We start from the raw sequence: 72,089 nt of genomic DNA, 5'->3' as shown, positions 1-72,089 counted from the left end.
GCATCGTAAAGTGACGGATGATGTTGGTCGTGGTAACGCGTTTGCAGATGAGATTGCTAAGGAGACTGCCCGGAACCTTAGTACTCGAATGTATGTGACCTACAGAATCAAGTATGTGTGTAGATACTTTTGAGAGTGTGAAAGCAATTCAGAATGAGGCCACTGAGACTGAAAAGATGAAGTGGAAAGAAAGTACGGGAAAGTTGGATGCGAATGGTTGTTGGATTGATTTGTCGGATCAGAAAAGATGGATGTTGCCTGATGCGTATGTGCTGGCCGTTGTGACAATGGCACATGGGTTAGCACATATTAGCGCGAAAGGCATTTGCAAGTTGTTGGCCGATGTGTGGAAGAATGATGGCATTACAAAGTGTGCTGAACGTCTGGTGAAGAATTGTATGGTGTGTCTAATGTACAACCCTGGCAAAGGAACCCCAACTCCCCCTGGCAGTTTTGCTCCTCCTTCGTATCCCTTTGAGGTGATCCAATTGGACTTCATCCATATGGAGCGATGCAATAACCTGAAATACGTTTTGGTTGTGGTTTGCGCATTCTCCCGATGGATCGAGGCCTATCCCCTCAAGGATAATACTGCTTTGTCTACTGCGAAAATCCTACTGAAGGAATACTTTCCTCGGTATGGAATGCCTAGAGTTGTGTGGTCAGATAATGGAAGTGAGTTCGTTGGAAGTGTGATGAAGAGCGTGTGTAAGGGCCTTGGAATTAATCAGAAATTCCATAGCGCCAATCATCCCCAGTCAGCTGGATTGGTTGAGGGGTACAATGGCACCCTTAAACTAAAGTTAGCGAAGATTCAGGCTACGACTGGTCTTTCGTGGCCTGACGCTTTGCCTCTAGCATTACTGTCAACTAGGGCGACTGTACACTCCCGAATAGGGCTTAGTCCCTATGAGATAGTGTTCGGCCGTCCTGCGAATGTGTGGGGGGTTCCTAGGCCAGGAATATTCTCTGATCTTGAGTATCCGATGTTGATTGATTATTTGCATGACTTGACTGCTAAACTGAGGTTAATTCACCAACAGGTTTACGACGCCTTGCCAACGCAGACGGAGGGTCCAGGCCACCAGCTCCAGCCCGGGGATTGGGTGGTTACCCGCAACTTCTCACGCAAGAATAATCTGGACCCCCGATTCACCGGACCGTACCAGGTACTCCTGGCCACGAGGACTGCCGTTCGTCTCGAGGGGCGGAAAAATTGGGTACATGCTACCCATTGTAAGCGAGTCCCTATTCCTTTGCCGGCAGACCCGTGGGTAAGGAAAGGCATTGCGTCAACAGAAACAGAAACATTGCCGGCGTTTGTACCTTTTAGCGACGCACAGCTTGTTGGAGAACACTCAGCGCAGCAGAAAGCCACTGTTGAACATTTGTCAGCAAAAGACGCAAGACCAGAACAACGAACTGATCAGCAGGACGCTGTCTCTTCAACAGATCCTTTGTTCGACGAGCAGACACGTCCTGGGAAACATCGATATTCTTTGCGATCTCACACTAAGGACAAATAAAATTTTCTTGCGTTGCTGTAAATTGACAACTGCAATATCCTCGTTTCCCATGATCAATTTTGAACATTCATATCATTGAAATTTTTTGTACATATGTCGAGCTTTTTCCTTGTATCTTTTTCCTTCCACAGCTGAGAAATATTGTGCTAATATATATACATATTGTGTATTGAGGGCCGTAGGGCCGCGCGCGTACTTCCTTCTGGACAGTAGGTCTTGACGTTAGGTTAAAGGCCGTCGGTTCCTAGGAACTCCTGGGGATTGACTATTGCTGCACAGAACGAAGTGCGTCAAGAAACGTTGCGGACGGTCGTAGGGAATGGCATTTTCGAAGCTAAATGATTTGGAAGGAGCTCAGGCATACAGATTCAAGCTGCAGCAACTCAGTCGTACTAAATGTTTTATATTCCAACTGTTTATGTTGTTTTTGACTGCTTCTGCATTTTTGACGGGTGGGGTGTATTGCACTATGTCCTACTTCTTATCTGCTACCCCTACTCCTACTCCTCACCCTAATCTTACCACTACTGCTTCTCCTCATTCCTTTCACATGTTACCGGAACACGAGCAGGCTAGACGTGTAGAATTCCGCAACAATTCCTTTATTCAGCTCCTCCATCAGCATCAGTTAGTGGTTAACACTACTAATTGTTGGGTGTGTGGGTTGATGCCACATACTACGGGTAAGGGAATTCCGTATCTGGTGTTACCGTATAGTTCCCAAGGGTCAGCTCGAGCATTCCAAACAATGTTTCGAAGCGCACTGGGTTTCCACCCCAATCGAGAACCACGTTCCCCCAACTCTGGTCCTACCTCGTATCAGAAGCTGCTATCAATGGCAATAGAGGATATGGAAGATGAGATCCATGATCCTTTTCTTATCCCTGAAGAAGAGGTACGAGCTTATAGGGTCCTCAGTAGAGGGGAATACAGTATGTTCACTAGTGAAAAGCAGCTTAAAAGCTCGCCTCCAATATGGGTCGTACCCCACACTGGTAATTTGTGTCTCATGGGTCGTGGCCAAAGTCCGCAAGCCCGATTTGGAGACAGTGCTTGCACTGAAACCTACGTTGTGCCAATGACCCCGTCCCCTGTGTTTCTGGCTGCCAAGGGTACTTACTTTATCTGTCATGATCGTGCATACACATGGTTGCCCACAGACTTTATGGGTACATGTTTCATTGCAAATTTGTTGCCTCCGACGTTTACTGTAGATGCCGATTATCATAAGACTAGAGTTGTACGAGGCATAATTAGCGAAGAAGATACTGCCGGTCAAGAGGCAGGAGACTTTTTCAAGGGTTTCCTCCCGTTTTGGGGACCTATGGTTAATAGTAGGAACCTGAGACAGTTGACTCGAGTGGTGGAATCGACAGCTAATGTTACTGCCAGTGCCCTTGGTAATATCACCATGGAACTTCAGGCGGAGAGGCTTATGACGTTACAAAACCGTATGGTTTTAGATGTCGTCTTAGCGGATCGCGGTGGGGTATGTAAGGTGATCCATTCGAGCTGCTGCATTTTCATCCCAGATAATGCTCCTACTGTCTATCAAGCCATCTCGAAGTTGCATAAGATCTCCGAATCCATACACGTGGATGTAGGGGATTGGACGCTACTTGGGTGGTTTTGGGGCCTGATGTCGACTTGGGGTTGGAAGATTCTGATGATCATCGGAGTTGTGGTAGTGTTCCTGTTCACGTGTTGCCTTTGTGTGCAGTGTGGTCCTGCCTTATGTGGCCTCTGTGCTACAACGTGTATGAGACAACCATCTGTTACCAAGGGGACTCGATTGGACAGAGCTATGCTACAACAACATCTCGATGGTCTGATGAAATCGAATATGATTCCGACTAGTGCTTGCCTACATGAGGGCAAAAGGAGCGTCTGAGGTTCCGTGACAATTGTAAGTGGTGTTTTCGACTCGCACGAATATGGTCGAGTCTGGTATCTATGAACCGCAAATGACGAGTTTGGTAAGTATGCGCAGTTTCGCTGTGCTAACTTAAACCGTTCGTTTGTTATGTGGGTTTTTCATCTGTACCCACGGGTTCCATCTTAGATACGGCATCCATTTTGTCTCTTGCCCTCAAGTAGTCAGCGAACGGACGCTGTCCGCTTCGCGACCCTGGGACTCCCAAGATATTTGCGGAAGACACATGTTCTTTGTAAGTGTCTTTATGACGAGGGGGATGCTACTGTAAGGCAGGTGGCGCCGCTCGAGGCTCATCTTGCCTCACAGGCTTATTGTCTCAGCCGTGCATCTCATTAGGCACGTCCCTTTGATGCCTGTATCTCGTGCTTTCCGACACCTCCCCTTTTTACACCCTTTCCGATCTCCCCACTGTCTCCGTCTTCCTTTGCACCTGTCTTTGTTTCTATTTTCAATCTACTTTACTGCTGATTGGAATTTGCTAATGGTGGGAAGATGGGTTTTTACAGTTGGGAACCGCCAAATGTTTCCGCACTTGTGATCCGGACCTCATGTGTTTGAAAGCGACCAAAGCGACCCCTCTGGGGGATGATGGTGGGAACCGGGTTGTAAACTCTTGTGTACCATGTTGTCTTATGGGTAAAAACTGTATAAAAGGAGCGATCCACAGAACCAATTTGAAGCAGTCTCCCCGAACTACACTCGATGTACTTCCTGTGACTTCTGTTTTCCCTGCAGCAAATAAACCTTGAATCTTTGACGTCAGAGGAAGTGTCCCGTGTCTCTGTGACTTGTACGCCGGAGCAGGTTACCCACGAAGGTTTCAGGTGTTGTGCCCTGGCACCGCTGGGTCCAAAAGAACCCAGTCCTTCAAACGTATGTTACGTATCAATTTGAAAGCACTTACTTCTACTTCCAATGTATTAGTGCGTGTGGTGGGCACAAATGATTGACCTTTCTGTAAGGTGAGAGTCTCCTCAAGAGTAAGCTGATGTGAAGAGATGTTAATGCCAAGATTGTTCTGATCCATTATTTCCTGCGTTGACCTTTCTTTTTATCTGGTTCGACTGGTGTTTTTTCCACCTCTGCAGGTTTTGGCCCGCCTGAGTCAGATTGTTGTCCTTTGCCTTGCTCCAAAAAATGAACCACAGGGTTAGATGGACCGGCTGATTGTTGTTGCTGTTCAGGACGGGTTGTCTTCTGTTTTGCCTGGGTTCTAGTGTCTCCTTCTGATGATGAAGTCCGTTGTAAGAAGGCCAATCGCAGTGATCTGCTGCGCATCAAACCCAAAGTGGAGAATACACGCATGGTAGTAGTGTCCAAATACACTGTCACCAGCAATCAGTTCCGCAAAATCATTTTAAAACATTGGCCACTTCTAAGCACAGAACCAGATTTCCATAACATCTTTGCACAAACACCTATTTTCGTTTACACCAGAGGACGCAACCTCAAAGAAATCCTCACGAGACCAAGTGATTACACAGAAACTCCAACATATAAGGGACTCTTGCAATGCTATAACTGCAGTAACTGCAACAACGTCATACCAGGGAACTTTACCAACCATCCCATGAAAGGACATCAAGTGAAACTTAAAGTCAATGCCACATGTAACTCTTCAAACGTCATTTACATGCTGAAGTGCCCCTGTGGCTCCTGCTACATAGGCCATACAGAGAGAAAGATTCGAACTCGTATCCTGGAGCACAAAAGTAACATTCGCACAAAAAACATCAAGTCTACAGTAGCAGCACACTTCTTTGAGAAAAATCACACAGTAGCTCAACTGAAATTCTTGATTTTTGACCAGATCAAACCTACTAGACATAACAAAAATACATTTCTGAAACGTGAGAACTACTGGATCCGCTATATGGCAACGATGCAACCGTATGGGTTAAATGATAGGATGGAATTCCTATGCTATCTATGACTTATCATTTAACTGTTGGACATTAATATAGTAGTATCAGATATGATTCTAGATATTCATTTTCTATATGTTTTCTTATATGCATTAACCAATTCTTTTTAACTATATATGTATTTCTTATCACCATTGCCAATTACTGGTTCCCTCCAGGTTTTGTAACTCATTCACTAGCGTTCCTCTCGATTCTTTCTATCTTGTTACTCTAACCAACACATTCACCATTCCAAGATGGCGCCCATTACTGTGGGTTTAGTCCATCCATAGTGTTTATATTAGCCGTCACACCGGCATAGCGTTGCCCTCCCGAATGGGTTCCACACGTTAGCTCACCAGAGGGATATCGTCTAACAAAACCACGCGGAGTCGTACCACACTTTTGTAAGTACCTCGCTTCGAGGACCTCTTTAATGTACTTTCCAGTTTTTATCACCGAGCGCTAACCGCTCGCGTGCATTTTTGTGTACTTACAGGTTATCTGACTCGCATTGGCTACGTACCAGTGAGTTACCAATGTTGTTATAAACACGCCTGCTAAACACAAGGGATTATGGTTTCTGTTTCACCCGCTTGTCTGCTAATCTAATCACCACGTTCTTTGTCACTATCTTTGGGACATACGGTTTCCACTTCACCTGTTTTTCTGCTAATCTAATCACCGCGTTCTTGGTCACTATTGTTAGGATATATTTTCTAAATACTCGTCACACGCATATTTGTAACCCGTACCAGCATGCAGTTTATTTTCATTTTCATTTTTTTCACAATCCCTTTTTCTCACCCATTTTCACTTTACATACGCATGAAAGTCCACAGATATTATAGCCTGTCTTGCAATCACGTGTGTTTAGCCACCCCGTGAATGATGTTCACCCTGCATATATAACATTATCATTATACCACGTTCAGGCTGTCAGCCATTTCCTTTTTCTTCTTGTAGAGTAATTCCCTGATGAAGGGCTGAAGGATAGCCCGAAATGCATTGGGATACGTAGACTTTGATACATGTATTGGACAATATGTTTGAGATTTTTGGCAACCATGAAAACAATGTGTTGACATCGAAACAACGAAAAAATACACAGTAAATCATCTGTGTTCAAAAACTTTATTAAATTAGTTCAATTGAATAAGACGCATTCAGTCTTTCTTGCAGTGCTTGGAGGAGTCTTCCCCCTTGTTGGGGCAGCTTTGTAGTAGACTTTGTGACTACAAACGCTGTAAGGGTCAGACAGCGACACCTCCCCAGCACGCCACAGATCATCACCCAGATCACCATTATTGAATTGAGCGTTGCAAGCCTCATTTACTCTCTTTGTTTTTTCTAATACTCGAACAGCCAAAGGTGATGGACCTCCTGTTATCGCTGTTACCAGAGCCCGAGCTGATTTTTGTGTGAGCAGCATTGGCAGCATCCCAGTGGGAAAAAGTGACTGTACTATGGTATTAAATATCACAAGAACGAACAATAGTAGATTCCTATCTTCACATAACACTTACTTCATTTGTGGGAACAAAGGTTATTATCATTTACCAGTCAGTTGGTCCGGCATCTGTTATGTGTCCTTTTTGCTTCCCCCTGTGTTCTTAGCACCTGCATCTTATCACAAAGACCAGAAACTGTTTAATGACATTTCTTTGAATAGACTTAAAAGAACTCTAAATAATGATGAAGTAGATCAAACTGATGCAGCATTACAGCAGCCCTAAATAGTAGGAAGATTAGACATCTGACAGAGTGATAGAAGCAGTAACTAATCAAACAGCAATGGCTCTTGGTAATATCACAGAAGAGCTCCAAATTACAAGGATTGTAACTTAGCAAAACAGAATGGTGTTTGATGTAGTACTCGCCAATCGTGGTGGAGCATGTCACATCATCCGTAGTAACTGTTTGGGGGCGTGACTTAGGAGCTGATGTGGACGGTCGCGTGAGCTGAGAGCTCCATGCCGACCCTGGCATTTCTCCTGTTTAGGGAGCCTGTATTGCTCCTAAAAATCACCTGGGGCCGGTCTGCGCTGTTCCGGGGATGCCCGTGTAGGCCCTCGGCTGGAATACAGATGCTGCTTGGATCCGGAGATCAAGACTGAGCAGAGTGTGACTGGAGCGGTGGTAAAATGGCGCTGAGTGTGGACCCACATATTTGAATTGCAGTGGTCCTCGAAAGTGCAGCGGCAGAATGGCAGATCGGAATACCGTGCAGCCGCGCCCTGGAAGACCAGCGGCGTGGTTTCTGGCACGGATCTGTGATGTGGGTGAGAGCAGCGTTCCTAGGAGCGGCGGGTGCTGAAGAAGCAGTCTGAGACCCGACCCCCGCAGCGAGTAGCGATACTGGGGCAGCAGTCGTGGAGACGGAGGAGTGGAGCAGCGATCGCAAACTCGCCTCGCAGACCGGGACTGGGAGTTGCTGATCGGAGCCTTGCCTGCAATGAATAAAGGACGGGGACGGCAAACGGCTTTTCTGGTGGAAAGAGCCGCCATTTTGTGACATGCACGCATAGTGCGATTGGGGACAGTAGGACTCTTCAAGCTCTCGCTAGCTGGTACTAGAGGCAAAGAATGCTGCTGAGGAGCCCTGATTTGCAGGGCTAGAAAAGGATTGACCTTGATGGTGGCGGAATAGGAAGAGACCCCGGGACATAGATGCAGGAGGACGTGGGAATACCTGAGAACACTGCCATTGCCGAGTAGAGGTGGATGCGGAGGAGCGGCAAGAGCAGAGATCATGGGGCAATGAGGAGGATGGTTGGTCATTTTACCTGGGCAAAATAACTGCGGCAGAAGAGCGTAGATGGACCCCAACCCCCCTTCCCACACCCGGCTGGCATTGTGGTAAAGACCTCCTTCTACTGGCACCAGTGTGGTACTTAAGGTGGAAAGCAGAGGCTTCAGTCTGTAAGAGGATATGGTCGGCGAGCGGGGGCTGGGAGCCCAGTAAATTCTGTGCAGCTGGACAGTGCTGTGTAAGCAGATAAGGCCCTGAGCCTGGAGCGTTAGAGTTGGGGTGGGGCCACCGCGACCATCGGCTCCGGTACCTGCATATAGCAGTGGGGACCAGAGGGTGCAGGCACTTGCCGAACAAGGGGAGTGGACGAGTGCACCAAGGACCAGGGCAACGGATACCGATGAGGCGCTAGGAGAGTGCCTTACATGGACTGCGAATTGGGTGGTGGTCAACCCGCACTCGGAGTAGAGGAGAGGATACCCCGCAACAGTGACCATTGCATGGCCTCTTTGATGAGCACGGAGGACAAGGAGAGAAATGTCAGCACACCGGAGGAGACGAACGACCTGCGGAGCGGACGACAATGGGGAAGCCAGGGGGCAAGCAGGGGGGAGCACCCCCAAAGCAAGAAGACGAAGCGGTGTATCACCGGAAGCAGGAGGCACCAGAGTTACAAACGGAGGGGATTGATGCAGCAGCAAGTGGAGGTGATACTAAAGGCCATCACGGATACCAGAGACGCCCTCCAATAGGATATAGCACAGGTGTTGATGGGGTTCGGTCTCCTTCCCGCAGACCATGCGAAACTGGCGGACCGAGTGAAACAAACGGAGGCCGCTCTGGAAGTTCTGGACCTGGCACAGAAGGTGCTCGAGGCATAGATGGGAGACGTGCAACATCGATTACAAGCACTAGAGAAGAGGGCGGAGGATGCTGAAGGGTGGAACAGGAGAAACAATGGGCACAAGGTAGGGCTCCCTGAAGGAGTGGAAGGATCCAGTATGGTGGACTATTTGGAGGCCTGGCTGAGGGCAGAATTTGCCATCTCCTTTCTGCACCCTAGAGAGAGCACACAGGGTGCCGGCACGTCCGCTGACACCTGGGCAACCTCCCAGACCTGTGGTAGCACGCCTGCTCCACTACAAAGACAGAGACCCGTGGGCCCCTTCAAGGTGAATAATAGTAGCATGACGTTGTTCCCTGACTATACATTCGAAGTGCAGCGGGCCTCCTTCTTGGAAGTCAAGAAAGCACTCCGTACAGAAGGATTACAGTACTCTCTGATGTTCCCGGCACGATTGAGGGTGGCCATGGACGGTAACACCTTCTTTTATAATACCCCTGAGGATGCACGGGACTTGGTGGAATCCTACAGAGCGGACCAGGGAGAGGCTGGTCGTGGCCAGGAGCCTGCCGGAAAAGCGCAGCGCCCTCCTCGGCCGCGGCGTCCTGGAAAACGTCGCTTCGGCTCCCAGAAGACGTCGCTTCGGCTCCCAGAAGCAAAACGGTGTCACAGACGGAGAAGGAAAGGTCGATGGCACTACAGGTAGTGACGGAGATCTCTCAAGAATGGGGATCAGAACGAGGGGGGCAACGGACTCTGAAAAGGGATCAGTGGGAACGGTCACTGAGGATTCAGATTTGGCGAGTGGCACAATGCCTCATGTTACACCTGGAACAGCTGATGAGATCGCAGATGCGTAGTACTGTAAAACTTTTCCGAGGACTGGAGGGTGCTCTTGCTTAATAATGTTCCCTTTCATTATTGTGGTGGAAAGTGAGATGATGTTAGCGGGGTGCGTATGGGCTGGGGTGGTGACCTTAGGGTGGGGCTCCCCTAGACTGTAGTGCTACAGCAATGGCTGTGGCCTTACTTGGAGTGGGGTATGGCACGAGATGGTTGAGATACTCAAATTCGGATTCACTAGGCCCTTAGGCATCTTCCCTACTGTTGTATCCAGGGCTCCCTGGTAGCTACCGGGAGGCAGTTTAGTTGAGTGTTTGGATGGATGCTGGATTGTTAGGACCTGTTCTGGGGTGGGGTTGTTGTGGAATTTGGCGAGTTTTGTTTGGGGAAATAGGGGCCACCGGTGTGTCCATGGAGATAGTACAGAGGTTCCAAGGGGAAGACGACTAATATGGGGACAATGCTTGTTTTTAAATGTATCAATTAAACAAAACAAGGGGACCCGATAAGATCGCTTTGGACCGCGGGTAACTAATTTTTATGAGGAACAGTGGTCCTAAGCTTAAAAAACAATATTCAAACAAATTCAATTATAGACCACAATGAGTACTATAAGTTCGATTCCGATGTCCAGTCGGACATGGAATATTTATTTAATAAATGTAGAAGATTTTTGGAATTAGAAAACACACAATAAAGAGGTCACAGTGGTACAATTGCGACACTGTATGTGAAAGTCTTTCACATACAGTGTCGCAATTGTACCATTGTGTTATTATATTGCTACCACTGACGTTTTGAGCTTGCAGTACTATATATTAAGATACAAACCACGTTCTGCTCCAAAAAGTTATTGCCTGAAAATCTAATTTGTTTTCTACCTTTCTCTTGATTTTTTCTTTCCCTCATACTGGGTACAGGACTGTGCTCCCTTTATTGTGTGTTTTCTAATTTCCAAAATCATCTACATTTATGAAAAAAATATTCCATGTCCGGCTGGACATCGGAATCAAACTTATAGTACTCATTGTGGTCTGTAATTGAATTTGTTCAAATATTGTTTTTTGATTTTAAATGTATAACATGGAATTTTAGGGGGATGCACACAAAGGGGTAGTGCCACAGGGTACATGCTTACTTGGTGCTTATGGGGTACACCTAGCCTTCCTGCAGGAAACCCATATTACGGGAACGGAGGGCAGTGGACTGCAGCGCAGATGGCGGGATCGGGTGTATTATACAACGTATTCCGCTTTTGCTAGGGGAACATTACTGTGGATTAGAGCTGGGATCCCCTTTTAGATGACCCGTCAGTTAGCTGACCCGGATGGGAGGTTTGTGGTGGTGGGGGTGGCTGAATGGATTGGACGTTACATTGTGTAGCATATATGCCCCTAATGTAGATCAGGCGGCCTTTTTCAGTCATTTGTCGGGTAAATTGGCACCTTACCTGAATGGCCCTGTGATAATGGGCAGAGACTTCAATTCGATCACTGATATTAACATGAATAGGTCGCATCCGCTGCTGCCCGAAGCCCCAATACACAGAATATCTAAATTTAGAAGGGACTGGCAGGATAGGTGGGGGTTAATCGACGCGTGGAGAATGCTGCATTCAGAAGAACGGGACTACTCTTTCTTCTCAGCATTTCATGACCTACATGTGCGTTTGGATGCCATATTGTGCTCACCGGATGTACATGCGAAAGTAACACATAGTGAATACTTGACGATATCAGATCATAATCCGTTATTGCTGATGATCGGTGGGCACAAGAGAGACCTGCGATACCGATGTGGCGTCTGCAACCTGAGGCACTAGAGGACGCTGTTTTCCGCACAGAAATAGAAACCGGAATTACACAATACTTTGCTGAAAATGAGGGGACAGCATCTACCTTAGCGCTGGAATGGGACGCTTTTACGGTAGCGGTGAGGGGAATGTGCATTACCAAGATGGTGGGTGAGCAGAAGACACTGCTGCAGGAAGTAGACTCAGCAGAACAATGACCGAGGAGAGCGGAGAGGGCTCGACCTGAGAACCCAGGGATGCAGGAGGAAATGTCTGAGGCCAGAGAGGGGGTGGCGATCCAGGTAGAGAGGTTGCGTCGCTATGATCATAGAGGCTACCTGGCAAAGGCGCATGCGGAATGGGACAAGGCAGGCAGGTTGCTGGCGTGGTTAGCCAACCCAACCCCTCGAGGTACGCCTATATTAGCGTTGAATTCTTCATTGGGTATTCCGTTTTATACTCAGCGAGGGATCAATGGATTGTTTTTAGACTATTATGGTGATTTATAGAGGAGCAGGTTGGGGCATACTGACGATGCCTTAGAGGACTTTTTGGCTGATATAAAGTTACCCCAGTTGGAGGAGGAACGAGCAGATTTATTGGGGCAAGAGATTACTTTGTGGGAAATACGGGGTGCCATAAACACATGGCACGTAATAGAACACCGGGCACAGACGGCCTACCTATAGAGTTTTACGCCAGCTATATCGATTTGCTAGCTCCTTAACGGTTGACGGTCTATAAGGAGGTGCAGACAATGGGGAAGCTTCCAGCCTCCACATGGGAGGCTATCATCATCACCACTTCAGAAGCCTGGAAAAGATCCTTTAGACAGGACGGTCTACCGCCCGTTGTCTATGCTGACATCTGACTACAAAATATTAAGCAAAATTCTGCTGACTAGGCTCCTACCCTATATGGCACAATTGATTCACCGGGGTCAGGCGGGTTTTATCCCGTCCCGGAATACAGAAATTAATATACAACGCCTCCTCCGCATACTGGATGAGGATCATGGGGATACTCCCACTGCTGCGGTACTCTCGGTGGACATAGAGAAGGCATTTGATAGCCTGGAGGAGCCTTACCTGTTTTGAGTTATGTGTGTGTTCGACCTTGAGGAGGCGTTTATGTGATGGACAGGGTTGCTTTATAGCGCAGCGACAGCACAGGTATGGACAGGGATGGTGGTTCGCCCCCCCCGCTCAGTAGGTCGGGAAACACAACAGGGATGGCCACTGTCTCCACTGCTATTTGCATTGGACATTGAGCCGTTGGCCGCCCACGCTAGGCTGGGGCAACATTATTAGGGACTAGCGTTGCATGGAGACATGCAGCATATATCTTTATATGCCGATAATCTACCTATTTTCCTGGCCAATATAGAGGAGGCACTGGAGGGGGCGATGGACCTGCTCCGGGTGTTTGCAGGATTTCAGGGTTGGGGGTGAATTGGGGGAAGACTTATCTTTTCCCAGTGATTCCATCGGCAGCAGCCACAGTACAGGTGGCGGGAATTCGGTGGGAACCCGATTGCTTGCCCTATCTTGGAACGAATATCTATCCCTCACCTGCCGATTTGCTGGAGGGAAATGTAGGCAGGGCTTTAAGAGGCTTGAGAGGTAGCCTGGCTTTTTGGAGTGCTCTACCACTCTCGGTAGCCGGCAGGGTGACCCTCCTAAAGATGGTGGCGCTCCCCCGTCTGCTATATTATTTTAGGATGCTGCTGATTTGGATACTGGGGGCAGTCTTTCGGCAGCTTCGTTACATGGCTAGTGTTTTTTTTATGGGGGACCGGTAGGAGGCGGGTAGCCTTGACTACAATGATGCGACCGAGAGCGGATGGGGTCTGGCATGCCAGATTTCGAACATTATTACTTGGCTGCTCAATTGCAGTAGCTCACTCAGGCGGTGGCTCAAGAGTTTAGGGGCCTGGTTGGCCCAGAGTGAAGGTGGCTCCCGCTCCATGTGCTGTCATTTATCATACTTCAGCAACCCTTGCGTCTAGGCTCACTCACCGATGAGGAAAGGACGTTGCGACAATGTTGGAACCGGAGCCAGCGTAGAGCTGGGATTATTCACCTGTACGCCCTGGAGATTCCTTTGAGCATGTGTCCTGCTCTCAGGCATGGGGGGGACTGGACGGTGCTGGCAGATTGGGAGTCGATGGGTATCCAAGTGATGGGAGATTTGTACGAGGACGGGGTATTATTACCATTTCAGACGCTGAGAGACAGGTATGATCTTCCACGAGGAGACTACTTGTTGCATACAGTTCTGTTCTCTGCGATACCAAGTCATTGGAGGGAAGGGCTGTCTGAACCGCGGACCACTATGGTGTGTCAATACGTGGTAATGGCTGCAGGGACGTTTAAGGCTGTAACTTGTATCTACAGGCGGTTGATCACAGACGGCATGTAACCATTTTAGGACTTACAAAGAAAGTGGGAAGCGGATCTCGGGAAGGAAATACCAGAAAAGACATGGGTGCAGCTGGTTCGAAGGGCTTGGAAAAGTACAAGAAATGCTAGGTTTAAATTAATACACTTCTTTATATTACATAGGGCTTATTTAACCCCAGCTAAGATTAATCAATATTTTCACACAGGTACTGCCCAATGCCCACGCTGTAATTTATGGGGGGGCACAGTTACACCACATGATGTGGAGCTGTGGCAGTTAGGAACATACTGGGAGGAGGTAGTCGATTTGTTTTGTGAAGTTACGGAGCACCACATAGAGGCTGACATTGCACCTGTTTATTGCATTGGTTTCCGCACACTCCTAAAACAAGAATCACGAGTAAGTTTATGGATCTAGGCCTCATACTAGCTAAAAGAGAGATCACGACTCAATGGAAGACAAGACGAGGGCCCAGGGTAGAGAGGTAGAAGTCGGAGTTACTCAAAGGGGCTCAGAGTGAGAGAATAGTCAGATTACAACAGGCTATACGGGATAATACTGAGAAGGCGGTAGAGGCAGCGAGGGCATGGGAGTCCATAGTAATTGCCTTACAGATGCCCCACCGACTCGGAGGCAAGCTCTGTCAGAGAGGCCCAAAGGGGATCAACTTGATAGGTAAAAGTGCTATGATGGTCCCATTACATAAAATAGCTGCAGAGATACATCAAGACCAAGGAACGTGGTTGTGGTCCAAATGGTTACAGGGACGTATTTTCACTTGGGATTGGAAATTATTAATGGGAATAGTAATGGGAATAGTAATTATAGGAGCCATCTTTCTCACCTGCTGCTGCTGCATTCAATGTACCACTTGTATAAATACTTGCAGTAGTATTAAACCTTCCCCAGTCAATGTTCATGAATTGAATTGAGAAATGATTTATGAATATTGATATCAAAGATTAATACATGTACTTTTAAAATAGATTCAGCATAGGCTGAAAAGGAAGAACCGTTAAAATGTCAATTCTGATTCTCTCGTTTTTTAATTAAGCTATGCCTCATCCATTTTTCACATCTGCCCTGATTCCAGCGCTGCTCTATCCTTGACACTGCATCTTTATATCTAGATTGGGACATTGAAGGCTGTGCAAACATGCAGAATCAGCGCAAAAGAACAGCTGGCATCTGCTCGAGGGTTTTCAGACAATGGTAAAGCTTTAAGTAAAGTTAACTTGTTGTGCAGCTTCAGGACGCAACAGTTGCACAAGGCACCAAGGCAGTCGATTCTGACCTCCTTTGTGTGTTTTTCCCAAAGTTCTATTTACCTCTGGGTGTCTCTTGTTTGTGATCTTTTGCTTTAAAAACCCATGAAACCATTGTTCGGTAAGCTTTCTTCTTGAGTATCTCTACGGTGCTTGTCGGGTAAGGCCCCATTCAAGAATGCTAATTAAATGACCTATGGTTTGAACTTTGCTCAAGTGTAGATTCCTCCTTACGTATTAAGAACCGGTGGACGAAAGGTGACCCTGCACCAATAGATTATTAATAATCTACTTCCACAAATATAGTGATATAAAATAAACTGATGGACTTAAGTGAAATATTCCTGCACGTTAAAAGCATACAAGAGACTAGAGCACTTTTAAATATGTTACTTCAGGATGCACAGTGGATGTTTTTGTTGAAGCTTCCGACGCTCTCCACCCTGCTCAATCTGGGTTCCGTGCTGCGTACAGCACCGAGTCAGCCCTGGTTGAAATGTCTGAAGCCATCAGGGAGTGCCTGGACGCCGGCGGCAGAGCGGCTCTGATAATGTTAGACCTCTCTGCCGCTTTCAGCGCGGTACCTCATCAGCTTCTGCTCACCCGGCTGGCGTCCATTGGCATCACTGGATCTGCCTTGGAGTGGCTAACTTCTTTTTTGGACAACCGGACTCAGCAGGTGTGGATGCCTCCTATTCTTCCTCGGCTAAGCTTCTTTCCACCGGGGTGCCACAGGGGTCCACATTAAGCCCACTGCTGTTTAACATCTACCTGACCCCCTGATCTTCTTGGCCAAAGAACTAGGCGCTAAAATAATTGCCTACGCAGATGACACACAGCTGCTGTTCACTTGGCCGGGTACAGATCTGGACACTTCATCGGTCCAGACCTGCCTCTCCTCAGTCTTCAACTGGCTCACTCTTGCCCAGTTAAAATGCAAAGAAGATAAATCGGAAATACTACTCTACGGGCAGTTCCCTTTCAACTTCAGAGAATCTTAATGGCCACCTGATGTACCATACCCTAGTTCTGTTGGCAAACCAGCAAAAAACCTGGGGGTATGGTTCGGGAAAAACTTAAAATTTGATGAGCATATCAAAAAACGTACTTGCGGCTGCTTTGGTACCCTTAAAGCTCTCCGGAGATTTTTTCCCCTGCTTCCGAGGACGTCCAAAGAAACAGTGGCAAGGGCCCTCATTCTTTCCTGCCTCGACTACGCTAACGCCCTGTTCATTGGCATTCCGGCTTACCTAATCAACCGCCTACAGATCATACAGAACGCAGCGGCCAGACTCCTCTTCGACATCTCACGGAAGTCCAGCGTCCAGCAACATCTGCGCAGCTTGCATTGGCTCCCTGTCGCTCAACAGGTTTTCTTTAAGTCCCTCACTATTGCCCGTAGAGCCATCCATGATCAGGGGCCGATGTACCTAAGGCAACGCTTTTCCCGGTACATACCCAACCGTTCCCTACCTTCAGCCACCCAACACCTGCTGGCTGTTCCGCGCTTCAAACGCACTCGTCTTGGTGGTCACTCACCATGAAAGCGGATGTCGCTTGAAACACCCTTCCTCCGTTGCTACGCGCCATTCAGAATTTCAATCTTTTTAAAAAAGCACTCAAAACTCACCTCTTTAAAATGACACCTTAACTTCTCTAGCTCTTCTGTTGCCTATCTGCATCTTTACGCGCCTGGATACTCCTGAGTAATTGAGCGCGCTACAAAACCACCAATAACATAACATAACAGTGATTGACAGACAGTCCCGGGGACACAGGGCTTATGCCCTAGACTCCCGGGACTGCTTCTAAATATGACGCTGATGTTGTCATGACTTGGAGGTCTCTTCAGGTCCCCAGACATTGCAGTCCAGGGCTGGCACTTGGGCAGCCCTTAGCCTGCATAGGGATTTATTTAAAAAAAATGAAAATTGTCAGGGACACATGCTCACTAGAGCATTTACTGCTCCAAACTTTCAACTGGTGTTTCTGGAAGTCTAACAGATTCTGATTTGTCTTTAAAATGCGCCCCAGAATTTGAGGAATTTATGGATTACATTTATGCCCTGTTCTCGCGAACCTTTTTTTACGAAATTCAGGCTAGGGGTCTTGCCAATATCCTCCTTTACTGGTTCTTGGTCTAAAGGTTCCACCTCTTCCACCTTGTGCCCTGTGGGCTGCAATGTCGAAGAGAATGACTTGCATTTATTATTTTCATGCAGCGCCTATTTCAAGCAGCACGCTCGCTGGATTATCCCTCTCTGTCGGCTGCTCGAGCTCAGAGACAGACGACATACACTAAGAGTCTGCAAGTCAGACAATAGGAGCAGTATTGTGTACTCAATCTCAAGGTTCTTAATCTGGAACATGAGGGCGACTGTGTTAGCGAGAATTCATCGCCACAAGGGCGCTCCCCTTACTTTCATGTGCCTTTTTAAGGGTTTCATGCACTAGGCACTTTATTATTTTTGAACCTTGAAGTTTTACAACATTCATCCAGATGGAATCGAGGCCCACTCTTGAGCCCACTTCTTGCACTCCTATTGAGGCTGTTGTTGTTTGATACTAGAGGGAGCATGGACGTATACCATACTGTATCTGTTTCCAAAGGATAAGTATTATGGTTTTGACTTGATCATGGTAGTAACTGCAATACACCAGTGTTCTCACCTTTGTATGTGATACATGATTTTACTGTTTTTACTGTACCCTTATGGTTCTTTGAACCGAATTAAAGTGATTAATTGATGGACACTGCATAAATATTTGTCTGAAGTTTTACCTCAGTGGAACCAACAACAGAATGCATCTGAACGGCGATGCAAAACTGTGATGCACAAACTTTCCATTTAGTGTGTGCATATTGTTGTAGTCTGGTTTTAAATGAAAATATGAAAATGTTGCATTATAATGTAGTGACCTCATTGACACCCCTGTCTATGTTTTACCTGTAAAAGTTCCTTGTATTGCCTTCTCAGGTCCCTGTATTGTTTCCTGTGCCCGTATGTTTCCTGTGTGGTCCTTGTGTCCAACTTTCCCTCGTACTCATTCCCTGGTGTCCTCGCGCCAGGCTTCTGCGTGGTACCCCTTGAAAGGACCTTAGTATTTGTGGTTGGGTAGAATGGTGGAAAGGAAAGTTACCAGCATGGGGTGCAAGAAAGATGTATCTCTTCACTTCTTTTCGTGACAGCTTCATTATTCTAACACATATTACCAGTGATGCGCTCTAAACGTACATAGAGTAAATACAGTGCTTAATTTGAGCCGGTGGTTTCCAGTGCTCAGCACTGGCACCTAATTGGTTTCCTGTGCTCCGCACTGGCACTTTATTGTCAACTCTGCACTTATGATAGTCTGCCACATGGTGGAGCTGCTCACTTAATTTAGAGATAAGCAGAATTACGGTTGTTTATTAAAACAATATACATAAAAAATTACTAATACCTAGTCATTTCTTTAGCTTTGGGGACCTGGAATAATCTGAACTGTCGTACTTGCAGGTAAGAGAAATGATTAGTAGTTATTTTGGCAGTGATAACAGTGGCAATGGGAAGTGCAAGCTGCAGTGACCTCCTGGTCAGGGCCCTGGCACTTTAATATTTTACAAATTAAGCACTGAAAACAATGGTGAAACTATGGAAGGAGCGCTGGCTCTTTCTGCGGATTCCAGGTGAGCCTAGCTTGGATAGGTCTAAATGGATGGGAAATATTGAGGCTTACGCTGAGGCTGCAGGAGGGGATATTTATACAGATGAATGGAAATTAGCTTTGTTAGAACATTGTTTGAGTGCCTCGGTAGTAGGATTTTAAAACATTTACTGACTTTGCTATTAGAGAAGAATTAAAGTGTGCATAAGCATATGGAACTGAATTTTTTTTAAAACATTAATGAGGTGATTGCTAGGCATATTTTTTTATGTAAGGGCAATTGCCTATAGAGACAGTAGATTAGTATGTAAATGAAATAAGAGTTTTAGCTGCAAAGTATAATACTAAGGGGCATATTTACAAGCCCCTATCACCATGGGAACGTCACTTTTTACGGCGTTCCTGTGGTGATAAGTGTTTTGCATTGTTTACAAAGCAGCGTTAAGCCGTTTACCATGGCTTAACGTTGCCTTCTAAATAAGGCCCCCTTTCACACTACACTTAGCGTGAACGGGACGGGCAATGGGTGTTAATGTGGGTGTTCCACCGCAACACCCATTAATTCTGACACTGCCCTCTATTTATAAGAGAGGCGTAAATAGGAGGCAGTGCCAGAATTAGGAACAGGGAAAACCTGGTCTTACCCTGGCGCAATGAGGAGAAAGGTTTCATTTCTCCTCGTTTTTGCTGTTTTCATGTGTACTGCATTGTGCAGCACATATGAAAACAGCAAAAGGCCAATGATTGTTCATTTACAGGCAGGTCCTGTTTAATTCAGCACACATAGAGGTTGCAAAACGGCATTTAAAGATTGCCTATATGCAGGAAGAGGGACCTTCCTGCACATAAATAATCTTCCCCTGCATGCAGACACCCTTGTACAATGGTGCAAGAGTGCCGGCATTGCTGCTAGGCTGCAAGGTGTAGCGTCAGTGCAGGGGGAAATGCTGGGCTGCACCATATTCTAACAAATATGATGCAGCCCTGCGTTTCTGAATCGGCCAGGAAGGCTAACGCCTCACTCCACAACTTCCCTTGTAAATATGCGGCTCAGTGCTTTCACGGTCAAATGATACGTGACCAGCTGGTTCATGGAAAAAACAACCCGCAGCTCAAAGAGAAGTTCCTATTGGTCCACGGTTTAAAGTTAGATACAGCTCCTTCTATCGCACTCTAATCTGAGGAAGTGGTATTGGGCATGAGGGAGCATCACACATAATATCAAGGCCAGGACCCTCCACACTTTCAGAATCCATGTAAACATCAGAGTGGGTAGTCAGGTGGTGGAACTGACTGATGGAAATGTGTGGAAGATGCAGAAAAACATAAAGCTCCCAGGGTGTCTTGTAGTTCTTGACTGTGTCACGTTTTCACCCTTCAGATGCCCAAGGCTGAGACTTTGCATTGTTCATTTACAAATCTGCAGACCAGAAAGGCACCGGCCTGGTATTGTTCAGTCCCTACAGCATTTCGCGATTTCGCGCTTCACAAAAAAATCACGAAATCAGCTGGCAAGCGCGACGGCCACGATATTTAACAAACCAGCCGTGAAAAAAAATATCCTGGTAGACATAAAAAAATGAAGCCATTTAATTGGCTACACGTGCATACGTCATCCTGTGAAACAGCGTTGTACAGCCGTATTAGCTGCCTGTTTCCTCGATTACTAATAGTTATGAAAGAGAAACGAGAAAAGGAAAGTATTGCTTCTCTGCTCTCCAGCTTGCAGGCTGACTGGAAAGAATGTAAAAAATTAGGATCCCAGCACGGGGACGGGCGGGGCGCGCCGAGAAGGAAAAGGACTCTGGGGCATATTAACAAGATGTGCGTTAATAAAAGCACATCGCTCATTTCCATATCGCCGGCTATCGCCGGATTTAATCGCCGTGATAGCGCGTAATTATCAATGCGCAACATGTAGGCGAAATTAAATCCGGCGATAGTCAGCAATAGGGAACATTAGCGCATGATAACAAGCGTTGTTTTCACACGTTAATGTGTGCCATGATAACATGGGTGGAGGGGGGTGGATTCAGCTTTATGATCCTCACCCCCATGTTATCAATGCCTAACACCTGATCAAAGCAGGCGTTGGGAGACCTGCGATAAACGAGTTTATCGCAGGTCTCCTTCTCCCAATGCCTGCCTTGATAATAGGGTGTTAACACCTCCAACCACATTTTACATGTGGTAGGACGTGGGAGCTAGTGCACCAATCCTGGAGGCACTGCAACACGTGGATTGGAAAACAAAATGTGTACTGCAGCTCAGTGTTCAGGGAATTTGTCTTTTTGCTGTACTGCTTACATTCTGTAAGGATATAAGCAATGGACATTAAAATGGATCCAATCCGTGCCCTGTAGTCATTTTCTTAACTTTTCAGGAAAAAGCACTCACTGATTTCTGAATAGTGAGTGTAAAAGCGTTAAAGTAACCATGTTGTTCCTGCTTACATTTCACATGCTTTACTTAATTTTACATTCCCTAGGAGTGTTTGCTTTTTCCAGGATGATGTTACTTTTTTTTGTAGGCAGCATATTGCTCTTGTCTAGTGCGTAATTTAAATTGAGCTTCATCCAGGTGTTTGTAGCAGGGCACAATTGGGTTATAGTTGAGGGCAGAGCAAGTTTCTCTCAGTGGGGCAGTATAATGTTTAGTGGGGATGTGACACCATGGTCAGAGCTGCCGAATTTGGAACTAGGGAACCTGGTTCTGAAGAATGATTTTTACGAGATGTCAGTCTTGTTAGCACTACCCATAAAAGGGATTCAGTGCACGCGACAAAAGAGGAGGCTGTGTGACTGCATCCAGGGAGCAAAGGGGGGCTGTGTGACTGCACCCAGGGAGCGAAGGGGGGCTGTGTGACTGCACCCAGGGAGCGAAGGGGGGCTGTGTGACTGCACCCATGGAGTGAAGGGGGGGCTGTGTGATTGAACCCAGGGAAGGGTGAAAGTGGTGCCCCGGCAAGGGGTGCACTCGGGCACTAGAACATCCCAGGAGAAATACAGCCCCCTCCCACAAGGTTAGTAAGTTAGGAGATTGGAGTTGTACTTCCGTAGAGCTGCAGAAACTTTAAACATGCTTATGTCAAAGAGGAATACTATGCTAAAACAGGCTCCATTGATTTAGGGCTGAAAAGGAATGATTACGAGTAAAATAAAGTGCCGCAATAATGCTGCTAAATTTTCATTTTTGTGCCGCTAAATTTCAATTTTTGTGCTGCAAAATTTGCAAATTTATGTCCCAATATCCTGGGGGATCTGATTGTTATATAAAATACGATACAACTTGTACTTCTGCAAATGTAATTTTTTTCCAAAATGGATTTGCAGAATTATAATAATGTTCTACATTTTATTAGTTGGTTTGCGCTTTGCAATATTTATTTATCTTCAATTCTGGCAAAAAAAAAAAAACAGGTCTATGTTATCAATGCTATTGGTTTAATTATTTCTGCACTTATTGATTACCACAAATTGTGTTCTTGACTTTGTTTCATGTTTACATTGTTGTCGAGGGAGGATGTGCTGAGTCCTTTAGCTCTGCATTCCACTAGTGCCCGTCTCTGCGGGTCCCTTTAGTTGGAGCTTTTCCTTTGAGCTAAATAGAAATTTTATTAGGTCTCGCCCTGGAATTCGCATCCGAAGGATGCGTCCAGGGTCGGAGACTTATAGCTGCCTGACACCGGGGAATGAGGGACACAAAACTGTGACGAGCGTGGATTGAGCTGCGTGCACGCGCGTCAACATTCACGCATGCGCACATCACAGCCGCGCACATCACAGTCACAGCCACACCTCCTCCCTCCCCCCCCCTTCGCCGCCGCCGCCGCACCTACACACACACACACAGAGCAGGCTGTTCACAACACATGCACACGCAGGCAGACACTAGCGCACACATACAGACACACACTACACCTCCCCAGGCGGCCCCCCCCCCCGCCCGCCGCCGCCGCCGCCCCCCAGCCGCCGCCGCCCCCGCCCCCCCAGCCGCCGCCGCCCACACACGAGAGTACACGCACAGACAATCCCCCCGCCCCGCCCCGCCTGCAAGCTCTCACTTACCGGCTCGGTGTGCAGGTTCCTGGGCCGTCTTTTGGCACGCCGCAGGGGTCTCCTCACCACTCGGGAGCCCCGTGTTGCCTCTGTTACCATGCAGTCTGCCCTCGCTCTTTCGCCCGGTCTCTCTGAAGCGCCCCGGGACTTCAGCGTGAAGCCTGCATGTTTCGGACGTCCTCCTCGGCAGTTACTTCCTGTTTCTTTGACGAGCCCCGCCCACGTCCAAACAAAGGCTGCCTGACTTCCAGAGTGCGCCCGCGATGAAGAGACGGCCATTTTGTCAGCACACAAGCACCTAGCACTGTGTTTATTTGCATACTGGACTGTCACTGTGCTTTCGGTAACGACGTACAGCTTCGGAGACTGCACACGTTGTAAGCATATTGTGGTGCACGTACAACAGACAGCTGAGTGCATAATCAATCTATGTGAGCAAAGAACATGTTTTCATAACCCTTGCTATCCTTTCCATTTAATTGTTTTGTTCCATTATTTGATTACATTTCCTGATATTTGACAAATGATTTCCGTGTACATGCAGAGGATTAAGCAATTGCAGTGAAAGGACACGCTTATGATGCTATCGCTAATTCTGTGGTTTTATGTATGTCCTGGTGAAATTTCTGTTACACAGTGTAATCTCAGTTAATTTCTGGCATTTGCTTTACATTTGTGATGAAATCATGGCAATTACGTGATTACACCGTGACCAGATCAAGTAAAGAAGCTTCTGTTCGGGTCAATATCCCATGGCATAAACACAGGAAACAAGGTTTGCAAAGAGAACGTGTGCAGATGCTGTTCGTGCACGCGTGATTTTGCGACTTTTTCTTAGTGCAAAATATGTCCTTGTATCCAAGAATGAATGCGAGGATGTACATGGCAAAACAGCTGCCAAATGCTGGACCGATGTTTTTTTGTTATTTCGTGTACTTATTGAAGAATTCCATGTATTTTTTGCAAAAGAATTTACGCAAATATCGCACACTCCTAATATTATATTACATTTCCTATTAATTATCACACACCATTTGCACACAATTGCTAAGGTTATTCTTTCTGAAGGATTTATCTTCATGTTGGGTTTTTTGTTTTCATTATGACGGAAATGAACCTCAACTACGCAGCTAGGGCATGTTTAAAAAAAAATTATTTCTGAATGCAGTGCACATTTTGTGCCTTGCTTCTCTTGGAGCGTGGGGACGCAGAGCCTACATGGAGTGGCTGTATAAAGGACATAGCACCACTTTTTATTGAATAGAAGGTCAATATTTTATTAAGCGTAACATGAGCATACGTGCATAGAGGATGGGCTGGTGGAAGGCTGGGAGAGAATTACAGGCAGTGATGCGGAGAATTTCCCCGTGTTCGTTGATTACAGTTTCCAAGCAGCTGTGAGCACCAAGAGATTACGGTGCGTCCGCTCTTGTTCCTTGAAGACTCTTACTCTAGCGCTCTCTAGTTTGCTGTCTTGCCTGTGGGCATTTGTCCCCAGCCAGATTGCATCTTTAATCTGTGTGGTTTCTGCATGTCGTAAACTCTATCCCAATATTAATAGCTTTTTCGTTTTTTTTCCTTTCTAATTTACATGCGCTTAATTTATTTCATGCCAGCCTTTTAAATCAGAAACGCGCTCCGATTAAGGTCCATTGAGAGCTTTACATTACTGTTGCATGTGTGAGTGCAGAGTGCGTGCAGAGTGACAGTGAGTGCAGAGTGCGTGCAGAGTAACAGTGAGTGCAGAGTGAGTGCAGAGTGAGTGCAGAGTGACAGTGAGTGCGGAGTGACAGTGAGTGCGGAGTGACAGTGAGTGCGGAGTGACAGTGAGTGCAGAGTGACAGTGAGTGCAGAGTGACAGTGAGTGCAGAGTGACAGTGAGTGCAGAGTGCGTGCAGAAACAGTGAGTGCAGAGTGTGTGCAGAGTGCAGAGTGCGTGCAGAGTGACAGTGAGTGCAGAGTGACAGTGAGTGCAGAGTGACAGTGAGTGCAGAGTGACAGTGAGTGCAGAGTGACAGTGAGTGCAGAGTGCGTTCAGAAACAGTGAGTGCAGAGTGCGTGCAGAGTGACAGTGAGTGCAGAGTGCGTGCAGAGTGACAGTGAGTGCAGGGTGAGTGCAGAGTGCGTGCAGAGTGACAGTGAATGCAGAGTGAGTGCAGAGTGACAGTGAGTGCAGAGTGAGTGCAGTGACAGTGAGTGCAGAGTGACAGTGAGTGCAGAGTGACAGTGAGTGCAGAGTGACAGTGAGTGCAGAGTGACAGTGAGTGCAGAGTGCGTGCAGAAACAGTGAGTGCAGAGTGCGTGCAGAGTGACAGTGAGTGCAGGGTGCGTGCAGAGTGACAGTGAGTGCAGGGTGAGTGCAGAGTGACAGTGAGTGCAGAGTGACAGTGAGTGCAGAGTGACAGTGAGTGCAGAGTGACAGTGAGTGCAGAGTGCGTGCAGAAACAGTGAGTGCAGAGTGCGTGCAGAGTGACAGTGAGTGCAGAGTGCGTGCAGAGTGACAGTGAGTGCAGAGTGCGTGCAGAGTGACAGTGAGTGCAGAGTGCGTGCAGAGTGACAGTGAGTGCAGGGTGAGTGCGGAGTGACAGTGTGTGCAGAGTGACAGTGAGTGCAGAGTGCGTGCAGGGTGACAGTGAGTGCAGAGTGCGTGCAGAGTGACAGTGAGTGCAGAGTGCGTGCAGAGTGACAGTGAGTGCAGAGTGACAGTGAGTGCAGAGTGACAGTGCGTGCAGAGTGACAGTGAGTGCAGAGTGACAGTGAGTGCAGAGTGACAGTGAGTGCAGAGTGACAGTGAGTGCAGAGTGCGTGCAGAGTGACAGTGAGTGCAGAGTGCGTGCAGAGTGACAGTGAGTGCGGAGTGACAGTGTGTGCAGAGTGACAGTTAGTGCAGAGTGCGTGCAGAGTGACAGTGAGTGCGGAGTGACAGTGCGTGCAGAGTGACAGTGCGTGCAGAGTGACAGTGAGTGCAGAGTGACAGTGAGTGCAGAGTGCGTGCAGAGTGACAGTGAGTGCAGAGTGTGTGCAGAGTGACAGTGAGTGCAGAGTGCGTGCAGAGTGACAGTGAGTGCAGAGTGCGTGCAGAGTGACAGTGAGTGCAGAGTGAGTGCAGAGTGACAGTGAGTGCGGAGTGACAGTGAGTGCGGAGTGACAGTGAGTGCAGAGTGACAGTGAGTGCAGAGTGACAGTGAGTGCAGAGTGAGTGCAGAGTGAGTGCAGAGTGACAGTGAGTGCGGAGTGACAGTGAGTGCGGAGTGACAGTGAGTGCAGAGTGACAGTGAGTGCAGAGTGACAGTGAGTGCAGAGTGACAGTGAGTGCAGAGTGACAGTGAGTGCAGAGTGACAGTGAGTGCAGAGTGCGTGCATAAACAGTGAGTGCAGAGTGCGTGCAGAGTGCAGAGTGCGTGCAGAGTGACAGTGAGTGCAGAGTGACAGTGAGTGCAGAGTGCGTGCAGTGACAGTGAGTGCAGAGTGCGTGCAGAGTGACAGTGAGTGCAGAGTGCGTGCAGAGTGACAGTGAGTGCAGAGTGACAGTGAGTGCAGAGTGACAGTGAGTGCAGAGTGACAGTGAGTACAGTCACTCAGCACCACCACATTATCACTCAGAACCACCACAGCACCACTCAGAACCACCACAGCACCACTCAGCACCACCACAGCATCACTCAGCACCACCACAGCACCACCACAGCACCACCATAGCACCACTCAGCACCACCACAGCATCACTCAGCATCACCACAGCCCCATTCAGCACCACCACAGCCCCATTCAGCAGCACCACAGCATCACTCAGCACCACCACAGCACAAATATGTTCTCTCAATGTTTCAAGCTTTATTACAAATGTCACAAAAAGATGTTAATATTTCACTTCTGTTCTTGGATTTCGTTACAATAAAATACACTGAACATAATCTTCACAAAAGTTATTTACAAAAGTTTAAGCTATTGCCATTAAAAATTACAATCACTTTTATTAAGTATTAAAAAAAATTAAAAGCCATTGTTATTTGTAATATCAATACATCTAAGTCACGTAAATACAAATGTTGCATTACAAATGCTATAGGTGTCACATTTGCGAAAGTTATAACTATTGGCATTGTAAATGACAAAGCTATTAATTTAGCTATTTTCAAAACCAACACATAAATGAACATTTGGTGAATTACCATTAAAATATTTGACTTTTTTACTAAGATATTATTGTACTCTTTTATGCAAACAAAATTTAGATACTGCATAAATAACTTTAATAAAACATATTTTATATATAGCTTTTTATGTAAAAAAATAACTATAGCACAAAGCAAAAAACAATTGCCATTTACAATGCTAATAGCTCAAACTTAAATAATGCGAGACCTATTGCATTGCAAATGCTTGTTGTAGAAGCCTCTGTTCTGTATATACAAACCATACCTCTACATGCGCGGTGGCAATACTACTACTTTCCACAAGGTAGCAATGTCGCCCCAACAAAACCTTCTAAGAGGCGGTAGCTGAAAGGTAATTTGCCACACGTTGGTGAAACGGAGCTAGACGAGTAAGCAGCATGTTGACAGCAGCCACGTGCCGTTCTACCCTGTAACTTGTTGTTGATTACCAAATACTGGTAAAATTATAAATCCTTTGGAGTTTTGGTTTACGTATACCTGTGAGATAGAAATGTGACTAACTACTCGCATAAAAGTGGGTGCTCCCAGATTTAAGAGGGCAACGAGTTGGGGTGAGAGTGAGAGCGGGAGGTTGTCGTCATTGAAGAACCATAGTTTTGGGGTGGAACAGGACTTGGCCACTCTCGCACAGAAGGCGTGTGGTTCTGAGGGGGTGCTGAGGATTTTCTTATTTGTCATGAAGGCCTCAGGTCTGTCTATGGTGGGGTGATAAAGGCGGGCGTGGGTGACATCATTTGTTCTTTCTGTGACGTGTGCCATTTCCAGCGTGGGAGGCCGAGGTCTCTAGGAGTTCCTTGGTGGCGACTGGCGCCCGGCGTGCGGCGTCTCCTCCTGATGTGTTGAGGTATTGCAGGGCCCAGCGGATCATAGAATGAGGACACCTGTAAAATATACAGAGAAAAACTGTGACCCCTTGGGAAAGGGCTGTAGAATGCCAAACACCCCTCTTTCTTGGAAAGCAGCTGGGAAGACAGTTTCTATGTCCTGTGAGTCCTAAGTACAGGGCTGCCACTTTCTCAGATGCTAATGCTAGATACATTATGCATGTAAAATATTGCCTTTGATTCCCGGCCTGTCCTGTGTTGGTCGGCCCCTAACAGATGGCAACCCTACTGGCTCTTGATACTAGCTTCTGCACTAAAAGGCATCCAGCCCTAGCGGGCCCATGCCCCTCAACTGAAGTTTGAAGGGGCTTCACCTTCCCATGTTGTGTGAGCGTGCACACATATACATGCGCACACATGCTGCAAGTGCCCACAGGATAAAAACTGTTCACTTTGTATAATCCATATTCTGTAAGTGCATACCTGATTCCAAGTGCTGTGTCCTGCAGGGCCCTGCTGGGTGCAGGGTAGGTGTATCTGAAGGGAGTCTCGTCGCGGTGCACCTACATAGGGTGGAGAGAGGAGACACAAGAGGGACTCATGTTGGGTGGTACATCCGCACACTGCCTAAAAATACTTTCAAAGTGTTCAAAATAAGAATGAATGAGTGTTTCTGGGCACCTGCAGAGGAGCACTTTGCTAGGAGTCCTGAAAAGTGATTTTCCACCACTGTCTCTACCCCTCTGAAGATGTTCTCAAAACCTGTTCCCAACCCCCTCCTTCCCTCAAAGGATACTGTCCCTCAAAGGATACTCCTCCTGCCCCATTGGATGTTGCCTCCACATGTAGCTCAAGCAGGTCCTTCCGTAAACCTGCATCCACTCATCTCCCAAAAATGTTGTCACCCGTAATGCAAAACTTATCCTCTCCTGGAACCCTTGAAGGTGGTCTCCATGTCTGACTGACCTGGCTCTCCCTTACATTCTGGTACCATCCAAGGCAGTCTCCGCCACAGACCCTTCTGTTCCTCTGATGCTAGTCTAGTGACATGATGCCAAACACACCTGGGATTGTGTGGATTTATTCCACCTGAGATTCACCAGTAATCAGTCCCCCGCAGAAGGTGATGGGTGCAGCCTGGTATGGCCAGAGACAGAGGTCAAAAAGAATATTGCAACATGTCAATCTGCACAACAAAACCATCAGTTTCTTTGATGTTATATATGTAACCTCCACATGTAACACTGAATCCTGCTTTGAGCTGCAAAGAATGATCTAAGGCACAACATTGAATTTTGTCCAGCTAAAGCTGGGTGTCCTTGGGAAATAGCCGCTGGCTCTTAGTTTGCACCAAAATCCCAGAGGCCCAAAACTGTGAGTCTTCTCAGCTTTGGTCCTGAACCTTCACTCCCCAGAGTCTGCTGTTTCCCGAGTCGTTCTTGTCCCAATGAAGCTGTCTCCAGACCGGTCCCAGGCCTGTCCTCCTTGAGTCATTCTTGCCCATCTGAAGGTGGCCTCTTCTCTTAGTCCTATGCCTACCCCACCTCACTCCTTCTTGTGTTTCTCTGAATGTCACTTCAAGGCCTGTCACCAAAGCTTCCCGCCCTCACTCCAGACCTGGACATTCTACTCTTGTAGACCTCTCCCCATCGAATCCTGCAGTGTTATCAAGAATTATTAAATACACAGTCTCAAAGGGGTATTTTTAGTAATGTTTCGCCCGGGTGCTCATGTGACACAACAGAATGTAAAAAATAGTGAATATTTACCATTCATTATAAAATCCAGAAAGTGCAGACAGTGCCGAATTGAGCTGCACAGAACTTAATTACTAAGGACCTAGTGTACATACCTATTCTGTGGTAGTAAAATCTGTGATTAGCAAAATAGGTGCATTTGTGACAGCGAAATAGGTTTTTACTATCAATCAGTCAGTATTTGTATAGCGCTGTACTGTCCCCTTTAAGAGAATATGGGCGCTGGGTGCTATAACACAATGAAGATACAAAAGCTATGCTGTTCCTAATTTTGAGACAAGAGGAAACTAGTTTTGTGTGGTCATGAAGTGTAGGAAGATGAGGATTCCTCCTCTTGGAATATAGGGTCCTCACACACCTGTGTCATGCTTCATCATATGGGCTGCTCCTCGTCAGGTCGGCGCTGCAATACCTGACGGTTGATTGATTTACTACCAGGCGAGAAACATGTTAACTGCTCAATAGAGCGCTCTACCTGAGACATAATCTCAGACATGCACCTTTGCTTCTTGTAATCGGGGTGGGAGACCCATTGATTAAAATAGTTTTCGCTGGTACTCCCTAAAATGTTTTAATAATTTTTTTAAGTTATACACCTCCACACCGTCATCTACACTGATTAGGCCCCTGAACCCCATGGCACCAAACGGCATTTGGAATAAAAGATCTCCACAAAAGAGCCCCTCATAGGGAGCCCGTCAGGTATTGCAGCGCTGACCTGACGAGGAGCAGCCCGTATGATGAAGCATGACACCTTGCAGGGTGTGTGAGGGCCCTATATTCCAAGAGGAGGAATCCTCATCCTCCTACACTTCATGATCACACAAAATCTGTTTCCTCTTGTCTCCAAATTAGGAATAGCATACCTATTATATGTTCATTATTGTTATGGCATGTATGCTGGACCCCTCTAAAAAGTCCTCAGTCCCTCCTTTGTGATTCGCTGTAACCCAATCCCATTTTTAGGAGCTACAAAACGTTTACTGACTCCTAAAATGGCATAGTGAAAGGATACAGATTTACAATTTGGAAAGGGAATGTTGTAGGCGTCCCTTCCAAACTGCGAGTTGGTATGAGATTGGTAAATGTATTGTGACTGTAATACCAGTCACAAAACACTGAAGAGTTCCTGACTCCTGAGTTGGGGTGGTAGTGCATCCGTAAAACCCAAGGTGTCCCTTTGGGATCCCTTTCACTCTTGTGAATCTTAAAAATATGTTTGTTTAGGAGTAGGCTGTCGCTCCTTGAAAAAGGATTTTTTTTTCAAAAGACAACCCTGTTTTTTTAAAGAAACTGGACTGCATTTAAAAAAACATCTTTAATGTGTGTTAATCTGAGACATCGTGGTCTGCTGATCATAGCAGCAACTCCGATTGGAGGCCATACCTGTGATGGCCTCCAGCTGGAGGAGGGTTTGCCCGTGCGCAACCATCTCATGAATATTGATGTAGTAGGTAGTATTGGGAACCACCACGATTTGAAACTTGGTGAACCCATCTATTTTTTTGCAAAATTCTGTCCCTTTCCCAGAAAACCAGTCGCAAATTTACAACCAATTTTTGTGAATTGCTATTTGGTATATCAGTCCATAGATACCTAAATGTGTGTGCCCGGGCCATAAATTCACCACAATTGCTTCAGCTCGCCAACACATGGACCATATTCAATGTGCTGCATCATGTTACTTATTACAGTAACTTATTCTTCAATTGTCATTGAGTAGCACCCTCATAAGTGTGATAAATGGCAATGTAGTGGTTTACACAATGTTTGCAGACACAAGCTTAACCAAAAATGGTACTCACAAAATACATTAACAGGCACAATAGGTTTTTATGTAACAATTATTGACTAACGGGGTCGTGGCTTGAGCGCCGAGGAGAATGGCTGCTGGTCGCGGGAGCTTCGTGCCGACATAGGGTACTGAATCTCCTCCGGGCTGCCATTTTCGTCTTCCAGACTAATTGAAGACAGCATCATATGTCGTAACGTCTCCTGCATCTTTTGAGGTGGCCAGATGGGGTGAGCGTTTGATATGCTTTTTATGCATTTTTGCGCCGCTTGCGGATCAATGAGGAGTCGCAGCCGCCATTTTGTTTTTTAGTCGTTCTTCCTGTTTCCCGCCTCTCTTAAAAATCGATAAGTTTTTCCTCACAAGTAGTATGCCCAGTTCACTTTCTACTTCAATTAAAGGTTCAACCTGCTTTCTGTCTTAATTTCCCTCAACTCCTTTATGCCTATACTTGACATTTGATTTGAATGAAGCTCTCACCTAGACTGCCTGCACTATAGTATCACATCACTACTGGTTTAATATTTTACGTATATTGTGGGCATATTTACAAATTTTTGTGCTTCTAGCTTGGACTTATTTACTTTTACATGGAAATGCCTCGCTTCAACCACAACAACACCCAGCAGACCGAGTGTACGTCAGTAGAAGATCACAATCCTTTTAGTGGCTTACAGCATAATATGGAGGAGGCAGTTGGTGTTCCTGCTTCACCGTGTGGTGCGTCTTCTAACATTTCCCACTCAAGTTCCAAGTCGAGCTCTAAGATACCCTCCGCTTCTACTACCTCTGGCAAACGTTTAAAGGTAAACTCTCCTCCACCTCCGAATTCCTCTACTTCAATCTCAATGAAATCTTAGATGGAATACGCTCCCTCAAACCATACATGGTAGAAATGAACTCTTGCCTTCAAAGTCTTGAAGATAATTGGTTGAATACCGAACAAAAGGTCGTGGATCTTGAACAACGTGCCGATTCTGTTCAGGCAGTCACTGATCAAGTCCCATGCACGCATAGGGAAATACAACAACTTAAGCAACAAGTCAAAAACTTGGAAAATTATAACAGGCGCAACAATTTACGCATTTATGGCCTTGCAGAAGGACTTGAAGGTTCAGATCCACTGTAATTTTTTTCAAATCTTTCTGCCAACTTTACTTGGTTTTCCTAATCATCCTACATTGAATATTCAACAAGCGCATCGCCTGGGCCAGAGTCCTCGTTTCTCTTCAACATCTACCTCCTCTACAAAACCTAGAGGTGTTATCTTGTACTTACTAGAATATACTGACCTACTTACAGTTCTCCACACTGCCAAATAAAAAGGGGAAAATATCCTGGAATGGCTCAAATCTTTTCTTTGCACAGGACTTTGCTAAGGCAACTGCTGATCATCGAAAGAAATGCCTTGATATGAGACCTGCCCTCCATTCCCTCAATGCTAGATATGGTTTATTTCATCAGTGTTTGTTCAAGGTGACCTATAACAACAATAAACTATGAAGATCCAACTCTCCTTCAGCATTTTGTGAACACTTGTAGAGAGGACACCATGGACATTCCTCGGCCATAATCTCTTTGATATTGTCAAATTGTTTTTGGATATTAGTTGTTTTTCATCCTCATTCCTGATGTACTGTGTTTTGTCATATTGTCTTCCGTTAATAGTTTTCTCTTTTCTTTTTATTAGATGCAGTTTTGTGGTCATTTGATTAATGTCTCCTTCACTGCCCTGGAGGATTTTCCCCGTCCATGTCTCTTTCGGGAGTCTTCCGTCCGGTGTGCTGCCCTCCTCATGTGGCCTCACCCTCCCCGCTCTCATTGTTTTCTTGTTGGTATGTCTTTTTATTTTACTCAATTTATTTGTTTCCTGTATCTCGCTCTATCCTCTCCCCTTCATTGTACTCCTACCTTTCCCTCTCTCCTCCTTTTATTCAAACTTAATGGCTTTTCTTATATCACTATCTTCTCTTGTGTTTCAGCCTTGTCTTTATATTCACATCTTTATTCCTTTATCTTTTTTCCTTTTCATAAAAGTATTTTTTATGATTTTCACTGTTTGCTTAGCAGATTTTCATGTAAAAATTACTAGTTGGTTTTATAGTTATTACTTGGAACGTTAAAGGGATAAATAATCCTATAAAAAGACAACGGGGGGGTAAATAATCCTATAAAAAGACAACAGGTGTTAACCCGTTTAGCCAAGTTGAAAGCAAATATTGCATTAATTCAAGAAACTCATTTGTCTGATACTGAAGCTTCTAAGTTGAAAAGATGTTGAGGGGGCAATGTTTTTTCCTCCCTAGCCCTAGGTAAGAAGAATGGAGTTTCTATTCTGTGTCACAAGAAGTTTTACATTTCAGTAATTCATCAAGAGTCCGACTCAGAAGGTCACTGGGTAGTTCTTAAATTACTCATTAATCAGATTCCTATCGTTCTTTTTAATGTATATGCACCAGTTAACGTTGACAATGTATTCTGGACTCATATTTCTGAAAAACCTCTTTTATTTAATGATGAATATATTGTTTTTGGTGGAGATTGTAACCAAGTTCTGGATCCCATATTAGATCGACATTCCTCAGTGAGATTTGTTAATTCTAAGATGCATGCACAATTTTCCTCTGCCATTCGTTGTAAATCATTAGTTGACATATGGTGACTTTGCAACCCTGACCTTAAAAAATGTACCTTCTATTCTCCTCCTCACCACTCTCAATCCCAAATTGACAACCTTTTCTTAGTAAATCCATATCTCAGCATACTATAAACTCCAAAATTGGTTCTATTTTGATTTCAGATCATGCCCCAGTTCATGTTGACTTTGATTTACTCCCTTACCATTTCATAATAATAATAATAATAATAAGAAGATTAAACAACTCAGGGGGCGTGGCTAGACGGGCCAGCATGGCAGATGTGCTTTAGCTGAGCTCCGTCCAGCCCAAAATGTATCCTTCAGCTATCCTGACTTCCTCCCTACCTTGGTGGCCGTGGGGATGACATCTGCCTTCCAGTGGCCTGCGGCATCTTTTTCTCGGCGATCTGTGTTCTCTGCTGGGCCCGGGCGCTGGAGCTGGGGTCTCCTGCGTGGTGCGGCCTTGTGGCGGCAGTGGAGCCGGGGTCTGGAGTTGGGCGATCCTAGCGGCAGCGCAGGACTGGCGGATCGGGGGCGACACTCTGGATAGTCGGTCCCCGTGTTGGCCAGTCTAGTGGCAGAAAGTCGGGGGCACATCGACCCTCAGGGAAAGTCTCGGACGGCGATATCGGTGAGGCGGAGACCCAAGGGAGAGGCTGCGCTGGGTCCGGCCATCCGAGAAAGAGCGGTCGGCAGGCGCGGAGTTCAGGGGCCGAGACTGTGAGCGCAGCCGCCCGCTACGAATCCCTGCACAGTGGCAGCCTTGGTCTTCAAACGGCTCCCCCACGGAACCTCGGGGGAAGCAGTGGTGCACCCGTTGCGGGACACAAGGTCTCCCTCGGCGCTGGGCGCCATAGTGAACACAGTGCGTGGCAGGGCCTGGTGCACCTCAATGGAGCCGGGGAGCGGACTTTGGAGCTTCCCGGGCCTGTGGTGGTCCAGCGGCCCCTGGTCCGGCCTAGCCCGGTAGGTCTCTGGTGCAGCAGGCTTGGTGTTAGAGGGCCCGAGTAATATCTGGGGCCCCCCCACACTCCCCCCCTGGATATCCGGTGGTGCGGCCAGAGCGGAGGGGCCTGGGGCAGGCTTGGGGACCTATTGTGCTCCCAGAGGGAAATCAGGAGGCGAAGGAGGGGCCATGGGCCTTGAACAGTTGGTGGCCTCCTCGGGGGGATAGAAGTTACCCTTTTCTGGCTCTGTGACTCCCCACAGATTGACGGCGAGATCACGCCGCGCGGAGCGGTAACCACGACATCTGCTGGCTGGGCTGCTGGCTGGGCCTGGCGCCGCCCGCTGTGGAGGACTTTGGAGGCTAAGTGGCGGGGCCTGGTGGCCTTGGCGATATTTAAGATTGCGGCCTCCCTGGTTAGCTGGTGACAGCTGGGCTGAGAGACATCTGGATAGTGACCCAGGGCCTGGTGGTGGTCGTGAGGGTGCCCTGTTGGTGACGTAGGTCCAGAGGGAGCCCGGGAGCAGAGAGGACGGGCGGTGCATGCGAGGAGCGTAGTCGGGGTGGGGCTTGTTGCTGTGACCCGTGGCCCCGACCCGGAATTGGTGACATTTTGGGGGCGTGTCGGACGCAAGGAGGGTGACTGGCGGAGACATTGGCACTGCTGGCGGATACTGGGTGGATTGCGGGCCCTTGCTCAAGGCTGCTTTCCTAGAGAGAACGGTCAGCCTTGTGCGTGGGAGTGCAGTTTCTGGTGAATTGAGTTGTGTGGGTGCGGGGTCAGACGCTGGTGAAATGACGAGGGACAAATGAAACAGTGGAGCCACAAAACATGGGCCCATAGGTAAATTCCCTGGTCCTGGCGGCGGGAATGGAGCGGCGGGAGGTCAGCAGGAGCCCGGTCCAGATAATGCGGCATTGATGGTGGCGATCACCCAGTCCCACGACATGCTACACGCCGAGATTGGTGCGGTGGGTTCCGATGTTATACTATTGCGCCAGGACTTGAGGAACGCCGTGACCCGCATTACGGAGGCGGAGACCCGGATCTCTGGGGGGGAAGACGACGTAGCGGCCCTGAAGCACCAGGTGGCCAGCATGGCCAGCACTTAGAAGGGCCTGGTGTTGCGGCCGAGGATGCCGAAGGGCAGGCGCGGCGGAACAATCTATGCTTTGTCGGTTTTCCGGAGGGCTGTGAGAAGGGCAACATGGAGAACTTCCTAACCACGTGGCTGGAAAGCTGGCTCCCCCCTGACGTTATGTCCCGGTGCTTTGTGATTGAGTGGGCCCACAGAGCAGACTCCAGGTCCACGTTGGGGGTCGGGGGCCAACGTTGCCACCGACAGGTACTTCAACGGTTTTGAGGTATGGGGCGGGGCGGGTGGGGGGTCAGTTTTTGAGGGGCGGTTCGTTCTGGTTGGGCAGGAGTCGCAATACCAAGAGGGGTTTCATATACTTGTTCTGTGCACACCCGCATGGCTTGATGTCCATGCGCCGATCCCGGCTGTTTCCTGATGGCGACTCATGCGGATAAGGTCTCGGGGTCCAAAGGCACTCTTCGGATCCTCAGCTGGAATGTGCAGGGACTGTTAGATAAAATCAAGAGGGGAGCAGTACTGCGCCAGGCGAAGAGAGCGGAGGATGACATACTTATGTTACAAGAAACTCACCTTCTGGGTACTAAGGCCTTGTGCCTGCAGCGCTATGGCTTTCAGCAGGTCTTTCACGCTGAGTGTGCTAGGGGTTCCAGGGGAGTAGCTATCCCAGTGCACCACAGAGTTCCCTACATTCATTCCAAACAATGGGCTGACACACAGGGGCGATATTTCATTAGGGGCATGGTCAGGGAGGACCCTTTGGTGCTGGGTTGCGTCTATGCCCCACCCCTGCTACAGTGGTCGCTGGCCGAGAAACTGTTCGCGATCTGGGCTGACATTCCGGACGCGTTGTCGGCAATTGGGGAAGACTGGAACGATGTATTGGACCATGCCAAAGATAGGTTCACACCGGGAGGGGGGAGCCAGAGTGTAAGCCATTCCACGAGGCTGGGAGACATGGTGGCTGGGTTGGATTGGGTGGACACATGGCGGCGCATACAAGGGGACAGACGAGAGTATACATTCCTTTCTGCCGTACACAAATCCTTTTCTAGACTGGCCTACATTTTTGTTCCTAGGGAAGTGGCAGGAAGGGTTGAGTCGGCTGCGATCCTCCCACGAGGCCTCTCAGATCATTCACCTATTTCCGTAGACCTCCGAATGGGCAGGGGCAGGTATCCATTTCGTTGGCGCCTGTCAGTGTGGCACTTGCAGCAGGAAGAATATGGGAGGCATATGAGTGAGGCAATAGCTGATTACTTGGCCAGGAATGTTGGCTCCGACTCTAGCGCTGGTGTGTTATGGGAAGCACTGAAACCCACGCTACGAGGGTAGATATAGCTTGGTGTGTGGTGGCTAGAAAGCAGCGTAGAGCAGATTTGATGTGAGCAGAGGTGGAGATTGAGGAACTAGAACATCGGTGTCGGGTATCGGACGGGAGCCGGGGTGTAGGTCAGCTCCTCCTGGCGTAAAAGGCGTATGCAGCCCTCCAGTTAGATGAGGCTCAGCAGATCTGGCATGCAACACGCAGCAGAATATGTCAGTGGGGGGATAAGTCCGGCAAAATGCTGCATCGGCTCTGTCAAGGGGCCTTTCATGCGCAGACTCTACCTGGGATACTTGATGGAACAGGTTCCCCACTCACAGATCCCCGGGAACTCGCGCAGAGCTTCGCTGTATATTATGCTGACCTATATGCCCCGAGGGAATGCCTGCGGGTATACATGGTGGATAAATTCATAGCCGACTTGCCTCCCAAGGCTGTGTCGGACGAGGTGCGGGAGCGATTGGAGCTTCTCCTGACAGATGAGGAACTGGGTACGGCCCTGGGTGAACTCAACTCGGCGAAAGCCCCAGGTCCGAATGGATTCCCCAGCGAGTTCTTCAAGAAATATAATTTACAGCTGGCTTCTCACTTTCAGGCGGCATTGGAGGAGGCCAGGGAGCGGGGCAGACTCCCCCCAGACTGGAGGCATGCAGAAGTAGTGGTCTTTCACAAGCCGGGTCGTTCCCCAGAACAGCATGCCTTCTATTGCCCGATCTCCCTCTTAAATGTAGAGGCCCAATCAGTCTCAATATTAAAAAGAGGGAAAGCTCCTGGTCCCGACGGATTTACTATTGAATTCTATGCTTTTTTGCCAATTTAATTCTTCCTAATCTTTTTAATCTTTTTAACTCAATCATTGCAACTAGTTCTTCTTCTGGATCTTTTCAGGAAGCATTGATTTGTCTAACACCTAAAGATAATAAAGATCCTTCCCTTTGCAAGAATTATCGTCTGATTTCCTTAGTCAATCTTGATTATAAGATATTTGCAAAAATTCTTGCCCTTTTATAGATCCTATCTTACCCTATCTCATTGGTAATGAGCAATCAGGTTTTTTAAAAGGTCGGTTGTCCTCCGATAATGCCAGAGTCTTTTTTAATATCCTTGGTAAAGCCGCGTCTCTTGATTATCCTATTGCAGCCATAGCTTTGAATGCAGAAAAAGCTTTTGAGAGGATTGGATGGGACTTTGGATGGGAATTAAGATGACCCCCAGACTGGACTGTCCCGATACTCCGACCAAAACGACCCCAACAGTCACTCAGCCCCTTACCTCAATACCCTTACTCACTAAGGAAACTATCAGAACAGTGATGGGCCGAGTTAAATCAGGCTCACCGGCGGACCCGTGTCCCCCAAGGGTCTTTACACAAGCATGGTTAGGGCTAGAGGACGACATACTATCACTCCTGAATAGCTCACTCATTACTGGACAGGTTCCATCCAACTTCAAGAAGGCTCGCCTGATCCCCCTCCTGAAAAAGGCAGGGGCTGATACTAAGATCCTGAAAAACTACAGGCCCATTTCACAGCTACCGTTCCTAGCAAAAATCTTGGAACAACACGTATTGCCCACTCTCTCTCAACATCTAGAAAATAACTCTCTACTAGAGCCCAACCAGGCTGGTTTCAGGGCCCACCATAGCACGGAATTGGTCATGCTTTCCGTGCTGGACGACCTGAGACTTAAAGCGGACAGGAAGGACCCATGTGCCCTGGTGCTGTTAGACCTCTCCGCGGCATTCGATACGGTCAGGCATGACCTATTGTTGTCGCGGATGTGGGATCTCGGTATTCAGGGCACCGCCCATGCCTGGCTGACATCCTTCCTGGAGTCACGGGTCCAGAGAGTGCAATTGGCTAACCTGGTATCGGAGGCAGTAGGTATCACATGCGGAGTCCCTCAGGGCTCGGCGTTATCACCTTTATTGTTCAATGCCTACCTGCAACCTCTCATCTCAACATTAAATCAGATGGACTGCAGTATATACAACTATGCCGACGATACGCAGATTATTATTCAAATTGACAACTGTCCAATGGCATACCAGAGAATGCAGAACATCCTAAAATTCACTGTGAACTGGATGACGACCAACTCATTAAAAATAAATCCCGATAAGATCGAGGTGTTGGCGATCACAACGGCATCCAGCCCCTGGAACAATCTCCTCTGGCCTACCGAATTAGGGCCATCCCCAATACCAGCTGAAGCAGTGAAAAGCTTGGGCCTGATCATTGATGCAAACCTCACCATGTCTGCCCAAGTCTCAGCCGTAGTGGGTACTTGTGTGGGGCTAATGAGGCAATTGCGCAAACTATCCCCGATCCTGATGGTAGACACGCTTAGAAGAGCAGTATCAGCACTGATCCTGGCACGTCTGGATTATGGCAACGTTCTGTATGACAATATCTCTCAAAAATTGTCGAGTAGACATCAGATAGTCATGAACGATGCCGCCAGACTGATCTTCAATAAACCTAGGAGGACTCAGGCTACTCCCCTCCTCCATAAACTCCATTGGCTGCCGGTGAAACAACGGGCCAAATTCAAGGGCCTATGCATTACGCATAAAGCACTGTACGGACAAGCCCCAAAATATATCAAGAAACGTATAGTTCCATACGCCCCAAGCAGGAATTTACGATCAGCAGACAATGCTTTACTGATTTGTCCGCGCTTCAAACTTTCCTCCTTTGGAGGGCGAACTTTCTCCCATACAATCCCCAGTGCATGGAACAAACTGCCAGAGAGCCTGCGCAAAGAAACAAATCTTTTATCTTTCAGAAAAAAGCTAAAAACAGTGTTGTTTCAGGAGGCTTGGGGTACTGCCTAGCTCTCTTACCTCTAGCATGGTGCTCACTCTCTGCAAAGCGCTTAGAGACCCCTGGGTGATAAGGCGCTATAGAAATCTAATATACAAATACAAATACAAATACTTTGTTTAAAGCTTTGGATTGGATAGGATTACCCCCAAAATGAATCTCCCTTATTTCCCTATTATATTCTGGCCCTAAAGCATCTATTTTTGTAAACGGCAAGATTTCAGAATATTTTCCACTCTCCAGGGGATTTCGGCACGGTTGTCCACTATCTCCTCTCTTGTTTATAATTACATTAGAACCCTTTTTAACTAAGATTAGACAAGATCCTCAGATCTCTGTTTTTCAACTAGACACGGTTCATGTCAAACTGTCTGCATATGCAGATGACATTCTTTTTTTTTTTAGTATTTTATTTTTCCTTCCGACCAGCAGTTACACAAACAATCAGCACTTCATATTTATCAGATTTGTTGGCACATATGACATCTTATGATTACAATATAATTTTATACACATAATCTGTGACACTCTGTCCTTGTCAGTTTCAATGGACAGTAAAGTGTATCTATGTGGCAGCATAACCCTTTCCCGTGGCAGTACTGCACTCAACACACTCCGCCTAGCCCCTGTGTGAGTCACCCATCCGAGTATTGCAGTATCAACATCATTAGTATTTGTCAAATCATGTTTCTAATTCTGTAAGTCCTTGCAAGTAGAGCATAAGTGGTTCCCAGAAGTCTCTGGGTCTGGAAGCTTGTGGGATGTTTTCTGCGTAAGTCTCAAATGTTTCTTTACAATAGGTCATGTCTTCGATCCAGTCTTTAAATCTGGGTGGTCTTTTGCTTCCCCACTTTATTGCTACGCACCTTTTTTGCAAGTAGTAGAGCTACAGCTAAGAACTTCCGGCGCCTAGCGTGTTTGAGCTTCTTGGCTCCTAATATGCATATCAAGGGGGTGTTAGGGATTTGTTCCGATAACATATCAGTTAGTGCGGCAGTGACTTCGCCCCAGTATATCTGCAATTGTGGACATGATCATGATACATGTAAGAAGTCCGCGCCAGGGGCTTTGCACCTCAGGCAGGCATCTGTCTCTCTAAGGTCCTCTAAGTTCCAATCCTCCATCCCGTCCCATATACCCTTTGCCGAATGCTTTCCATATCTATCTAGTCCTGTTGATCTGTCCATTGTGGGGTCTACACAAGTATTAAAATCTCCTCCCCAGAGGATGGTGCCAGGTTGGAGGTCATTCAATTGCGTCCAGAGTCTAGCATAAAAAGAGGGATCATCGGTATTTGGGCCGTATACATTTACTATGGTTAATACCGTGCCCCCATAGTTTCCCTGCAGTATCACATAGCGCCCCTGATCATCACACACAGATGTTATCAGCGTGAATTGAACTATGTGCTTCACCCATATAAGGACGCCCCTAACGTAGGAGAAGTAGGGCGATGCCAGTCTGAAGGAGGCCCATCGCGCTCCAATTTGCTTTTCTCCAGGTACAGTGAAGTGTGTCTCCTGCAGGCAAGCCACGTCTATCTTGTGTCTATCTAAGTACGCCAGTACTTTACGTATTTTCTATGGGTTATGCAGGCCCCTCACGATCCATGAGAGGAGCGTTAGTGTTCTACTTTGTGTTAGGGTGTCAGCTATTTGTTATTCCGTTGTCATCTGTCCCATACATGTGTCTATAGTGTCTTCTAATGTCTGTTGCGAGTACCTTTGCTGTTGTGCTGCTGGTCAGAATTTTCTGCTTACCCCTTACCCCCCTCCCACTCCATTGCCCCCAATCTAGTGGACACACACCCTTCAACTACAATAAACATGTCCCCTCAAAAGAAAAACAACAAAGAAAGAGGAAATATAACAATCAGTGCGGTTCACGCGCAGGGGCCAGAGCTGCCCTCCCGTTGCTTGCAGCCTAAGCTACATGGGACAACACCCTTCCATTCATAACAACACTTCAACAACTAACATCATTACTATTCAGCATATAAGGAACCATTTAGGCAGTGGCGGGCGACGGCCCATTTTACATCGCACACTGCCCATGTTAAATATTCCATCACAGTGAAAATAGAATATGTTCATTTTAACTGCCAACGTATCTGACAGTGTATATCAAGGGTTTTTTCTGTATTCGAGTCCCAGTTGTTCCTCGTCTTCTTGTTACGGGTGCTCTCCAAGGCATGTTGTGAAATCGCCACAATGTCCTATATGTGTCCGTTAAATGCAAGTCATTCAACATCAGCAGGCCCGGACTGGCCATTGCGGGCACCGGGCAATCCCGCGGTGCGCCAGAAGGGTGGGGGCCGGTTTTGGGCCCAGGGCGCCGGTTTTGTTACAGGGCCGTTTTTGCAGCATAGCTGCAAAAGTGGCCCTATAACAAATCGGCCGAAAACCGGCGCGACAAAGAGCTCGGTCGCACCCCCAGGGGGCCGACAGAGCACTTTGCCAGGGCCGGTTTGGGTTCTCAGTCCGGCCCTGAACATCCGACATTGTGGACTGTTCCCCATGGTCTCCTCTCAGCGATCTCCTCCGTGCGCCCACCTTGCCTTTTTGCTGTAGAAACTTCTGTGCTTCTGCGTTTTACCTTCTACGGTGATTTTGAGTCTGGCTGGGTATAGCATGGCATATGGAATATTCAATTCCCTTAGTTTCTGCTTGGCAGTGTTACATTTCCTCCGCACTTCTTGCACAGCAGAGGTAAAATCTGGATACAGGGATATGTCCATTCCTTCATGAGATAGATTTCCCAGTTCTCTGGCCTTTCGAAGTGCTGCGTCCCAATATCTGTAATTCAGTATCTTGGCAATAATCGGTCGCGGTCTGGATCCAGCCGGTGGTTTTGGCACCAGTAATCTATGGGCTCTTTCAACAATAAACACCTCCGAGAAGGTGTGTCTTCCTAGCATGGATATCATCAGCTTCTCAACGTATTGTTCTATTGGGCCTGTGTTCGTCGATTCCGAAATTCTCATCAAGCGGATTTTATTCCCCCTCGACCGGGCTTCTAAATCTTCCATCTTTGCCGTCAATGCGGCCAATTGTCTCTCTGCAAAACACACAAGATGATGGACGGAATGTTGCACAATGGCAAAACACTCAACCCCAGTCACAGATCTGGGTTTAATCCATTGTTATTTTGCTCACCAAGCCACCCCAGTTCAGACATGGCCATATGCAAATCAGTCTTGACCCTGTGTCACATGGGAACAGTCCAGACCGAACTGCCAAGCCATGTCTTCCCAGGACCAGAATCAAGCATCCAAGGACCATTTTCTGGCTATCAGCCGTCTTCAGCCAGGATAGCTTGACTCCAGTGGCGTAGTGAGCATGGGACCCACTTCTGGGTATACCCTTCACACATTGGGTGAACAGCAAAACACACAAGATGATGGACAGAATGTTGCACAATGGCAAAACACTCATCCCCAGTCACAGATCTGGGTTTAATCCATTTTTATTTTGCTCACCAAGCCACCCCAGTTCAGACATGGCAATATGCAAATCTGTCTTGACCCTGTGCCTCATGGGAACAGTCCAGACCGAACTGCCAAGCCATGTCTTCCCTGAACTGGAATCAAGAATCCTAGGACCGGTTTCTGGCTATCAGCCGTCTTCAGCCAGGATAACTTGACTCCAGTGGCGTAGTGAGCACGGGACCCACGTCTGGGTATACCCTTCCCACATAGAGTGAACAGCAAAACACACAAGATGATGGACGGAATGTTGCACAATGGCAAAACACTCACTCCCAGTCAAGAGTCTGGGTTTAATCCATCGTTATTTTGCTCACCAAGCCACCCCAGTTCAGACATGGCAATATGCAAATCAGTCTTGACCCTGTGCCTCATGGGAACAGTCCAGACCGAACTGCCAAGCCATGTCTTCCCTGGACTGGAATCAAGCATCCTAGGACCGGTTTCTGGCTATCAGCCGTCTTCAGCCAGGATAGCTTGACTCCAGTGGCGTAGTGAGCACGGGACCCACGTCTGGGTATACCCTTCCCACATAGAGTGAACAGCAAAACACACAAGATGATGGACGGAATGTTGCACAATGGCAAAACACTCACCCCCAGTCAAGAGTCTGGGTTTAATCCATCGTTATTTTGCTCACCAAGCCACCCCAGTTCAGACATGGCAATATGCAAATCAGTCTTGACCCTGTGCCTCATGGGAACAGTCCAGACCGAACTGCCAAGCCATGTCTTCCCTGGACTGGAATCAAGAATCCTAGGACCGGTTTCTGGCTATCAGCCGTCTTCAGCCAGGATAGCTTGACTCCAGTGGCGTAGTGAGCACGGGACCCACGTCTGGGTATACCCTTCCCACATAGAGTGAACAGCAAAACACACAAGATGATGGACGGAATGTTGCACAATGGCAAAACACTCACTCCCAGTCAAGTGTCTGGGTTTAATCCATCGTTATTTTGCTCACCAAGCCACCCCAGTTCAGACATGGCCATATGCAAATCAGTCTGGACCCTGTGCCTCATGGGAACAGTCAAGACCGAACTGCCGAGCCATGTCTTCCCTGGACCGGAATTAAGCATCCTAGGACTGGTTTCTGGCTACCAGCCGTCTTCAGCCAGGATAGCTTGACTCCAGTGGCGTAGTGAGCCAATTGTCTCTCTGTCCTCGTCTGTTTTGACTCCAGTTGCACCTGGTATTCTTCCACTTTAGATATTCTCCACTCTACCATATCAATCCGTTCTGTGTGTTTATCAAGTCGTTCGGACATCCTGTCCACCCTGTACGTCAATGAGTCTATCTTCCCATCGATATTGGTCAGTGCTGCTTGGATTGTATTAAACATGTATTGAACATCTTCATTTGTTATCCCCACCTGTAGCTCCCGGCGTGTTTTGAGACACAGGTTGTTCGTCAGCACTTTGTTCTTGCTGTTTGTTAGCTTGGTCAAAGTTTATTTTCAGTTGGGTGCGGTCCGTCTTTCCCATATTTCGAAGCGTTCCATGTTTAAATATCGAAAACAAAAATATAGTTTACAAAAATATAGATGTAAAAATATTGATTACAAAAATATCGACTCCCTATACTTAAACAGGTAAGTACATAAATATCGACTCAAAAATATAGATGTAAAAAATATCGACTTTAATAAATATTATAACTTAAATTAAATAATTATTTTATTTTATTTCATTTATATAGCGCAAACAGCTGCCCAACAAAGGGTTTCCCGGCGCTAGTGATCCAGTGCTTTGATTGGTTCAGGTTCTAGATGTTAAACAACCAGGTTTTTAAGGCCTTCCTGAATTTCATATAGTTGGTTTCCTGCCTAAGTGTCACCGGAAGAGTGTTCCAAAGTGAGGGTCCGAGATATGAAAAGGATTTTCCACCCATTCGCGCCAGCCTGATTTTAGGAATCACAAAGTGGTTGGCTGTGGCTGAACGAAGGGTTCGAGATGGGCGGTAGGGATGTATTCGATTTTTTAGATACTTGGGTGCATTATTGGTTGAGATCCTATGCATAAAGCATAAAGATTTAAATTTCACCCGATTCTCGATTTTCAGCCAGTGCAATTCGCGGATGTACTTGGTGGTGGGTGTGGAGATGGGAATTTTCCACAGTAATCTCGCGGCGGCATTTTGCACTGTCTGTAATCGTCGGGTAGTGGCCTTATTGGCCCCCAAGTATAGCACGTTGGCATAATCCAGTCTGGAGGTTATTAGAGCGTTGATGACAGTTTTCTGGGTATTTTTGGGCAGCATCCAACAGATTTTTTTCAACCACTTTAAAATCGCAAAGCATGTAGCTGACGTCTTCGCAGCTTGTTGATTGTGTTTAAGTGATTCATCTATGATGACCCCGAGGTTACGGGCTGATTTGACTGGGACCGGGGGGGTACCCATCACGTCTGGCCAGTGTTGGGGTCCCCAGAGCTCTTTGTTCTTACCCAGAACAAGTAACTCGGTCTTATCGCCATTGAGTTTGAGAAATTTTTTTCTCATCCACTCCGCGATATTGGTTAGACCGAGTTTTAATGACGAGGTGTTATTAGATTCGGTGGATGATAGAGAGAATATAAGCTGAGAATCGTCAGCATAGGAGAACATTAGTAATCCAGTCTCTTCTATCATTTTGGCCAGCGGGCTCATGTAAATATTAAAAAGCAGTGGGCTCAGTATGGAGCCCTGAGGTACTCCATGTTTAAGGGTCATATTGTCTGAGCAGGCGGATTGGGTGAAAACTTGGAAAGTGCGCTGTTCCAGTAGGGATTTAATCCAATTACAAGCTGCGCCCCTGATACCAATGGAATGGAGTGTTTGTTCAAGTACAGTATGTGACACAGTATCAAATGCTGCACTGAGGTCGAGTAACAGCAAAGCTACCGTTTCTCCACGGTCCAGCATTAGTCGGATGTTCTCAGTGACGCCTAACAAGGTCGTCTCTGTGGAGAAGCCTGTGCGGAATCCTGATTGGTGAAGGGGTAATAAATCATGAGTAGTAATAAAATCAGTAAGGACCCTGTGAACGTGTTTTTCTAGTATTTTCGCAAAGGTTGGTAACAGGGAAATAGGTCTAAAGTTGGATGGCAAATTGGGATCTGCTCCTGCTTTTTTCAGCAATGGATGAATCATCGCATGTTTCCACTCCTTCGGTACGGTTTCTTCCTGTAAGGATTTATTAAGAAGATTAGTGATTGTTTCCAGGGCCCCGTTATTACGTTTTTTCAGGACCGAACAAGGTAGTGGATCATTAGGTGAGCCTGATTTGATAGAATTTAATCATTTGCGAACCAGTTCTAGGTCAAGTTTCGGCCAGTTGTTTAGAATGGCTGAAGGTGTTACGTCATAGGGGTGTGTGCAGGAGGACAGAGCTGTTTCAGCAGGGATAATGGGGGCTGAAGTATTGGTTTTCAAAACTGGTATCAGTGGAAGGCAAAATCACATGAGTCTTGGCCATGTCAATTGTGGTTTGTTCTATACCCTGATATATCTTATCCACTTTTTCTACGAAGAAGGCTGCAAGGGAGTCGCATTGTGATTTATTAAGGTCTGGGGGAGATTGTAAGGTGAGGGAACCAGCTAGTTCTCTCACAGTTCTAAAAAGTGTTTTGGACTGGCATAGGGCTTCAGTAATTTTTGTGCAGGCATGTTCAGCTTTGGCTTTAGCACATAGCCTCTGGTAATTTGAAAGTTTATTTTTGTAGGCTAGTTTGGCGTCTGGACAGTAGGTTTTCTTCCATTGCCGTTCTGCAGTTTTGCAGGTGCTTTTTTCGTGTTTCAAGGTCTCAGTGAACCAAGGAGCAGGGGGGCTGTGGGAATTTTGTTTTAATTTAGTTTTAGGCAGAACGGAATCAATAGCTTTTACAAGCCAAGTTTGGACCGATGTTGAAAACTCTTGTACTGTTGATTTTGTACAGGGAAGATGGCCTTCAAGAAAGGAATTGAGGTTTTCTATGTCAAGCTTTTTCCATTTCCTGATTAGTTGTGTAGGTCCTGATGTTTTATCCTTGTTAGAAAATTTTACAAGAAGGGAAAATTTAATCAGAAAATGGTCTGACCAAGGCACTGGAATGGCAGTGTGTGTGGATATGTCATTTAAGTTGGAAAAGATGGGATCCAACAAATGACCGGCTCTATGTTTGGGGCCGGAATTCTTTAAGATCAAATTAAGGGATGCTAAGTCCGTTTTAAAATCATTAGCTATTGAGCAATCTTCTTTCTCCAAATGTAAATTCGTATCCCCTAGAATGGTAAAGCTAGCCATTTTCATAACTAGAGGTCCAATGAGTTCAACAAGGTTAGGTAGCCATTTAGATGCGGCTCCTGGCGGCCTATAAATAAGTGCTCCAGAAAAGGTAAAATTAGATAATATTAATAATATTAACAAAATAAATTACATTACTTTTATATTTTAACTATTTATAACAAATGAACCTAATTTAATCAATATAAACTTAATACATGTGTACACATATATATTTAACACATAAAAGTATATAAAAATAATAATACATACATTTAATAACAATATAAAACATTAGTAGTTAAAACATGTGATAGCGAAGGGGTAAAAATTACTATTCCCACTCCAGTGAGTGCAACAGTAGGGAAAGCGCTGGATAGCGTAGGGGTAAAAATTACTATTCCCACTCCAAAGGGTGCAACAGTAGGGAAAGCGCTGGATAGCGTAGGGGTAAAAATTACTATTCACACTCCAGAGGGTGCAACAGTAGGGAAAGCGTTGGATAGTGTAGGGGTAAAAATAACTATTCCCACTCCAGAGGGTGCAGCAGTAGGGACAGCATTGGATAGCGTAGGGTTAAAAATTACTATTCCCACTCCAAAGGGTGCAACAGTAGGGAAAGCGTTGGGTAGCGTAGGGGTAAAAATTACTATTCCCACTCCACAGAGTGCAACAGTAGGGAAAGCGTTGGATCACGTAGGGGTAAAAATTACTATTCCCACTCCACAGGGTACAACAGTAGGGAAAGCGCTGGAACTCAAAACCATAAAAAAACAAACTATCACATTTTTTATTAAATTTAATTTAAAATATAAACATAATTAATATATACATTTAAATATATTATTAATAACAAAGACCTACACACCTAAAATTATTTACTCAATTACATTTAATATTTATTATTAAATTAATGACAATTAATGTATTTTTTAATTTAATTAATTAATTAATTAATAGACAGCTTTCACACCATATACACTTATAAACACCACAACACAAACCTAAAATTATTTACTCTTCTACAATTAATAGTTAATGATAGTTAATTTATAAAGTATTTAATAATTATTCAATAAAAATGTCATTACTTCACACCATTTTCACATATAAACTCCACTACACACACCTAAAATTAATTAAACAATTAACATAATTAATTAACATAATTAATTAATAATTGACTAATTGAAATTAATTAACAAATAATTATTAAACAATTAATATTAAATTAACACATTAATTAATCAATTATTTTTATATATTTAAATTACTTCCCACCCTATTCCCCTATAAACCCACAACCCGCTACGGAACTAATAACACAAAATTCAATATAAAATACATTAATAACTAATAAAATTCTACAACATATAATAAAATGACAAACAATTCTCATTAAAAACACTAAAATACATATCATTATTAGAAAATCGATATTTTTGTAAACTATATTTTTGTAAACGATATTACAACGATATTATTGTTATCGATATTACTTACCTGTCAGCCGATATTCTGGTCAGACTATACTTTTGTTGTCGATATTTCTTCTTTTCGATATTTCTGCGGGGATATTTATGTCACACAATATTTTTCCGTCGATATTCTCGCTCTGCACCATTTCGAAGATATAGTCGACCGACTTGAAGCTTCAGCTAGGACTGTGTCTCTGATTGCTCGGTGCAGCAGGTCAGAACACCCCAGAAGGTCAGCACTGCAAAGGATCAGTATGTTGTGAAAACCAACCCAGTTCACATGATTCCTACCAATGTACCTCCGCAATGTCTTCAGGTCACGCGCACAGGTGCATTTCTAGTGTATCCTCTGGTGGGGGTGCGCCATAGCGCGGTCGTCCTGTTATCCTCTTGGTTCTTCCTTGGCACTGCCAATGTGCTTGCCCTTGGGTGCACAGTGCAACCTTGGGTGTTCGGCCACCATGACCTTATATATGGGCACTAGTCGGGTGCTTGGGCGCTTCCGTCCCAAAACACTACCCCAACCCGCACCCTGGTCAGCGCACAGCAATGTAGGGGGTGGCGTGGGATGCAGCCACTGATGAATTTGCTGCTGATGGAACATGTCCCCAGTGGGTCTCCCCGACAGTCACAGAATGTCCCAGATGGTGTGTAGGCTTACCGGTAGTAGGAGCTTCCTCTGAGAAGGCTGCTGCCTCAAGCGTCTCCTATTGTAACCTGCCCAGTTCATAAATCCCCCTTTAAGGCTCCATTCCACATCAGCATGTCCACAAGGGGGGGGCTCAGACTCCTCCGATATCCAGCCCGTGCTGCCTCAGCACTCACGCACGGTATAGCTGGTCACCGCTTCCCCAGCCGTAGATTCTCTCAGGGGTCATTTAATATGGTTTTCAATGCTCTCGCCAATTATTCTCCAGGGCCTCAGGGTCCCAGCGCCGGCACCACGGGGGGCAAGGATTCCAAGAACAGGAGCTGGTCGCAAACTCGGACCGCATTCATTAGGTCCCCGTTCAAACCTCCCGGTGTGTTTTTTATTTCTCCCAGCTCACCGCCACAGCGCTCGTAGCTCGGGGATGACGTATTCAGCCCTCGGAGGTCGCGGGCTCTGGTCAGCATTCCGAGGCTCCAGGATGCAAGCAGGCGGGTCTGCGCTACTACATCAACCACGCTGTGTGCCCTACGTCTCGGGTCGGTGTCGCCCTGCGGCTTCACTTTCGCTTTCTTTCTTCAGGGCCTCAGGTGTCTGCACTTCGATTCGGGGCACCAGTGTAGTTGCAGCATTATTTACTGGCACGTCACCTTTCCCGGCCCCCTTGCCTTCTCCAAATGTCTTAAGGTTGAAGTGAAGGATGGTTCTGAAATATATATTGGGTGTATGCGAGGAGCTCACTTAGTCAGCGGCCATCTTGCTCTCCGGCTAGCTCCGCCCGCAGATGACTTTCTTTAATATTGCTCCAAAAGGGCCATTTCTATTCCTTCCTTTCTTAGTCAGGTAGACTCTTTTTCCCAATTATCTGGATAGAGTCTTAAATCAGACAAATGCAAGATCCTTCCCCTTAATGTGACATGCCTTAAACATCATTTTATACTTACCGGTTTCTCTTGGCAATCGTCTAAAATAAAATACTTTGACCAATGGTTCTCCTCCAGTATCTCTAAAACTTTGAAATTGAACTTTGATCATGTTACCAAAACTTTATCTACTACTATAGAGCGTTGGCACCCACTCTTTCTCTCCTGGTGGGGCATATCCATCAAAATGAAGCTTTCGCCTCTGATTTTGTACATCCTTTCCATGATCACTGTTCATATTCCTGGTTTATATTTGAAGAAAATTGATTCTCTGCTAACAAAATTTTTCTGGAAAGGTAAATCACCTCATATTGCCCTATTCTCTTTGAAGGCTGATAAGTCCTCTGGTGGTCTTACATTTCCTGACTTCAAATCCTATCACTACACATTTTCTTTAAAACATTCATCTCGCTGGCTCTCCGCTGATCAGGATATTCCTCCTCCTATTTGGCTGTCTATAGAAAAAATTCTAATTTCTCCTTTTGATTTCAAGGAGTCTCTTGCTTTTACTAACAATATTGCCTCTTTCCGTCCTCCAGTTATCGCCCATATGCGTAAACTTATTACTCCTCTATTACCAGCCTCATATCCTTCTTCTTCCTCCCTAGATCAACAACCCATTTGGCATAATACTTTATTACGTATAAAAAATCGTACCATTTACAGGAAATACTGGAGACTCAAGGGATTGTTTTGGATATATCAACTGTTACAGGACAATGTTCCCTTGTCCTTTTCTGATCTCCAACAGAAATTATAACTTCCTTCATCTTTCAAAACACAACATTCCCTTTTATTACCTTCGCTCACTGAATATCTTAACTCTGTAGCACCCACTCCTGACTTGCCTACTAGATGTTCCACTCTTTTTCCCTTATTATCCTCTTCTCCCTCAGCTTCCTCCTTGTATAAATGTTTCTTTCTTTCTTCAAGTAGGGACAAAACAAAGGCTGAATTGGCTTGGGAGAAAGATCTAGCAGAATGCTAGTCAACCCTCTTTTGGGATAAATTGTGGCTCAAAATACATAAAACTTCCCGAGCTGCTAATACTTCTTAAACCCTTTATTTTGTTTATCAACACCTTTTATTTACCCCTGCTAAATTGGCTTCTATTTCTTCAGATTCTCAACCTTCTTGCTGGTCTTGCCCTTGCACTCATGCTGACCTGAAAGATATGCTTTTTGATTATCCCTTTTGCTCGCATTTTTGGCAATTAGATTGGTTTCAAATTAACAAAATCTTTAAAACGAATGTCCCGTTCACTCTTTCTACAGTTTTCTTAGTCTCCCTGTCTCCCTTGTGGCCCCAAACCCCATTGAATTTTAAATTAATAGATTTACTACTAGCAGTAGCCCTTCATTTAATAACGTCCAATTGGAAGCAGGCAGATAAAGTCACTTTTAGAGCTTGGTGGAACACCGTCTGCTTTCCACAGACTAGATACCAACTACATTACTCCTATCTCTTTATCCATTAAAAAAGACCTTTTGTGGCTCCCATTAACTTCTTACTTAACTCAGATTACCCCCTCCACTGTCACTCCAGTTAACACTGCAGATGAAGTCTGCAAACCTCCCTAAGGAGTTATATTGTCTTTCTGTTCTCTCATTATTTTATTTTATCATATTACCCCTTTGCGTTGTATTCCATCACAAAAGGTTTCTATATATCTTAATTGTTAGCATTAAGTGAATCATTTGCAATTTCTATTTTCTCTCTGTTTTTAGTGATATAAATTTTAGTCATTAGTTTTCCCTTTCTCCTAACTCCCTTTCTCCCCCTTGTCCCTTTCTTCAACCCCCCTTTTTAGTTCCATACAATAAGTTTGTGATAATAAGAGTATTTTGCTTTTATCCCTTTTCACTTTATGATTATATAGACAATGTTGATGTATAATATTTTTTCTACATGTTATTCTTATTTGATTATTATTATATAATAAACTTCAAACTTAAAACAATTATTGACTAACCATCTGAATAATGTCCTGAAATTGTTTTTACAATAGGTGCTCCTGTGCTCAATGTTTTATGAAGAGAATTTAAAAAAAGTTTTTTTTCTAGGGGTAAAGTGATAAACAGTCTACTATTGACATTTGTGGCAATTTTAATGTGCATTCAGAATGACATGCACCTCATGAATAACATGCAAATGCATTTCGACCTCTGATTGTTCAACATTCTTTTATTATTATTTTCAATTAATCAATGTTGCATTACAGTTATTCAATCCATTAAGCATCACTTCATATAATGTAATTAAACACAGGTAAATAGGTTGATTTTAGTGAGTCTCTATTATCCTAAATCTTTTACGGCCACATGCATCATTGCACCCGTTTGCGATTCCTAAATTGCGAAAATTAAGGAATCGCAATTTAGAAATCGCAAACGGCAGTGCATGAATAATTCGAAAATATTTTTGCGATTTCTCAATTTTCCTTAATTGCGATTCACATTTTGCGAATTGCAATTAAGGAAAACCTTCCCATTGATTCCTATGGGCCAAAAGGCCCATAGGAATCAATGGGAAGGCATTAACATTTTGCGATTTTCATTTTGCGAACCTTGCATTTCAAGGGTGCTGAGAGGGGTCCAAAGGACCCCCCCCCCCATGTGTGTGTGTAACATGACACTTTCAAAAATGCATTTATGAGCATTTTTGAAAGATTTCGCAAATTAACACGAGGTTCAACCTCATGTTAATTTTCTCCCCCTATTTGCGAATTCGCATTTTTTTAAACATTCATGCATTGCATTTAAGGAATCGCAAAAATGCGATTCCTTAAATGCAATCGCATTTTTAGAAATCGCAAAAAATTGCGATTTCTAAAAAATTGTTTAATGCATCCAAAAAAGTGATTTTGGAATCGCAAACGGCCGAATTTTGCGATTCGAACCGTTTGCGACTCCAAAATCGCTTGATGCATGTGGCTGTTAGTCTCATATATTTTGTTAAGCCAGGTTCACATTATCTCAGCTATCTAAGTAAGATTAGACACATAGGGCATCATTAGGATAACGGGCGGACAAAATCCGCCCGCCATCCTCACAGTAAAAGGGACCGCCCGCCATAAGGGCGGGGGGCCCATGGGGGCAATTAGGATGCGCCACCACAGTGTCGGGCAGCACCGCCCGCCGCAATGCTAAAAATACATGTTGTGCTTTCCAAAGCACAACGTGACAGGCACCGCGCGGTGCCTGCCACGTTGTTCTTTGAATGGCAGGGGGGCACCATAGGTACCCCCCATGTGCACCCCCCAACCCCGCGGAGTCCATGGGAGTCCATGGGGCCTGCAACGGGCCCCTCAAGCAGAATCTGCATGCCTTAGGCATTCACAAATGCACATAGTAATATGGCTGGCGGTGTCTTTCCGTCAGCAGCGGACCCCCCAGCCATTACAATATGGCGGGGGTCTTTTCTACAGGGATGGCGCGCGATTTCCCCCCGCCGGCCCGGCCAGGGCAATCCGCCCGCCATACTAATGGGACCCATAGTTTTTGTTTTTTTATAAACGTAGGACATGTCAACTTGAAGGGGAAGTACAAAGTGGAGGGCACAAGCATTTTACATGAGTAGGCAGATAAGTAGATGAGATGGGTATGTTGGGTGGGGGGAGCCTGCAACTGGCCACTCACCGAAAAGACTGTTGCAATGGGATATTTGCAAATTCTATGGGTTTCTTCCCATTGTAGCGTAGAACTCTCCGCTTCACCCCAGCGTTGCAAATCCCTGCACCACCTTGTGAAAGACCGGGCCGCTAAGCCCGCCAATGCATGGTCAACAGGCGCTTTTCCAAAAGAAGAGCTAAATTCGTAAAGCACACTCTCACCCTATGGCTCTTCCTTCTGGGATATATTCCCATTGTAGTTGCTTCCCATAAATTGAGTGATGTGAACTCCATGACAGTTGCCAATACAGTGTGTATCGAATTCCAGAATGCCGTTATATTAAAACATGACCAAAGCTTGTGTTTAAAGTCTGCTAAATGGGCTTGACACCTGGTGCTGCTAAGATTTGCCATTGGGAACACACAGTTCAAATGGGATGGTGTGAGGTAGGCCCTATGAAGTATCATTAATTGAATATTTTTAAATCATGCGTTTCTGGAGATGACCTGAGACGATTCAAGAGCCTATATCCATTCCACATCGTGCAAGGGGTGCCCCAGATCCACCTCCCATTCCTGCCTCAGTTCCATTAGTGAGACCCCAATATGTTCTTTAATTGCCATCCTTCTACCATGGTATGCAAGTTATGTATTACTGCCTGGGTAGATGGCTCAACGTCAGTCTCACCCCACAGCAACCTAAGGACTCACAATAACTATCTGTGTAGAATAAACTTATTCTGCGGAATGTTATAATCCTGACATAACTGGTCATACTGTAGTAAATACTGCCTTGGAACAAATTCTCCACCATACCATGACAGGTTGCGAACTGGTCAGGAGTAAATACCCCAATGGGCCAGGTAGACCCTGGGATGGCATGGCCTGGGAATAGGGAAGTGTATGCCTAGGGAGCTGAAGGACTCTTGCCATGCACCTCCGAGCAATCCACACATAAAGTGTCCCCAAACTGTGTAATTCAATCTCTGATGATAGGGTCAGTGTTCAAAGAGGTCTCCTCAAGGTTAATTTGATGTTTCTTATTCAGGTCGCTAAATACAGGATCACACAGTGAATATCTCTCTGCATCAGTACTTGTAAGGATTTTTTAAAGACAAATACAATTCATACCGATAACCATCTTAACGGAGTCTACTGTGCATGGCTTCAATACCCTGGTATCATGGGGGATTTAGTTCGTAAATAAACATCAATCTTGGTGAAGCAGGGACCATAACCTTTAGTTGTCATATTATTGGTGCAATCTATTTAGGGCTTGGGTTGAAATGTAAGCAGTTCAGGCCTCCTTCAGTCCCGGGGACTGTGGTTTGGGATTTTTGCTATTGCTAGAAGCAGAGCTACTGCCATCTGGTTTCTACATGACTGGCTTCTTAATTCAGCATCGCTCACGAGAGGTATGGTCTGTTTAATAGCAATTCATCCAATGGGTGTCGGTTCATATGTTATGATTAATTTCTGATAGTTCATTTAGCCTATTTTCTACCATCCTCAATCTTAAAATCACTCTTACTTTTTGGTTAAGCTGGGTGGATTCCTGGGGGGACTCCTCCCCACTGCTTTCTCGCAGTGCGAGAAACAGAAACATAAAATGGTAAAATTACCATTTTATGTTTCTGCTTCTCGCACTGCGGGAAAGCAGGAGTGTTTGGTTGGGGGCGGGCGGGTCTGCTTGAGACCAGGGGAGGAGTGGCTTGCTCAATGCTGCGGGCCCTGACTGTTTGGCCAGGCTCTGCGGCCGACCAAACCAGTCATGCGCAGTCTCCCTTTTGTCCATGCAGGTTGCATGCAGCCTACATGGAGAAAATGGCTTCCCCATAGGCGCCTGGCTGGGCGCCGTCCCGACCAATCACAACACTGCCATTGCAGTGTTGTGATTGGCTTAGGGGAGGGCAGGGAGGCTCCCTGCTTCCTGTTCCGTGTGACCCGGCCAGGAGCTTAAACGGAGCAGACCCAGGAATGTAAATGTTAGAAACAGGGGTTCCGGTAAGCTAGGGCACACGCCAGAGCCAGGCAGAAACCCCCGGTCTAGTCAGGGCGAAGGAAGTACACCCTGAGGATAACCCCTGCTCACCCCCTAGGTAGCTTGGCACGAGCAGTCAGGCCTATCCCAGAGGCAATGTGTAAAGTGTTTGCGCAACACACACACACAGCGGCGACACACTAGGCACACTAAAAAAGAGACTCCACACAAGGTTATATAAATATAGCATTTGTATTATAAAAACACATTAGAATCACAGACATATACACTGTGCCTACAGGCACCAGGACATTATTTACAGGGGACTACGTACATGGCAGTGCCAATAGGGTCGCTTCCAGAACCATTGCAAAAGTTCAAGTAATCAATATAGAACACCAAGTACCTACTGGCAAGATCATAAACATGAGGTAAAATCACATTAGATCAGGCATGCACCTAATGACCTGACGTCAGACATCCCCTATCATAAATGCAACATTGTAAGGCATAAACAGTAAATGTAAAAAAAAACAGTCCCTACAGGTAAAATAATGAAGGTAACAACATTGCAATCAGTGTGTACCACATTAGGCATAAATCAGGTTAGCATTGGGCATACCCTCCAATAGGCATAAACCACATTATGCATAGCATTAGGCATAACCATCTTAGTATTGGGCATAATCATATGAGGCAGTTCATTAGGCATAATATGGGGCATCTCATTAGGCATAACCATATGCTTTAGGAACCATCTAAGCATTCTGGTAGGACATTAGGCATCACCATCAGTCTAAAAACAGGAGGTTCAATCATCTGGGCATGGGCATCAAACATATTCTGGAATGCACCCATAGTAACAAACAAAATAATTGCCCCCGACGTTGCAGCTGTCCGTCCCGGCGGAACAGCTGAGGCAGAATAAGGCCCACAAAAGCAGAGGACTCACTGGCACTACTGTGCACGTTGGAGCCCCACTCCGGGACTCTGAAATTAATAGGAATGCCCAACCGTTGCAGCTGCCGCAACTGCGGTACAGCTGGTGAAGGGTAACGCAGCACTTACCAGTTGGAGCCCCCCTCTGGGGCTTGAAAGTACAAAAAGTGCCCAAACTGTTGCAGCGGCCCGCAACTGCGGCGCCGCTGTGTAGCCAAAATAGTCACTGGCACCAAGGTTCGCGTAGGAGCCCCACTCCGGGACTCTTGGAGCAGATTTGGCCCCCACGTCGGAGCTGCCCACTCCCTTTCCCGCCTCACCAACCCAGAGTCCAGCCCCACTCACCACTCCTTGGGGGCTGGGCCGGTGAGGTCACAGCTGGTCTCGCGCTCATCTTCGGTGCCGCTTGCGAGCACCAACACTGCACATTCTTGAAGCCCCCACTCACCTTGGGCTTCCTTGGGGCCAGCACCACTTCTTTGCCGCACACGCATGGGGCTCTGTTCAGGAGCCCCGCACACCAGCATGCCACCTCCAGGTTTCCCCTGACTTCACCCGTGCCCCTCCTGGGACCCAGGACTTTGGAGGGAAACCTGGGAGGCTCCGGACTGCTTCTTGGGTGTCAGGCGCGGGGCTCCCACCAGCTCACTGGAGCCCCGCTGGACTACCGGCTTCCTCCTGCACCGTCCAGTGCAGGTGGGCTCCCGCCTGGATTCTCCTTCCGGCTCGGAGGCAGGCACACCCCCAATCTGGCATGGCAGCCTGACTTCCAGGTGGCGGCAGTGACTCCCAGCGTGGCGGGGTGACATATTCAAATGAAAACAGTTGCAGGGTGTGCACCCGCTCTCCGTGGCAGAGCGGGGCTCCCCCAGGCACATGGGAGCCCTGCTGGAAATGTGGATTTCTCTTTTCCTTGAGGGGCAGTTAGAAGGTAGTGCTCCTCTTCTCTGGCAATCCACATATAGCGCTCATGAGGCGCTAGTGTCCAGGAAGCAGTCAGGGTTGGGCAGAGATCAGCAGACCTCAGGGCAACTCTTCCCCAACAGTATAGCAATCCCGGCAGTAGTCAGACACAGCAGGGATGGCTATCCTGAAATACAGCAGACCCTGCTCTAGCAGACTCTCTTCCTGGGTCCAGTAGAAAGGCAGAGGGGAAAAATGGGGCACAGGGCCAGCACGCAGGGTCCCACGGCAGAGTGTCCCCTCCACATCAGCACAAGCACACCCACATGGGCTCACAGCCCCTGTATTTATACACCTCTCTGCCCTGCGTCTGGAAGGAGGTAGAAGCTTCTGGAAGGGTCTGGGGGTAGGGGCTTCTGGAAGGGTCTTGGAAGTTCCAGTCCCAACTGAGCGCTGGGATGCCTACGGGTAACAAGGCGCTATACAAAACTCAGAATAATAATAATAATAATAACTGGCACTGGGTGGGGTGTTATTAGGGGGCGGAGCTAACCTTGTACAGGGCAGGCACTGACCTAGTCAGGGACAGGGGATCTCTCCGCCCACTATTCTAGTTGCAGACATTCCACTCAGCCTGAACCTACCTCCCTGGAGCCACCCACTCCTCACCAGCCCCGGTCACTTCTAGAAACAGACATGCAGGCAGGCACACAGCACACAGAAATGCCAACTTCTAAAAGTGGCATTCCTAAAATAGTAAAAGTAAATCTGCGCGCACCATTGCACAGCATTTATCATTTCCATTCCACACATACCAAAAAACATGCCATACTTATTTTGTTTTATTTAAGAATTTTCCCATAAGGGGGGAGTTCCCGATGTTAGCCTATGGAGGGCAGAGAGCAAACGCACTCTGCACTGCTAACTAGTGCTAAAGTGCCCAGAGTCCTAAAACCACCAACACCAAGTCAGCAAAATGGTTAGCAGAAAAGCAAAAAGTTTAGGGAATACCCTGCAAAAAGGGCCAAGTCCAACAGTAAGTTTATATATTTTTTTAATTACCCCCCTACGCAAATCCCCAATCACCCGCCTACCCCCCTTCACACGCGAATCATGCCAGTCACGACTGGCCTTTTCTATATACCATCTTGTTTTGGTAGTATTGTTTCAGTACGCTCCACCTGAGCTGTTGTTCCATCTGTTGTTTAGCCATAATATGATGTACTAGGGGAGCATTTTGAATTTTGCCTTTTAGCCTCAATTTGTGTTGGATGATCCTCTTTTTTGATTCCTTGATATGTCTTTCCAATATGTGCTTTGTCACATGGACATCAAATAATGTACAAAACATTCTGGGTGTTATAGTTTGTAAAAACACGATCCTTTATCTTGATGTCATTGTATGTAATTTCAGCACCCTTTTGTACTTAAGTTGTAGTGCAATTGCTGCATTTATGATGTTCCATCACTGGCTGTAGTTTGAGCATAATTCTCAGGGATTGTTCTGTTTCTTTGGTTCTGGCGTTACAGGCAACAAGTTGTTGTAAAAAAATGTGTTTCTTTTTTTAAACAGTTTGGGGCAGATTTACAAGTCCCTTGCGCCTCCTTGCGTCGCCATTGCGTCTCTTTTTAACGCAACAGCGGCGCAAACAATGCGGCCTATTTACGTGACGCATCTAGGGAGATGCGTCACTTTGTAAAGCCCCACATCAGATTATACCTGCATCAGGTATAATGTATACAGGGTGGGTGTTCCCACGCAGGAAGGCCTCGGAAAAGTGACAAAGTGAAATCTACAAGATTTCACTACACCACTTTTAGGATGCCACTGCGTCAAAACATTATGCCAAGGAGTGATGCAGTACAGTAAGTATAGGCCGCAAAATACATTGCTGTAGTTGGGTCGTGCTTGCAACACAACTCCAGCAGTGCGTGACTTTTGGGCCAACAGATGCGTCAGAATTTTTGACACATCTGTTAATCCTTGTGCCGTGGAGCACTGTATTGTTGATTGGCTCAAACGCTCCATCCATCATCCCCCTTTGTATCGCTTTGTTCGCCCTAAGTTGGCAGGGTATGCTCAGACGTGAGTCCCTTGCTCACTTGGCCACTGGATTCAAGATAGCCTGGCTGATGAGGATTATGAATCCGAAACCGGTCCCAGGATGCTTGTTTCCGGTCCAGGGAAGACATGGCTTGGCAGTTCGGGCTGGACTGTTCCCATGAGGCACAGGGTCAGACTGATTTGCATATGGCCATGTCTGAACTGGGGTGGCTGAGTGAGCTAAAGAATGGTGATGGATTAAACCCAGATCAGTTGACTGGGGGTGAGTGTTTGATTAGCTCAAACGCTCCGTCCATCATCCCCTTTTGTATCGCACTGTATTGTAAATACAGCGCTTCACTGGTGGCGCAAGGACATTTGACGCTGGTGCAAGGAAACTGACGCATCTATGCGGATGCGTCAGTTCATTGTAAATCTGCCCCTTTAATTTTTTTAACAGAAGTCAAAGTATAGCACATGTATATATTGCGTGGGAAACATGAAATGCATGGATGTCAAGTTCTAGGACCATATACGATGGCATATGTAGGAGCGGCACAGTGTAAAAGGTAAAAGGAAAAAGGAAAGCAAGGAGGTGATCCCATTCCATCAATGCCTGAACACTGGAGAATATTTGGTTGTCCTATTAGAGCTCCTCTGTACTTTCCCCCCTTTTTCCTTTACATAACAAAAGGGTTGCATGTTTTCTAAAAGTTAGACACATTTTCAAGGATCAGTGCAATCAACTTTTCATTCACAGACAGCCCATATTTTCGACCACCAAACATGGACTGGGGGAGTCATTGCTTTTTTGCAGAACTGTGCGAATGATAACCTGGTTGCTAGTAGGAGGTGTGCGAGGAGTATGCCCTTTCAATGGTGAGTTTGTATATATAATTTTACCCAGGAGCTCCCAGGACCAGTACTATTGGATCTAAAATAAGGCCAATCCCGGTGGTTTCTTGGATGTTTGTTGCAATCATTTGCCAATATTCCCGGACCTTGGGCAAGACCATAGCATGTGGATCATATCTCCCCGCTCTCCACAGGTCTTTCAACCCAACTCTGAACCCCCATGTATAGCTCTGAGAAGAGCAGGTGTGAAATATCAGTGTGTTAGAATTATCAATATATTTTATTTATGTTGTACACAAATAGAAGATTTTGCTGCTTGTGCCTAAATGTACCCCCAAGTTTAATCAGAAATGGGGATTACCAGATCTTCGTTTCAGTTGACTATTTAGTACGGGGATTTCTGTTTCTATTTAAGTAAAGATCAGATTATTTCATAATGATTACAGGCCAGATGAGAGTTGCCAGTTTATTCAGATTGCATTCATGATGTTGCTGGGGTCACTGTTGAAATGGATGAAGCAAAGTACTTGGTTATTAACCTCATGCAAATTGAGCATAAGTAGGCATTCTCTCGAGGTATATCAGACCCACTGAGTGATCTTGTAAGCAGTTTGTAAGGATAGTTATAATCCCTTAATTTCACAAGAAGTGTCCGAGGTTTCTTGATACAATCCTCCTTCTATAGCAGTTTCTTTGATTCCCTAAGTATTGGACAAGAGGGACGTAGTCCCCATGGTTTCACTAGTTGAAAACTGGAGTAGTGTAAGAATCAATTCTTGTTAGTCTGTTCACCATACATATTGTGGATACATTCCCTAGAATGCCTAATCAGTACATCCAATTCTTTATTTTTCTTCCGCCTTCGGTTGGCCAAAAACTTGATGTCTGGACAACTAGTGTTGATCCAGTTGTAAAGTGGTTTAGGTCTTCTGTACTCCCTTTCTAGATCATCAGTGTATCGTTGTTGTACCTTTTCCACAACTATATGTTATTTCTGAATGGACTGTTTGTGTAAATCCATCTCTTTTACCATAAATACCACGGCCATTACTGCTGCAAAGAGATTTCCCATTGTAGTCTTTTTAATTTGTATATAGAACTCCTTATTTAATTTAAAGACTTTTTTGTAAGACATATCTTGAGTAGTTTGATGATAAACTCTCTGAGGACCATGTGGGTTCTAGGTCTTGTTTCTACACACCGTTCTAGGATTTCCACCACTGCTTTCTGGGAAATGTTTGTCTGTAGACTCTCTACATCCAAAGTCAGTAACTTTTCCTCCTGATTGTCATATGTTAAGCCATCAATCTGGTTAATAATGTCCATAATGTCGCTCACTTAGAACGGTACGGATAAGATAAATGGTTTTAAAAAATGTCGACATATTTTGATAGTGGTTGCTAAATTGAGCTAACCTTTGACACTATTGGTTTTCCTGAGAGGTTTGGTTCATCCTTGTGAATTTTCGGGAGGGTATAACATACCCGAGCTCTTGCATACAGATGGTCGAAGTATTCTACGTCTTTCCCATCCTTGCCTTCCAAAATTATAAACAAATCCCTTCTTGATTAGATTAACTTGTGTCTATCTTGAACCAATGGGGCTCCAACCTACCTGCAGGTTTAAGTATGAGGTCTTCTGCATCTTATAGTCTGCTTAGTGCCTCAAATTCCGCTTTGCATAAATTAGGTCTTACATATATCTATCTTTAGCCTCAATGTTATCCAGGTCCATCATTATGTTTTTCCCAAAACGCAATATCTCCTAATCTTTGGTGAGGGTGGGCAAAGTCTGGATAGTCTTCTTAAACAAGTGTAATCCTGATCATATGTTCCATCTGAATCAGAGAAATAAGCTCTTAATAATATCTTTCGAAAGAATTGCCTACTCCCATCCACACTTGACTGAAGCCTGTTCATGTGGTTGGAACAAATGATAATCCTTTCTTAAGTACCTTTGTCTCATGGAGATTTAGTACTCTTTCAGACAAGGTATGAATTGAAGTTACATCTAGATTTCCCAGCAGTATGTTCGTCTCCGGGTTCATATTTATTTGCTACCTTGATTCTGCCATCCTTTTCCCGTGCCTCTACTTTGTGCGTTCCCTAAAAATGGCCTCCTCCTCTGTAATTTAGCGGGCCTGGTAAAAGGAAGTCAAAACATGTTGGCACGTTATTCACGAGGAGCACTGTGAAACTGAATGAACCAAAAAATTGCCTAAAAATCCCTAGTGAACTGTTTGTTGATTTACCCCTACAAAAAATGTTTTGGGCATCATCAGGGACAACATTAATTGTCTCTCTAAAACATTGTGTATGAGAGTACTAATTGCAAAAACATTTTTCATGGGATTATTAGGATGGATTGTCAAAAATTGTTATATAAATGTGTGTGTTAATGTATTTTATATGTGTCATTTTTTGTGTTAAGCTAGTATGTGCAAACATTATGTAAATCAGTACACTGCCGTAACATAGAATGAGTATGACTAATAAGTAACAGGGTCCAGCACACTGAATACACTCAATGTGTTCGAGAGCTAAAGCATTTGTGATACATTTATGGCCAGTGGTGGTATTTGAGTAGTTGAATTGATTGAGTTCAACTCTAAGGGCCTTATTGGGGTCTACCCCATACTAGTATTTCCTTGCAGACACAGAAACACAGTGGGAGTTCCTTTGGCAGAGGTGTCATGGCAGATGGTGAGGAAAGGAGCTATTAGCATCATGAAGCTTCTATCTTGTGCGCAGAGATATCCTGCGGCCATTTCTTTGAACCCTCAAAAGAGGGAGCTTATATGGTTCTCAGAAAGGATCCTCCTTTCGCGCCAGGATTTGCAATCCCAGAAAAGAACCCTGCGTGCATGCGCTGCATGGGATGCACGTTCTCTGCTTGCTGTGCTGGGCGAATCTGGGGGCATATTATCAAGGGGGTTTATCTCCGCTTTTTTGGCTTTAAAAGCTAAGAAAGCGGAGATAAAATTATCTCCCTATTACCTAGCTGCCGCTAACACCAGTTAGCGACAGCTAGTAGGAGATAGCAACCATCTTGGGCCCCACTTTGCATGTCAGTGATATTTATCACTAATGAGATGCAAAGTGGGCGTGCCAAGATGTTAGCGACTGAAAACAGTCTCTAACATCGCTATCTCCTATTACCAACTTTTGGAGATATTCGCGCTAAGCGGGAATATCTCCAAAAGCTAACACCTGCCCTGAGCAGTTCTCAGCCATGTTATCCAATGGGAGGTGGATAACATGGCTAAGAGCATTAGCTCGCTAATGCATGAATATCGCGGACTTTTCAGCGATATTCATGCTTTGCGGCGATTTTTACCGCATTTGCGTTAAACCTTGGTAATACCAAGGTTTATTTGCGATAAAAATCGCCGATGTGCGGCGATAATTTTTGTCTCTAAACAAGTTAGAGACAAAAATTATCGCTAGTTGTTGGTAATATGCCCCTAGTCCTGGATCAGCATTTTGGGAGATGTTCATACTGTGCAATGTACTGTAAGGGCAGTAAAATGTAAAGCAGGGGTGTGCAAAAGTACAATTCTATAGTAATAGTTGAAATCACTTTGTCGAACAGGTTGTTTGAGTCAGTTGTTTAAAAGCAATTAGTTTGCAGTGCTTTCGTTGCATTGAAAGGGCAATATGCTTGAATTAAGTAGTTTGAAATTGTATATTGTTTGCATTCCTGATCTTGGTGCAACAGGGTTATTTTTCGTACCTTCCACTACCTACTTCCATTTTCTTACCCCTAACCTATCCTTTTATCAAGGCTTCCAACACCCACCCTACTTTTCTTTAAAGTCACTTGCTGAGGTAAAAGGAATCCTATTTTAAATGTTTTTTTCAAATGCCTTGCCAATTCAGTCAACTTTGTTTTTCAAAAAGTTGCTTGTATAACTAATTGATTTGAACTAATTGTATTTCTCACTATTTGATTCAAAGTAATACTTATTATCGGGAAACATCCTTTACGACGCAAATTTTACCACGCAGTGCCTTTACAACGCAGGTTTTTCAAAGCAAGTCATTACAACGAATTGCGCTGGGGGTCGCTGAAGGATAGGTAATAGTTTTATTTACTATCCAACACCTTCCCTACTATCCACGGGGACTGGAGTTGGAATAGTAAATAAAACTATTCACTATCCAGCACCCTCCAACGCAAGTCGTTGTAACGACTTGCGTTGAAAAACCTGCATTGTAAAGGCATGCATGGTAAAAGCATGGGTTGTAACAACGTACATCCCTTATTATCTTATGCACACACTGCAGTCCTCAGTTTTCACAATAGTGCTGTGTATATAAAATGCATAAATACGCTTACTAGGATACTGACATCCACAGTTCCTTGTCCTGTGTGATGGTGCTGTAGAATCACCCTCTCAAACATACTCCCAACAACTTTTTCCCACTGCCTTACCTGCATATTTCCTTTGGAGTTCCTCAGTAGCAAGAGCTCCAGGTTTCGGGGTGCACTCCTCCGCGGCTCTGCTGCTGCAAGAGCGGGATGACCTGATGCTAGGGGATAGAGATACACCTCTCTAGTTCCTGCGACACCAGATGATCTGCACCGCATCCGGGGTCTGTTCAGGGGAAGGACACTCCATTGCCCTGTTCTGTGTGAAGATGTGTAGTGCATCCTCTCCTGCACTGCCTCCCCCTGAAGTGAATTGAGAGTGGCCATGGGCTTCTTAGGGGCGGGGGATGTGTCGGCATCTCCGTGGTCTTCCGCTTGCTCCAAGTGGCGTTTGTGAGGCCTGTGAATATGAAAAGAGGCCAGCATGCTTCCTGAGCAAACACTTGCTGATGGAGACAGATGAGCATACAAACGACCTCTGCCAGTCTGGTGGGAGGGCCAGGTGGTCAAAGACAATTGTTGTTCACATATTTCGGTCCTACAAACCTCCATTTGGCTGGGGTTTAAGAAAGTCAAGTCATTAGGAATGCTAGGGCCTCTACTGAAGCTGAAAGCTTCAATACAATTTGGACTGCTAGTTAGAGCTCCTATCCCTTCACTCATCTCTGTCCTCGATGCCTCTCCCTGTCCTGGGGCTAGGGACGTGCAGTCACTGCTGATGCTAGGGTCTCTACCAATGCAGGAAGAGTCAAAAGAACCAATGAACTCCAGGACGGCCCCTTTCCCTCCACTGGCTTCTGCCGTCCATACCCCATGTTCGTTGGGGGGTAGGGGCATTGAGTCTGGGGAGCTGCTTATGGTTTTATCCATACAAAATGATCCAGAATTACTAATGGCTTTCTGAATGGTCCCACTAGTCGGAGCCCCTACCCCTTCAGTGATTTCTGTCCTGCACGCCTCGTGTTGTCCAGGTGTTAGGGATTTTGAGTCACTAGGTCTACTATGGTCTCCTTCAGTGCAGGAAGCTTCAGTAGAACCCTTGGCCTCTCGGAAGTTTTTGATAGACAAATACCCCCTCACTTCCTGGTTCTCAGTCATGCACACCTCTCGATTGGGCGTGCTAGTGTCTCTAGCAATGTAGGAAGCTTTCATAGAGTTCAGTGTCTCTATGGATGTTTTACTGGTAAATGTTCTTCTCTCTTCTCTAATCAATGCCTTCCATCCCTCCAGTTGTTCAAGCATTAGGGGCTTGCAGTCTTGGGAATTGCTAGTAGTTTCATTAGCACAAGATGTTCCAGTAAAGCTGGTTACACCTGGGGAGGTTATCGTTGCTGGGTCACAACTACTAATGGCCTTTCTACATTCACTAACTAAACATGGATCTAGGGATGCAAGCCTGTTGACGCTTCTAGTCCTGGGTGCTTCTTCCATGCCAATATCTTCCAGGGCTGAGGTCTCAGTCGAAACCACTTTAACCTTAGTCTCCCTACATGCCTGGCCTTGAGCAGGTAGTAGGCAAGCAAAGGCCCTGACGCTGCTAGCCCCTGAAAAGTCCAGAGAGCCAACAGTGTCGGCTAGAGACTCCCTCTCTCTTCTTGTTTCTCTCCCGAACAAGTTCCCTTGGCCAACAGGTAGAGATTGTGGGTCAGATTTGCAGTCTTCTCTATCATTCTTAAGGGAACCCCTATGGGAGGTGAAGTCTTCTAGGGAGGTCCTGGCATTCAGTGCCATGCTCCCTATGGCTTCTCCTGTTTCCTTCTTTTGTTCAGTAGTATCACGATTAGAGTCACAACAGTACATGGTCATTGGGCCCAAAAAAGAAGCCTGACTGCAGGTACAGTATTTGGGATGCCAAGTTTGTGTCTGTACATTACATGTTAATTTTCTCAGTTCCTTGCCTTGGCCACGGACTGAATCATGGAAGCTTCCAGCTCCCTGAATGCTGTTGTCCTTCAGGTGTGCGGCTGAAGGCAATCTAGGGTTCGCCAGTCTGGCGCTCGTATTATGGGATCCACTTTCTTTGTTGGCATCATGCATCCGTTCCCTGTTTGAGTACGCTTTGGACATGGGCTCCTCAATATCTTCAGTAAAGCTCAGACAATGCAACGGATGGTTGGTGGTAAGGACATGTGCTTCTCTGTTGTTCTTTAGCAGGTATGCATTGGCTTCATTGAGAGATGGGGTAATGTGGTTTTGGGTACTCACAATATGAACATTTAATCTACTTGAGTCATCATTCCCTAGCTTGACCATATTTGTGAAGCCCCCAGTCGGCTTTGCTCTTGCCAAGTTCTTGCTTTCACTACATGGCAGGGAGCTGCCGACTTCTATAAAGGAGCAGCCTTTAGAGACAAGGGCTTCATGGGTGGTAATGTTACTGCTACAGTTGGTTTTACTTGGGGCATAATCCTGGCTTGCATCATTTTGTCTGGAGCAGGCCTCCTTCTGCAGCTCAATTTTCAGTTCCTTCCCTAGGCCATGTGTTAATGAACTGTTCTCATCTATAGCGGGGCTCCAAAAAGAGCCAAGGGCTTCTAGTGTTTTGTCAGTAATCTCAGCATTCCCACGCTCTGTGCATTTCTTTTCCTGGCTTTTGATGGGTCTCTTTTCTACCGCTCTGATCCATTCCTTCTTTTCACCACCTGGTAGGCAGCTGACCTGGTTGATACAAGGAACGCCAGAGAAGTAGATGGCCGTTGAAGTGGAGTGTGTGTTACTGATGGTTTCGACTGAGCTGTGATCCCCAACTTTCTCCTCTTGGCTGGTAGTTGGGGGCTCGGAGTTCTGGATGGATGGATCAGTGCTCTCCTTGTCTGAGAAGAGGTTTGGAGAGTGATAGAAGGGGTGGCCACAGTCCTTCTGAAAGGAAGCCGTGGCCGTTGCGGTGCTCCTGTGTAGCGGATAAGAGCTCGGCTCATCCGCTGAGTCTCCATCCCAATGCTCTTCTGGCTGTCGACACTCCAGGCTCTCTGTAGCTGGGGAAGGACCAGGGGATGGAACACAACACAGAGATGAAATGAGGACTATCTAGATCAGATGTAGTATGAGGTAAGGTATAACAATGAGGTATCCAACTTACAGCTGGAGAAGCTGGTGATCCTTAGCAAGAGGTCCTCGCACACAGGGGTGAGATCCAGGACACAGGTACCCTCCAGTTCTTCCTGGCAGTCAGTGAGTGTGGAGTCAGCTGTGTTGTCTCCATGTAGTGTCTGGGAGGGATCTGCACCCTGGAAAGAGCTGCTCTTGTCTGCTGGAAAAATATAACAAATATAATTCCACTAGGTAATGAGGAGTGAGTGAGACGGTTCTGGTTATGTGGAATGTGAGGAATGCAGGCAATGAGTTTGGAATCTGAGGCACGATGAGGGGAATGTCAGTGGGTGGTGGGTGCTGAGAGTGTAGAAACGTGTCCCGGGCAGGCAGCACATGGGGAATTTGAGAGGCACGGTGTGGGAAACGTTTGAGTTGTAGGCAGGATGTATGGAATGTGAGGGGAAAAAACTGTGTAGGGATGTGATTAGCTCTTAAAGGATGTGGGAGCGTGAGTGGTCAGGGCAGGATGTGGGGAATGAGAGTGATAAAGACATGGTCTGAGGAATGTGAACTACATACAGAATTTCAGGAATTTAAGCTGTACAGGCAATGTGTGGCATATTAGACAGGCTGTTGGGATAGAGAAGTGTACAAGAACATGGGGCACATTAGCAAGAACCTCGTTAAAATTATTGCCTTTTTAGCGGCAGGAAACTGCCGCTAAAACGGCGAAAATGGGCTTGCTAATATGCGTTAGAGAATTCCAATAGAAGCCAAGGTTAGATGTGCAGGACATATAACCTGGGTTTCTATTGAAATTCTATAACGCATGTTAGCAAGCCCATTATCGCCATTTTAGCGTCAGTTTCCTGCCGCTAAAACAGCGATCATTTTAACGAGGTTGTTGCTAATATGCCCCATGGTCTGTTACATTGACAAGAGTCTATAATCCCAAGCACATAGCACAAACTACTTTATTTTGTACCCTCCTCACACTGGGAGCTAGCCCTCTCACACAAGCTGCAGACCAAACCAAGTATTAAACCATTCAACAGAAAAAATACACTGACAGTAGAGACACAAAGGGGCAGATTTACAAGCCCCCTGCGCCACCCGTACGTCACTTTTCGGCACAGGGGGCTCCATCGTATTTACAAGGAAAGGAAAAGCCACCCAGCATTACTTTTCCTCTCCTTGTAAATACAACCCCTTCACATGCAGCACTTTGCATTGAAGGGGAGTTCCATGAGTGTTGCTGTGGGTGTTCCCACGCAACACCCTTTCAACAAGACACCTCCAGATTTACAAGAAATCGTAAATCTGGAGATGCATCTGAGTGCTACGCCACCCTAGAGGTGGCGTAGCGAGGCGCATCGAGGAGAAATGTTTTAGTTTCTCCTTGTTTTTCCTCTTTCAATGTGTGCTGCATTCTACAGCACGCATTGAAAGAGGGAAATGCTTGTAGTGATTGTTTTTGTGCAGGAAGGTGCCCCTTCCTGCTCAAAAACAATCTCCCCACGACGTAGACATCTTTGCACCATGGTGTAAAGGTGCCAGCGCATGGCTGCAGTTTGTTCTTATAGCCTTGCCTCCCAAAACTGCAGCACTTCCTGGCAAAACCAAACTACATGAGCAAACCCTGCCTACCCAACGAAACATCGGAGGCAACAAAAATTGTCACATACATTACACTGGAACATATGGTCCGGTGTATAATACACTCTGTTGAGACAAACGGACTTCACAACTGAGCAACAATAGATCCACTGTTTGTCGCTGACAGTTACGCCCACATCCCTCTGCCAATCCACCAGAACCTTTGTGATTCCCAGCCGGCGTGCCTCTTGTAAAAGCGCATACATTTTCACAATAATACGGTGTAGCCGTTTGTAACAGTTGCATTGGAGGCAGTTATTCATGGGGTTCCAGCAGGTTCTCCCACAGAAGGTCTTGCATCATTAGATGAGCCCTGTAATAGTGAAACTGAGCCATGACAGTAGGCCTTTCACTCTGCGCACTGGATTGCTCCCAACTGGACATAATCCCATCTTCAAAGAAGTCCCCCACATTCCTCAGACACAACCCCCGTAGTGCACTCGCCACTCCCTGCTTCTTCCTATACGAAAGTTGGTCTGTATATGCTGGACTAAAGTAAGGTACAGTGTGTACAGAGTCCACAGTTCCCAGAGGTTTGGCAGAGACTAAAGTTAGATATAACCTTACTCTCTAAAGTGGTAGCTTGGTCGAGCAGTAAGGCAGTATCAGAGGACAGCGCAAAGCATTTGTTGTACACACTGTCTGCAAATGGTCTGACACACTGAAGAACTGAACTCTAGACCAATTGTTTTGTATCAAAATATATAGTTGTTTTATTTTAGAACAAACAAGGCATCAAAATATACTTTCTCAGAATGAGTTACTTTAGTTAAATACTTTTCAAATAGGCAATAGACTTTTTGATTACAGTAGTTACAGTTGTTGCAATAGGCAATACAATTTCAAACACAATGCAACATTGAGCTCAATGGGAATTTCTAGTTAAATGCAATTAGTTACTTTGTAGATTACTTTTCTAACCACAGGACCGGATCCTAGATTCAGTCCTGGGACATTTCCTGTAAACAGCGTTTTGTTACAGTAGTGATTTTTAAGGAATATTATTGTATTTTAAAAGTTGACAAAAACGTTTTCCCATAGAATCACCAATGTTATCCTATGGGAGGAAATTCACTTAGCAGGTAAGTAGTGTTATCGTTACTTTTTCTTACTCAGTATTGGATCCTGGATCCAGCACTGGTGCATCTCCTGTAACAGTTGAAATAATGCGTTTAAGTCATACTGACGATTTTTAAGGAATATTTGTAGTTTGTGAAAATAGACACAGAAACTTTTCTGATGAAAAGCAGACAATGGATTCCTATGGAAGGAAATTCAAGTTACTAGTAAGTACGGTTAAAATTTCGTTTCAGGGTCAGTGCTGGGCTAAAAGATGCAGCACTGGGTTTTCTCCTGATACCTGGTGAGTAAATCGGAATTCGTTGTTCAGCTGATTTTAGATGAATATTTTAAAGTTTCAAAACTCCACACTAAAAATTTTTTTCAAGTGAAACCAGTCAATGTTACTCTATGGAAGAAAAGTGAGTTATCGACTGGCAGAGTTAAGGTTCTGGGCATAGACTCAGGGGTCTCCTAGGGTCAGGTTGGTACAGTTGGCACACCCTCAGC

At 45.9% G+C, this 72,089-nt stretch overlaps 1 protein-coding gene across 1 annotated transcript; it reads right to left on the bottom strand.

The window, feature by feature from the left end:
• Positions 1–26,921: 26,921 nt before the first annotated feature.
• Positions 26,922–67,631, bottom strand: LOC147716728 (uncharacterized). Its single transcript, XM_086920422.1, has 3 exons — positions 65,895–67,631; positions 28,457–28,536; positions 26,922–28,030 (listed from the first exon to the last, which is right to left on the bottom strand). Exons 1-3 carry the CDS (start codon positions 67,629–67,631, stop codon positions 27,880–27,882), a joined length of 1,968 nt encoding a protein of 655 aa, XP_086776548.1. The 3' UTR covers positions 26,922–27,879.
• Positions 67,632–72,089: the final 4,458 nt, after the last annotated feature.

This window comes from Lissotriton vulgaris, chromosome 5 (assembly GCF_964263255.1).
Source record: "Lissotriton vulgaris chromosome 5, aLisVul1.2, whole genome shotgun sequence".
In the NCBI taxonomy this organism is placed as follows: Eukaryota; Metazoa; Chordata; class Amphibia; order Caudata; family Salamandridae; genus Lissotriton; species Lissotriton vulgaris.
The sequence above is the reverse complement of the archived record's forward strand: the minus strand, read 5'-3'. Positions and strand labels throughout refer to the sequence as shown.

Bases quoted from the DNA above. Each gene is read 5' to 3' on its own strand.
- LOC147716728 (XM_086920422.1), bottom strand. From the start codon at position 67,631: ATGTACTGTTGTGACTCTAATCGTGATACTACTGAACAAAAGAAGGAA. The intron at 28,537-65,894 runs GTAAGGCAGTGG...CACCCTATGTAG, and splicing joins ACTCCAAAGGAAATATGCAG to GTGCACCGCGACGAGACTCC. The intron at 28,031-28,456 runs GTATGCACTTAC...TATATTTTACAG, and splicing joins GACACAGCACTTGGAATCAG to GTGTCCTCATTCTATGATCC.